The sequence below is a fragment of the Corapipo altera genome, unplaced genomic scaffold, assembly GCF_003945725.1.
Source record: "Corapipo altera isolate COAL_440 unplaced genomic scaffold, ASM394572v1 60, whole genome shotgun sequence".
NCBI lineage: Eukaryota > Metazoa > Chordata > Aves > Passeriformes > Pipridae > Corapipo > Corapipo altera.
In genome coordinates, this window is record NW_020884912.1 from 4,699,435 (window position 1) to 4,766,189 (window position 66,755).

The window sequence follows — 66,755 nt, forward strand, 5'->3', positions numbered from 1 at the left end:
ACATTTTTATTGAAATTCATCCTGGCTTTAAAAAAAAAACGACCAACCAAAAAACCCCAAGAACAAAACATTATATAGATAGGGTTGATGGCAAATGACTATTGAAATGCAATTGTTAAAGTTTTCTGCAATTGTTTTAGCTGTGCTATCGCATTTTGTGATGTGGTTGGGAAATGCAAAGGGGAACAGCCATTGCTGGTACTAAATTGCTGCACAGACTCCAGCTGTGAGCCCATAATAGGTTTTTTTGTGTGAGGCAGGAAAAGATGGGCACGTTTTGAATCTGTTAAAGTGTAGTATAGGTTGGTCAACCTACTTGGGCAATTTCAGACTGGTTTAATGCACAATAGCATTGAAAAAACTGTGATTCCTAAGTATTAAACAGATAAGTCTGAGGACTTGTTTGGATGATGAGGCTTATAAGACAGTTGAGAAAGCAACAGGTGTGGTAGTGCTCTGTACTGACATCATAATTCCCTATCAAATTTAAGCATAATTCAGGTTCATATGTAAGTAAATCTGTGTGAAGTGTAAGTAGTTTTTTGTTAGCTGAACACACATATCTTGGGATATGTGTGTTCTTGTCACACTGTTATCTTTCCCAAGATGTATGAAGTCCCTGCTTTTTTTGCCAGGCACATTTAGTGTGGTGTTGTACTGAACACGGAAAATATATATCTAAAATGGATGAATCTAAATTACTGTGGGGAAGAAAAAAAATAATGTCTCCAACTGGGAATTTTGTGTGACTAATGATTGCAAGGCTTGAAGTGAAAATTTCATTGACTGGGGATTGTAACATATTTTAAAAATGAAAACATTCTGCCTCCAAAGTACCTAGCTTCTGTTGGTTTTCACCTAGTAAGTTTGCATCTATTTGGAGAAACATTAACGGGTCACATATTCCATCTACCCCTGAGCTGGGTTAAGTTTGAACCACACAGCAGATTACTAGCAACAGTAATCAAGAGGTTTACAGACTGGAATCAGAGGGTGCTTTGCAGGATTACTTAGATCATGAAACATATAAATACAGGTCTATGCCTGTCACATGGATGTGTCTTTAGATACCTGAGTTCCTGAAAGCCAAATTTGCAAATGAGTCTAAAAAGAAAAGTTTGTGGGTTTCCAGCAATATTGTCCTGGGTGAACTGTGGAAAAAGAAACATAGTTGTGCAATGGGAGAGGATATTCACCCAGGCATAAAGGGATGACTGTCCATGGTGGGGTATTAGTCCCTCCTGGACAAGAAAAAGAATCTCCATATCAGATGAGAAGTGGTATCATCTATTGCCATATCTTCTCCCTCTAACCACCAGCAAAAGCTGCTTCAGAAGAAGCTTCAAGAAATCCAGTAATTTGCCTAAAGAGCAGTTTCTGTTAATGCTACTTTCTCTGTCCCTCTAGCTTAATGACAGGCTTATGCATTGAAATGTTAAGGTTTCTATCTCTTTAAGTGTTTTATACAATCTAATCCTTTCTCTAAATTTAATCTCATGTAACAGCAAATGCTTTCACTTTAATACCTAATATTTCCTTTCGTCACTTTCAAATTTGTATTTTTTTAAATTCTACCAGATGCACTTTTGTTCTTAAATTATTAAAAAAAAAAAAAAAGGTGACTAGAAATGCACAATTTATCCTCCTTGTACCATTCATTCTTTTTTATAAAGCTCTTTCATATCCTTTCTTCATGCCATTGAGATACAAAATTTTTCCCTCAATCTCTGTCATTTGCGTTACCTGTCTCCCAACAATCTCTGTGTCTGCTATATCTATTTTACGGCTGAGTTCCCAGAACTGAACAAAGTATTCAAGATGTAGCAAAGAACCAACCTGGGGAAATTACAATGTTTCCAGTTTGATTTTTTTTCTTTCACACTAGCATTTTGTTCAACACCGGTGTTCACTGAGCTTTTCAAGATAATGACAGGATTTTTTTTTCTGAGGAGTTGCACTCAATTAAGGACCACGTAGTTTGTGTGAGTAACCCAAAATATGCCATCCAATGTAATGCTTTCCCAGCATTAATCGCTCCGGCCACTATGATATTTATTCAACTTCTTAGGATAGGCTTCTCTTCACTATCTCTGAGGCTCTTTGACATTAAGCAAAATTAAATAACGGTATTCGTTCTGTAGGTTGCCACATCATTTCACCTCTTTCCAGATCAATAATATTTTTAACATGTCCTTTTAACTCATGCGTTTCCTTGAGATGCAATGTTGTCACGGGAGGCCTCTAAGTGCATATATGCACTTGGGATGCATCTACGCTGCCCCACAGAGCGAATACAAACACAGTCAAGCATGTCTATAATGGTACAGCACTGCACTTCAACTTGTATATTACCTGTTTCTCAGCAGACTAACTCACTGTTTTGTTTTCAGTGGCTGTGGTATCTCAGCAAGGCACTACACAGTGAAGGGCAGGCATGAGCCAGGTCATGTTGATAGGCAACATTTGCTTTCTGACAGTTTTGAATGCCCAGCAATACTTTGTCTCCCACCACAAGTTTTTATAGGACCCCTTATAAACCTCTGACAATTTTTTTGTTAAGTGATCAGCCGCAAGTCTGGACATATGTATACATTCTTAATTTTCGTTATGCCAACATCTTCCCAATGGGGTAAAAAAGTAGTCCTAGAAATAGGAAGATTGTGAATCTGAGCATGCCCCAGATACCATGGATCTGGTATCTACATTTCTCCTTCCCTACTTCTTGTGTCCCTCACCCCTAAAAGCCACTCCCAGCCACTCAGGCTGCTGTGGTGGCTCTGCCCAGCCAGAGCTGCCTATAAGAAGCAGTTGGTGAAGCTGGGAAGGACCTGTGTCCTTCTGGCATTCCAGTCCTTTTGTACTGCTGTAGCTTTGTCTCCTCAGGACATCCAGAAATCTCAAGCAGTGGTTTAAAATACATGTTTCTGCCCAAGGTAAAGAAAAAAAAATTGCTCTGGGGAAAGGATATTTTCCTTTTACAAAGACAGAACCTAGGAGTTCATCCCCTGTTTTAGCATACTCATGTTTTATTGCTTCCTTCAATTATCGCTTCAGTTCATTTCCCAGGTTCCAAAGACTCTAATTTCCAAAAGGACTGCTAGCCTATAGACACAGAAAAATGGTTTTGCACTGTCTATTGTCAAAGTTATTACTAAAATTATTACATTATTTAAAATTTATATTACACATATCTAAAAGGCTGCAATTAAATTAGGTCCCACTGCACTCAACACTGCCCAAATATGTAACTAATGGCATTTCAGGCCCTCAGGAAAAACATTTAATTCTAAGAAAAACTCCTCTGGGCAGAAATTGCCTATGTTTTTGTTCTGTGGAAAAACAGTGCCTGGTGTTGGTACAGCCTAGAAGCTGCACCACAATCATAATAATAATAGTAGTAATGATAAATAATATTAGTATTAAATATTGTTCCTTCAATTTTATCACAGTTTACCCCCTCTTTTGTTTTAATATGATGTGATAAGAATGTGTTTCATTCCTTCAGCTGAAGCATTCTTTATTCAAGGTTTTAGTGATAGTTAAGGATACTTTGCTCTGCTTCCAAGGAACAAATAGGCCAAAACTGTTTGGTGGGATGAATGCTGTTTGGTGTGAGAACAAATGGCAAAAAAGAGGGGACACCATCAAAGGCTGTTCTGCTCCACATGAATGTTCAATGTTCCACAATGAATTCCTTCAGTACACCAAGTTACTGGAAAAAATCCTCTACACTAGGAAAGATGCACATGGCACTGCTGAGCCAGAAGCTGCCTATGGTCATATCACACATAGTACACATTTTTTTAGATGTTCTTTTTGGGGGGTTTTGTCACCCTCCCCCAAAGAAGTAGATGCTCCTTAAAAATTGTTGCCAGAAGGCATTCCAGTTGTGGATTTCAAACATATTGTCCTTAAGTCAAATTGGGAGAAATAGGGACAAAATGTCAAAACATAAAGGCAGGATAACTTACGGTTAAAATGTTACAAAATGTAATGCTGATTTAATACTGATTTATTACTGCAATGCAAGAGTTTAATATTCTTGTGTTTCATTCCCCTTGTTATACATATAGAACTATTGTGACTGCAAACAGCCCTACTTTGTAAATACTATTGCAAAAAGTTAGGCTCCAAATGGCATTAAGCTAGCTAAAATTAAATACACTTCAAGCAGAGTTATAAAAAAAAAAAAAAAAAAAGAACAAAAACCACACAGTAAAATACTTTACAAGCACTAGAACAGTGAACTGGCTAAGGTTCTGTCCTAAAGATACAGGTGATATCCATCTACAAAAATGGCTCATCTCTGTTAGTAAAGTACCACTGTAACCCTAACAAGGAAAAGTAATCTAGAGGGCATGGATATCTGCACAGTATTAAGAGATGTTCTATTGAGTTTTCCTGCAAGTATTTTAAGATATCATCCAATCATCTCAATTGCCCCTTCTGGAAATGTTATTCTTCACCTTCAGCCTAGAGAGGGATATGTTTATAAGGCTGTGTGTAAAACTGCATTGAAGATTAAAAGCCCCAGGAACACACGAAATGATATCAGTACTCAGGTGCCTTGTATCAGTGAAGACCAGATAGTAAGTATGTCTTCCCTATAATTTTTCTATCTCTTCCTGTGCCTCCACCTGGGAGAAAGTGTTATGAATTTATTTTGTAAGAAAAATGAATAGGCAGAATAGCAACAGCATTGCATTTCTTGCTGTCAAAACAATGACCATTTCTTTGAGCAACGTTTATGTTGCTCAACTCTCTTCTCTAAATGCACCTTAAGTTAAAAAGCATTCTTACTCTTCTAAAAGATTTTGTAATATGAATTGCTTTCCAGCATTTTAGGGTTTTTTTTAACTATATTTGTTTGAATTGTTATGAATATTGATACTCCATTTGATTAAAAGGATGTGAGCATTCTTTTTATCAGGAAAAATGAGCAGAATTTCTCCTATGCTATGAGATCCAGCACGTGGCAGATCTTTCACTTCTCTAATGTTACTCTTTCCACTTCAGAGCAAGCAATCTCACTATAAGGTAAAACAAACAAAAAAAATAAGCTCTGCTATGCTCTGACTGGATTTACTTCTAGAATTAATATTTAGCATGCAATTAGATAGATAGATATGTGGTGACCCCCTGTCTTTTGTACCCAACCTTCTGTCTCCCTCATTTGTGCCATCGTTGTCATTTGGCTGTGTTAAGGTCTGCCAGCAGCTCTGCTGTAAGCCGCGTTGTTTTGTGAAGAGCTCTAGTGGGGGTCTTTCTTGTCTTTGGCAAACTCTTCCTAAAGAGTATTTTCTGCAGTGTGCCAGCAGCTCTTGGCGCAGATTCATCAACTCACAGTGACTTGCAGTGCTGATACTTAATAGTCATCCCCTGTAGCTTAGCAGTAGCTGAGATGGATAATGCAGCCTCCGAGTTGTTCCTTGCATGTTGGGCTTCTTCTGTTTGGCAAACTTAAAAAGTCCAGTTTAATCAACACAAACCAGGGAAAGAGAAAAGGGGAGATCCATCTTGCACTTTGAAGGATGTTTTATCAACTTTACTACTATTGAGAGAGAGAATAAGAATGTTTAAGGCAGAGAAATTTTCCTCCTCCACTGGACCTCCAGTGGAGGAGGAAAAGAAGAATAAAGGAGGGACTGCCTCAGCTTCTGTCAGTTGTGCCAAGCAGGGAGAAGGATGTGAAGATGGACATCCATGATACGCCATAGGCTGTTGCTGTAGGAAAACATGCTACTGCCTAGACTCAAAATAACAGAAGACCCTAAGTCTAAAAATTGGCAGAACACAATGATAACTCACACCCACCTGGCCACTTTACCCTGATCAATTCTCAGCCTTTCCCTCCTCTTCCTTTCCATAGCCCGTGTTTCCCTTCCCATTTGCTGCCTGCACAGCGCCCAGGGCATTGGGCCCTCCTCAACCCTTAGGGTCTGCTGCATCATACTAAATACTCTGCAGAATTCCAAAACCCTACTGAATCCCTGGATCTTCAGCGACCATGAGCTGCTGTCCAAAGGGGTTCCAGCAGCAAGTTCCCACACAAAAGCAGTTCCTCGCCTGAGGATGTGGAGCTAAACCACGTTTACAAAATGAAAAGCTGTTGCTAAAAAAGTTTGGTCTCGGCTTTGTCGGGGTTTTGTGGTGATGCTCTGAGATCAAACGGGCTGCAAAGGCAGGGAGGGGCAGGAGCGGGAGTGCAGGTCAGCTCCGGACATTTCACGGTATGGGTGCTCCCTGGGTCCTCGCTGCCCTGAGGTCCACTCTCGGAGTGTGAGTGTACCTCTGTGTGCGTTCTGGGGGCAAGTCTCCCTGAGGAGGTGGCAAGGATGGGGCGGGAGTGCTCTGAGCCAAGGGGCCACATCCTAGCCCAGGGATGCGGGTTAAGGTGAGGGCGGCGAGGTGCCTTCCCACCCCGGGCCGGGCTGGGCGGTGCCGGGGGCTGGCTGCAGGCGGAGGCGAAGGAGGAGGAAAAGGCCAAGATATTCCTGAATGAACGGCTCACTCCTCACCCCACACCTCCGCCCGGCTCCCGCCTCCCTCCCGCCACTCGCCGGTGTCTGTTCGAGGCGCAGCCAGTTTCTATAGCGACGGCGCTGAGCCGAGGCTCTTCCGAGTAGTAACAAAGCCCGGCCGCTCGCTGCCGCGCCGGGGCTGCGGGGGGACGCGGATCCCTCTCCCGAGGACACCGCGACAGGTACGGGGTGAGAGGATGCCCGGCGGCGAGGCTCGGGGACCTGCCGCCGGCGGAGAGAGGGTCTCTCCCCGCGGGCCAGGCGGCGGCTGCGGGGGAGAGGGGGAGGCGTCCGTCCGTCCTTCCCTCTGCTCGCGTCTGTGGCAACCGATGGACAGCGGGGAGGGGTGCGGGAGGGGAGCGGCAGGTACGCCCCGGGCGGCCCCTTCCCGAGTTGGCCGCGGCGGTGGTGCGGCTCCCCCCGGGTACCCCCCGCTGGCCGGGGCGGCGGCGGCGGGAGGAGATGGCACGGGCGAGCTCCGCGCCCCGGGCGGCAACCAGTGGGCTCGGCTCGCCCTCTACACCGGGGACAGCGCTTCTCGTCCCTTAAGGTTATCCCTTGATGATGATGATGATGATGATAATAATAATAATAATAATAATAGTAGTAGTAGTAGTAGTTTTGGTGGTGGTGGTATAAAAAAAAAAAAAGACCACTTGGAAATTTTGAGGTTACAAAGTTTCATTTCTTCAGCTTTATGAAGTAATGATAAATAGGATAATAGTTTTAAAATGTGCCACTTGGAAAAAAAATATATAAAGGGTTGGTATTATACATAAACAAGAAAATCACTGCTTGTTTCTAGGAGTAAGTGTACCAAAGGGTTTTAGGTAAAATGAGTGTAGCTTTCAGAGTCAGTCTAAGATGGTAGAGGTGATAAATATTTGCTTATCTGGTGCAGCCAAGGTTAGGCAAGAATTAGCAGTCCTCACCTACTAATATCAGAGAGTGGATGGGAAGGTCATTAGCAGGTCATCTGCCTGAGCAATGCTTGTGGTGGCTGCAATCAATAACATCCAAATAGTAGTTGGCTGTAAGAATAACCACTCATTTCAGCAGAAGTTTAAAATTCAGAGGAACTTCCCAATGATAGCAGAATGGCTGACCCTGCATGATGAGGTCCTGAGGAGCAATCATTATGGTTAGTTGCTGAGTGATTTAGGAAATAAACTAGATAGCGAGGCAAGGCAAAATTGTGCTGTGACTGATATGCAGCCAGCAGCATATTCTAGATGGGAATCTTCTTGGATGTGAACAAGGGGAAAAAGGGAAATAGTATGTGAGATGAGGAGAGTCTGGCTATCATAGTTATTGAGAGGGTGGACAAGAATTGACATTTTAGGTAATATGTAATCTAAATATCAGATTATTAGAGATCTTAAACTCTATGCATAAGGTAGTATCAGGGCATCAGAACTCAAAGGCTAAGCGTTGACTGGAAGAAGTTTGAGAAGCATATAAGTGAAATGTTAAGTGGAGCTACCAATACCATTTAAGTAAATGATGTGAAAATAGTGGAAGGAGAAGATACAGCAATCTTCAGCAATCATGAATACAAGTAGCATAGAAAATGGAGACAGGCTTCTCTTGCAGAAGATGTATAAACAAAATTAAGTTTTAAATGAGGCTTAATAAAGTTGAAATATTTCTCAATAGAAAATTTAAACTAGTAATGTAGTGGTAGATGCAGTGGAATTCAGATGTAGTTTTTTAAAAACAGCAACAACAAAAAAAAGGGTGGAATTTCTCAGATATGTTGATTACAGTGGTTTGCACAGTGTTTGTAGGTACTTATCGTTTGTTGTTTTCCAAAGTGTCACAACAGTTGTTCTGTTGAAAAAGTCATAACCTTCTGAATGACCTCTGTTTTTCCTTGCAACACTGGAAAGAAAACTCTTGAGTTTATTAGATGTGTAAAAATGGAGACCTCAGATGAGTTTAGCATGATGGAAAATAGCATTTCAAGACCATTCTCTGGGCTATCTGAATTGAATGCACCTAGCAGGAGATAAAAGGTCAACTGTGTATAAAAAAGACCCAGACACTTTTACTCCCTTAGCTGCATGCAGAGAAAGAGAAATATCAAAACTCAATACGATCTTGCCTTAAAGGCAAAAGGGATAAGTATAATATATATAGTTACGCTAACAAGTGGCATTTCAGTCCTGAAATTGTTCCTTGTGGAACAATTGCGAACTCCACTAGATGAAGTTTATCAGAGGTAAAAACAATGTAGCACAGCTGAGACAGTATCAGGAAAGAACACAATAATTCAGTACAGATAATACATCCCATAATAGAGCCTGACATGCATAAGGGTTTCTGATGGTCTAAACAGTTCTAACAATTAGATCTTAGTCTCTCAGGCTAAGATCTCTCACTTATTTCACACCTTTCTGATGTTCTTCAGTCCACACTGGGTTTATAAGAAGCCTGTTCTGAAATTCTCATGAAAGCGTTTTCTAAAGCTGTGGACTCTGTGCACTGATATAAGGCCACTGCAGGGGTCTGTTTGCCAGTATTCCTCTTACTGTCCTCAGTCTAACATGTTTGTCTATATCCTAGGTGTGATGACTCGCTGTTAAATGTTTTTTTTCTGGAGATGTACGTGTGCTTGCTGTAGCTGGCAACTATTTCAAATATACAGGGACTGCTGCCTAGAGGTTGTGATTTCAGTCCTTCCAGACAGGTTGCTAAGGAGTATTAGGGATCCTTGGTGAGCAAAGCTCAGGAAATTCTCCTGTGGCCTTTGCACACATTGTGTGCTGAAGCGTTGCCTATCCAATATAAACTGCTGTTCTGACAGTAATATGGTATGGAAAGATATGCACCTTATGTGTCACAGTGTATAACACACAACAATTGTGACTTTCTAGTATAAAGAAAACATTTGCAAGCGTGAGAATGCTGTGGCAAAATGCAAAGAGCTCGAGCCTCTTCAAAATGTACCTTCGGTTTCAAATTCATTTGGAAAGAGAGATGAAGTACAATATGTGCAGCTTTTAACCTACTACAGCTCTAAAATTTTTAAAATCCAATCCTCTGTGTTTCATTCAGCTTGTTTTTCCTGCAGAGACAATGTAGCAGGATTTTAGGCATAATAAATGCCATAATTCAGCATACCTTTCCTTTTACCATTTTATCTTTTCCACTGTAGATGGATGAACATAAACATTCAGTAAAAGTTCAAATAACACAGCAGCAGTTAAAGTTTAGTCCAGGAGTGTGAAAACCTGAGATGTTCTACCTCTGAAGTGTTGAGCAGACTTCAAATTCTTTTAGGTTCTGTTGGATACTTCTTACCATTTCCAGGAAAGTTGTAGTTCCCTGAAAGACTCAGGTTCACAGGTGTTTTGTAGATATGTATCACATTTTGAAAGTGGCATCTATAAAGATTACTACCACTGGTGTTGCCATATTCAGAAATTGGGGAAAGAAATGGAATAGACTGTTTTATCTCTCAGCTTTCCTATCTTAATTAGGAATTGCCCAAGTTATTTGCAGAAATGGCAACCTGCTAGAAAGAAAGGGATGTGACAATCTGGATTTGAGAAAACCCGAAGGTATGTAGAGCTGCAGTGAGGAACAAGGTGGGGTTTGATGTGCGGTCCATGATGGAGATGTAGCCCTGGAGTCAAGGGGTGTGGTGAGAGAGTTACCTGGGACTGGTAGGAGGAGTCAAGGGAGAGAAAAGGAACAGGGAGATGGGAAAGGGACAGGCTGGTGGAGACCCAGACAGGAAAGTCTGTAAATATTAGACTGTGTGCATCAATTCCTCACAGTGGATGGCCCAGTGAGGTGCTGAAGGCTTCTTTTAGACCCCCTTTTGTAAGCCTTCAAGGCTTCATTGGCAATATCTGTGGCAAAGGGTGTTGGTCTAGAAACCCAAACCTTTTCATAATAGTTTCAGGGCAGGTGGTGTAGCAGGCAGGGGAACTCATCTTGGCAGGCAGTTCATGACAAAGAAAGAAAACTCACATTTCGGATGGATGTACTCAGGCAGGAGATGTTCTCTTGTGAACGGAAGGAAAATATTCCCCCCTTGGTGACTCACAAGCAGTGATGAGAGTCTGCTTGAAAAAGCATCTGACCTTGAAGCTTCTGCTGTGGCACAGCTTTATGTGAAAGTATGGCTTGACCGCTGAGGAGGTACCCTGCAGATGTTTACCAAGAACCTGCAGAAACCATTTGTCTCCCAATACGTGATGGGGGACCTGGAGTATTTCCATAGTGGTATTCTCTGTTGAAAACAAACCTACTCAAAACTCAAGCTGATACTGGCTTTTCACTCTTCAAACAATTCCTCCAAGTAACTCTTGAAAAAAAGCTTGTTAAGGCTTTACCAGTGCATCCTCGGCTATTGCAAATGTGTAGTTTATTTAGCTAGAGTTTTGTAAACACCTTAAGCAGAAATTTTGGGCAGTATTTGAATCACCATGTGGGCTGTTGTATAACGTGTGTGTAATGAGGGCTTTTATCTTCCTGGATCTTCTGTAGTTCATTGAGTTATACTTGTATGCTGTTAAAGTGACAACTAAATGAAAGTAAAAAAAAGTGAACAATGATGTGTTTGGTGCTAGGTTCACATAGTACAATGAATGAATTGCAGGGCCACAAATTAAACAATGAGAATAAAACAAAGCACTCACTAAATAATCGACTATACTGTACACTCAATGAAGCTTCCTGTGGCAGAAAATGATGTGTTGTTGTATGACTAAAACTGTATTGTAATACATATATTCATTGGAATGCTGATGTTTTGTAATGCTCTTGGATTTGTTTTCAGCGTATTACAGACATTTTACTGTGTCCACCTAATCAAAGAGAGCTTTTGTACCTGGTGCTTTATTCCTGTAATCAAGTTGCCTCTCACTCTCTGGCAAACTAAACAGATTGAGCTCTTTAAAGCCTTCACATGAAGGAGTTTTATTCAACTCCTGAATATTTTTTTTGTGACTGATCTCACTGTTCTGTGAGAAACTGTCCAGTCGTTCAATGTCCTTTATAGAATGTGAACATCAGAACTGTACAAAATATCTTAGTTTGACTTTCATTGCAGCATAAAAGGTAATGGTATCTAGAGGTAGAACCCAGCTATGTTTCCTTCCTCAAGTATCCCATGTTACTAAATCCATGTTGCCATGATCTGACACTCAGTGATTTGTCCTCTGTGACATCTACATGTCCCTGCACATTTCAAGGGGGTTGGACTAGATGACTTTTAAAGGTACCTTTCAACCCAAACTGTTCTATGATTTTGTATTTTTTTCAGTTTATTTGTTTTCCATTAAATTGTTCCCCATTCTCAAGGACTGGTTTGATAATTCCAATCTCTGTATCTGGTTGTATTCAGGTGCATTTTGTTTGAATGAACCCAGTTTGCTAAATAATCCTGTCCTCTTAGATATTTAATTTTCTGCCAAATTTTTGTGTAATCTATACAATTTATCAGTAGTTATTTTATATTTCCTTCAAGTCCAAAGGTGAAAAAATTTATTAGCCTAGTTCTCAGCCTCTCATTTAAAACATACCTATTGGATAATTCCTTCTAGCAGGTATTAGTGAATTTTTAATCTACATGCTTCATTCACAGTGTGAGTTAGGTACCCAACTTATGTGAATGGTCATAGCTTTGTCTCTAGCGATCTGATATGGTAACAATGCAACTAGAAAGTGCTTAAATATTAAAGAGAAATGCTTTTTGTATTTTCTTAATTCCTCATTTTATTTGTATCTGTTGAGAAATGTTGATAGCTGGAAGTGCTCTCTGCACTTTTCAAGATTCAAATGTATTTCTCCTTTCTTCTCTGACATCTCCATGGCAGACCAGAAGTTGTCTTTTCCTTCCAATACGTCTCTGAGATTAAGTCCTTGATGTTTGTGCTATTAAGCTCAAAGTTGACACTTTGAATAACACTTGTTTATGGAAATGAAATATGATCTTGCTAGTCAGATCTATGTGAAAAGACCAAAAAGGAGAGCATCTTCTGACTGTATAGCTTATGTTATTCTTCATTGGCCATTAGGTGGTATTTTACACTCAAAATGATAGGCATGAGTACCTGTTCATTGAAAGATCAGATAACAATGACAAATTTCATTTCTAGCCCACTCTGTCTTTTAAAAACTAGGTACAAGTATCTATCCAGTAAGATAAAACTGCCCTGTTTATACTGTAAGTTTTTCTTAGCCTGAAATATTAAACTTAATTGTCAAATACCATGTCTTCCACAGGACAAAGAGAGAACAGAGAGCATACCATCGATGATTCTTCTGTTTTTGTTATCAGTCATTCAGACCTTTTGGTGATGGATGGATGAATAGATTGAGCCTAAAACTATAAGCCAGCTTGGCAGCTGGCAGGTAAGTCCCTGGAAGCTCACCAAAATACTTTCTCAAGCATCACACTTCTATTTTATATGTTGTATTTTGCCAAATCATATCCTAGAATATAAAATATTGTCTTAAGACAATAGGATCACACTTAAGCATACATTTACTTTCAGTGAAACAAGCATATAGAGACTCGTACATGTGCTCAGGTAGGGATCTGAAGAAGGATGCTTTCTTGGATGGGAAAATAGAGAAAGTTCTTGCAAGACTTGGAAAGAGCAAGTCAGAGCTGAAAATTCATGTTGTGCAGGTGATGTAAAAATGATGTAATACTATTGCATATTGAAGAATCCCACAAAAATCCCAAAGGAACCAGGTTTCCGGTAAATTTTGTGTCATTTGTTTCTGAAGAATGAATTAAACTTTCTTACATGACTGCTATGCCATCTAACAGGCAAGTTAAAGCATTTTATAAGCCTGAAATAGAGAAACATTAAGTGCAGTTGTGCCTCCCTGCCTTTCCCTGGTATATCTCCAGGGATAGTTTGTCCTACAGTAGTGTGCTGTGGTAATGGATCTGGCAGCATTTGCATTAAGCAAATTGTTTTTATGAATATATTGTAATTTGGCCAAAACATATGCTTCTTGCTGAAGTGTGGGTTTTAGGGTTTGAGGATAGTTTTCAGTGTGTTCACTGGTGTAAATGTAAGGGTTCAGTAGCGAATATTGACATAGATTTATTAAAATATGAATTCTCATTGACTTTGGGACTGGGAGGAGGGAAACATATCACAATAACACATAGGAAGAAACTTTCTGGCATGGTTCTTATGAATGCAGTTTTGATATTCAGATATGGATATGAACAAATTGAACAGCCTTCTGAACTTCATGCTGTGTTGAAAATTAAGTCATCCGCCTATTTTTCTGTTTCAGTAAAGTAGATTTATTCATGAAAAGAAATGACAGTTGTGTCAGTTTTTTAATTAATTTTCAGTTTTAATAATATTAATATGATACTTCCCTCACTCATTTATATGAATAGCTCATATAGTGCATATGTGTGTATTCAGAATCCTGTAGGTCTCTCGAGAGGGTAAATTCTCTGTAGTTCTAGACCACATACATGTGCAGACACACATTTATACATGCTACCTTCTCAAGAGAGCTAGAATATTTAAAATTACGCAAATATATGTACATGTATATTTATATTTGCCAGCCAGACCAAGGGTATAAATTGACATCATAGATACATGTGTGGAAATTTCCTGCATACAGTGCTGTAAATTACTGTACAAAAAGTTCAACCCTGTCACCTTTTGTTTGTCTGTTGCTCTAGGAAGAGAAACAATTTCACACAGTATGATCAGTAAAGTGCAACTGTGGACATAATTCATGTCCAAAAAAGAAGTATCTGTCCACTGACTGTAAAATAGTAACTTGTAATAAACAATCCTGCTGCATAGTCGATGCCTCCTCCTTTATGCTGTACCACTTTGCACCTCTTTCAATAATAGTATTATGTTTCTATTCTTAGTTTTTTCACCCCTTTATTTCACTTTTGATCCTGTCTGCGTGAGTGAAGAAAGCCAACCTCATTGGAACACAGATTTTAATTTTTTTAAAGGTCTTCCAAAGAGTTGTCCTATACATTTTATTTTGCTGCTCACACATCAGCAGTGTTAGCCAAAGCAGAGATAAACAGCAAAAAGAAACAAGAAATAATGCTATGAGAAATAATAACTCCTGGGAAATAAAAAATACACAGTGATCAGCACACAGCTGTTTGTATTGAAAAGTCAGGTTCATATCACCCTGTTACTGCTGGCCCAGAGCTTCTTTGATCATGTTTGAAGAGTTGCATTTGTTTGGGGATGTTTGGAGGGTTGACAAAGGGCAGCTTCAATGAACATTTGCTTTTATGTTTGTATATGCATAAAATTAAAATTCAAATGTTTATGTGTGTGTTACAGTAATGCACGTAGCTGATGGATTCGATTCATTATTTGTTGTTCAAATGTTAGCAATACCTTTCATGGACAAGACACAATAATACGAACTTTGCTGTGCACAATATAGTGTTTAAACAGATAGAAGTGCAACAAGTAGGGTATGTCAGAAAATTCCAGAGAAGGACATTAATATTATTTGGCATCAGTTTTGAGTCACAATGGATTGAAGTGGTTTGCTGGGTTTTGTGGGGGTTTTTGTTTGTTTTGGTTTGGGCTTTTTTATGGTAGGGAATATGAAAGCTAAGGGTCTTTCAGGAAGAAATATGAATTATGAGTGGGATTTCTTGACTGACATGTGGATGAGAATGAATTTCTACCCTGGCAGTATGTCTGTTAAAATACCTAATTTTGCACTACCAGTAAACACTGAAATGTTTATATCAAATTTTCTAGAGAATACACTGAAGGAGTGCGGAGCACTCAGACGATGGGCAAAGCCTGAAAGACTTACAGAAAAAAATCAAACTGTACCCATATATTGCAAGATCATATTGTTCTGAGAGAAGAAACAAATCTTGGGAAAGCAATTTCATCAGCATTCATAGCACTAAGCCGTGGCACAGTTCCTGTGAAGCCTGCTCCAGAACTGACGTCATTTGTCCACCATGACATACTAGGCCACTCTAACTGGCACACAAATACTGAGCAGCTGCCTCACACAAATCCAGTTGCATATCTCTAGCAAAATAAAGACTCTAGTCAGAGATATGAATGGTTATTCACCCATCTGCAAAAAGAAATGCAGTGTGCCAGGCAGCAAACAGCAAGCATCATACATTCACTGATGAGCAAAGTGATAATGGGGAACCCACAGGGAATTGTGTTGATAGGAAATGGGCAAATATTGGGGGTCTGTTCAACTAAACCCACTGGTTCCAGCAAGGACACCTGACAAAGCTTACTTCCCGTGTACAACTCCAGATGTCCATGAAACTTTGGTTGTTTTTTTTTCCCCCAACGTTTCTTTCACACGAGCAAAGAATGGCACTGACACTAACACACTAGAGATGGTCCACTGGAGGGCTGAGAGGAAGGCAACTGAAGTCATAGATCGCTCTCTGCCTCTCCACAGTGCCAGCTGCCCTGGAAAGACTGAAGTTAAGAGTTGTGGCAATTGTGTTCCTGGAGCTGGCTTTTAGGCTCGACAGGCAAGATGTGCACGAGTCACTCCAATTCTAGGATTTCTTTTCATTACATTTGGAACCAAAAAGGGCTGTTGTTAGGGAACAGACAGTATAGAAACATCCTTGATCCCTTGCCTAGACTGGGTGAATAAGCTAACTGGTGAATGTCTCACACTGTGCAATCATTATTGTTCATCATTGTGACAGGCCGGAAAGAGCAAACATAATAATTAATACACGGCATTGTGATAATGGCATTGTGTCCCAGCTTTAAATTGTTTAAATGAAGCTTCTCTTTTATTTAAGTAACTCCCTGGTAATTCTGTTAAACCTTTCTTTTCTTCAGTCTTGAATCAACTTTTCAATAGTATCATCTTGTGTCCTCTGGTGAAGTGGGCTGACAGGCAGGGAATGTCTGTGTTTGTATGTGTGTCACTCCCTTTCAAGTACCGATTGTAGAGCATAACTACGACTGATAAATTTTCTTCAAATGGTAGATAAAATTATCCAGCTAGATATTATTGTACAGATGCCACCTGTAGGTTAAATCATTACTTTATTAATGTAACGTTCAAAGAAATATGTTGAGCTACTTTTCATGGAATCACAGAATGGTTTAGGTTGGCAGGGACCTCAAAGATCATCTAGTTTCAACCCTCCTGCCAAGGGCAGGGACACCCTCCACTGTACCAGGTTGCTCAAAGCCCCATCCAAACTGGCCCTGAACATTTCCACTTCTTTTCTTCTGCATTTTCAGAAATGCAGTGTTTTATTCCAGTTGAACAACAGTTACCAGCAAAAATATTTTACCTGTTATGCTTTCTTTTATGAAGAGATAGTAGTGCTCATTTTCAGTGTAAAAATTGCAACTATCTTACATTTTCTCAAATATATAGTAACGGATTTAGAAGTAAGGAAGGATAAAGTGTGAAGCAACACCTTTGTAACACTTCCTAGAAAATGGACTGTGTGTTAGACCTGCTTTTGAAAATCAGAACAATCAAAAAAGTAATTTCTTAAGAAAAATGCCTGAAAATGTCATCATTTGTGTTCAAATATATACACATAAATTTTATCTTTATTTGATATTACAGTTCATGTGTGATTCAAACAAAAGTACTCAAAGTCAATTTTGTTTGTATGTTTCTTTTGGTGTTCATTCGCAGTGCCGAGAATGTGTAATGAATAGAATCCTAAAGATGAAGACACACATATGGAAATTGCACTAAGTGCCTCTGCTAAAACTGGGGGTTCTCCCTTAAAGGCCAGCCTCATTTTAGAGGTAGAGAGGAGGTTGCCACCCTCAGGGATGACTAGACCCGAAGCTATGACACAACTGGCAGTTCCATCTAGGTAAGAGGCAAAATGTCATCTGCCAAACAGCCTGAGGGAGGATTTAGTAAATCATATAGCAGTAGCCAACATTTCAAAGTACGTATTCTTTAGTTGGGGATTATGGAAACCAAGTGGGTATTCAGCTGGCTTTGTTTCTCTAGAGCAGCTCTGTGATCTGTACTGACCACAGGTAGATGTCAATGCCTGTCAAACTTCTCAAATTTACTGTTTCTTGTGTGACTTTGAAAATTTTCCTTATCATCTTGTGTTTGCTTTGTATGTGGGGTAGCAATGTGCTTGGTATGAGAGGTTGTCTTGGATCTGCCCCCTGAATGGTGAAAGAGCCAATGGGCTATGAGTGCATTCTTCAGTGCAAGTCACTGCCCAGAGGGTTTGTGAACCCTCTACCATCACTGGAGACATTCAAAACTAAAATGGACAAGGTCCTTCAGACCTGTCTTTACTTCTGTTGAGAATTGCAATGGAAACCTTGATTGGTGTGAATTGGGATTGAATAGGTGTAGAAGCACCAAAGTAACGAGAACGGCTGTTGATGGCACCCAAATTAGAAGGTCATCTAGATAACAGGACACCGCTATGTGCAGCTTCAAAGGACACCCACTTCAGGAGACAGGTCAGTGAGTAAATCCTGATGACTCACAGAGGTGGGACAGGAAGAATAGATTGTTTGCTGTTGCCTAAAGACAACAGAAAAACACATCCAGCAGCAGCACATGGTTGCCTACCTAAAAAGAAACCAGAATTTAAGGTGAAGACTTGATAGCTCAAATCCCTTGTCCACCATGTCATTGTAAGGAATGTACCTCAATTATGGATACTGAACAGATTTTTGGTCACATATGCCTTGGTGCTTGTCAGTGCATGGAATGGACTGAGATTAACACCCTCCCATTTTGTAGATCTCCCATTGAACTTTACTGAATTGTTGTTACACAGTGTTGCAATATTGTTTTCTAGACTTTTCAGGAGTGAGGTTTGAACCAGATGACTTCCAGAGTTTCCTTCCAGTGTAAATTGTTCTGTGATTCTATCACTTGAGTGCAGGAATTAGTGGAGTATGTTCCATGAACTTCACTGCACAGGAAGTAAGATTAGTATAATATGATTTTGTGGTCCTTTCTTAAATCTTACATTTTTATCTTCATTTGCTCCAACTACCCATGTCTTCACAGGTGAGGATTAAATGTTGTTTTCTTTTTTAAAAATGGATTTGAGTCATGCAGGTACCAAAAAAAGAAAAAAGCAAAACCAAACCAAAATATTTCTAGGCAAAGCATAAAAGTTATTTTCACATTCCCAAGAGGGGTTATTTTGACCGTGTTAAATAATCTTGCACTTGAAAAGATCTCATGCAGTGTATCTTTCTGATCAGAAGGCTATAAACCTCTGAACTTCAGGGACCTGGGATTGAAATGTTGTCTCAATTGTTGACTAAGACAGGATCAATCAGAAACAATGAGGATTATGTATCCACTTGGAAAAAAAAAAAACAACAGTGCCCAGACTGAACTTTGCAATTTGCAGACCTCATCTTGTGTTCTTTATGGTGCTAAGCTGATTGTATGAGCCTGGAGCCACAAATAATCTCTCTCATTCAACTCTACAGCAGTATTGCTGGACATATAGAATGAAGGCATGTTACTCAAAATTATGCACATCTGTCAGCTCTATCACAGGCCAGGAGTTGTGGTTCTTGGTTTGCTTGTTGTCTGAGAAAAATCTGTTTTTTAAAAACACTAAAGGATCTGCTGTGACGCTCCCTCGTACCCTTAATAGAATTTTCTGTTAGATGAACCAAGCCATTTGTCATGTTGGTGGTCTTACAACTCAGGAAGTAAATGTTGTACAACAAAATAAAACAGTTTTCTCCTGAACTTTGCTATTTCAATGTAGCTATTTTACGGGTATTTCCAGTGTCAAAATTACATGTTCCTACATACTTTCCTGCTCTGTCATTCTGTTACTATTTATCACATTCATTCTCATCAGTGTGGTGGGCAACAGAAGCCATATGTCATATCTCCATTGCTTTTCATATTCAGATTGCTACCAAAATTTCCCATGATCTATTCTTGTATAACCCTCGAAATTTTCCTCACCTCCCACCTCTGTCTGTGCCTTAATACTTTCTTACTTTGATTCCTGTAAAATGTAACATATACCTTGTAACCTACACTTTCTTAGCTGACTTGACTCTTCTATGGCTTCCCTTCCCCTTATCTAAACCCCCCGTACCTTTTTTGGCCATCTTCCTAAAGTGTGTAATACTGTATCTTTGAAATTCCCCACAAATTCATCTTGTGTATCAGCTCAAGCTTGGTTTTATGCCATTCAGACCTTCTCCCCCCGTACCTGCTTTCTGCTGTATTTCCTTATAGCATGCCAATTTGGAAAGCTTTTTCCTGAATTTTCTTCACTCACACTTAGCTCTCTCTATCCACTCCCTACATAAAACTCCTTCCGACTCATCATACTGCTGAAGTCTTTTCTCTGATTCACAGCTCTCTTCTGTAAGGTTCCCAAGACTCTCAGATAGCAATCCTGTAAATTGCATTCTGTGCTCAGTTACACTCAAGCCACATCAGTAACTCAATGGAACTGAGCTAAGTGGCTTTGCACAAATATAAGCAAGAGTAAGATTTACTTCAGAGTGCTTAGAAAAGACAGTGAGCATTTACTTTGAAGGTCCTTTTTTGTTCCGTTTAGGTGTAGTGCTTAATGATGTGGTTATTAAGGTGTTGATGTAAGATGCCTTTTATAGTCTTTAAAGATAATTATAATGTGTAGATCTCTACTTTGTTTCTCTGAGTAACTAGGTTAAAATCTTGCCATGTGAGGTAAGGATTGCTGTTGATGGTGAGTGGGATCTCAAGTTCTTTCAAAACCACTGGTGTTATAAGCCAATGGTTCCACCTGGTGCATTCACAGAATATGAGACACATCTGAGTCTGCAGTGTCTCATTCGGATATGATACCAAGTCTATGTGAGTGTATCAAATACTTCATTCACATAATGTTTGATCAGTAAGTCCTTCAGACTTGATATCCTGCCAATGGGGCTGCCACAATTCATGTATTCATAAACAGTGTCCTTGAGATCTTGTCTGCACCTTTCTGCACAACCCAATGTATTAAAAGAACTTTATCTTTTTGGGGAAGGGAACAGTGTCCTGCAGTTTTTATGAATGACTAGATGCTGTCATAGTTGTTTACTGATGATGTTCCCTGGTTGGAGCTATATATTATGAAGCACAGTTGTTTCCAAGATTTAATAATGTGACAATTAAAAAAAAAAGAGTAATTTTTTTTTAGTAACAGAGGCAAGGAGAAATTAATGGCTGTGTCACTTTTCTAGTCAATCCAGTATGACTTTTGCCTTAGCAGGGATTACAAATTAAGAAATTGAATAAATGAGGCAGTAACAAATTTTAGAAACATCAAAAAAGTTTCTGTTCTATGAAACAACAATGAAGAAAAGCATACAGTAGTCTACCAGTGCTTAATCCTACCAAATTTCTCCCTGTTACCCAAATAAATAAGAATTTTGCCTGAAAGGCCTGCATGTGCATCCTAAGAAAATGTTTGCATCCAAGATTTATTTCCTGCTGTCATTTTCCAAGGTAATGTCAGTGACAAGATTTGATGAACAAATCCCTTGAGTAAAGTTTTTCTCAACACTTCTTTAGAGCTACAAGCAACCATAAGGAAAGCAACAAGAAGACTTTTTTCCCCAGACAAAGGGCTCTTTTAAGACAAGCCAATGTGATTTGTTGATGTATTTGCAAGTGTTGCACCTCATTTGGTTGAATCACTCCTGATTTATATAAGAGGATCTCTGTCGAATGGATTATCAATATGCTGTATTGTCGTTTTGCTTATCAAAAGAATTAACAACTCTGACCTAAAAGGAGAGAATGATTTTTTTGCTGTACTATGCCATAAATATATCTCTAAAAATGCTGTACAGAGCTTTTTATTTTACGCAGTTGAGTGGGATCATTGAAAGCTAGAGATTTGGGCACAGACAGAGTGATATACTATCACCTTTTGCTGTGGAAAAGGAGTGCTTCATTAATAAGGCAAAATGGACACTGGGGTTGTCTAGTGAATCTGCTTCACAGAAAATTCACTGCTGGAGCAGCTGCTTCTCCCTCAATCCACCTTTGTCTTATGATCTGTCCATATAGCAGTGTTCTGTGAAGCCCACTCAGAAGCAGGAGTCTCTCAGGAGAAAAATCATGAAAGTTCAAGTTTCTCAAACCTTCTACTGTAAGTCTTGTCACTTCGAACACACAAGACATTTATGGGTATAAAAAATTTTTGAAAGGCATCTATATGGAGGAACACAGACATAATGTGAATAATGACATTTGCATAAAATTTTGAGTAAATGGAAATGAAAGACCCTGTTTTCTGTGGTTACTGATCCTCTGAGATACCCAGTTCAAACTGAGACATATCTAAGCTTGGAAACTGAGAAGGAAAGGTACAGCTTTTACTGTCTTTTAGGTATCTCCTATTGCATTTCAAAATGTAGCTTCTGTCAACACTCTACAGTGATGGCTTACAGATAGGCAAGATATATTGACACATGTTATAGAAAAGCCTCAGCATATTAGCACAGGATGATAGAATGGGAAATGGTGCATAAGGTTGACTGATTCTCCTACAAGCCAGATTAACTTAGCTCATCCAGAACTGCATGTTATTATAGCTAGGTTGGTTCCAGTATAAATCTGGCTCAGTTATGTCAACACTGCACTGCAGTTTAAAGTGTAGATGTACCCACTGTTGCAAAATATATCCACCACAATTAATGGGAAATGCCCCTCAGGATGCACTTTCTTTGAGTGCACCTTCTGAAAGAGCCCTCTAGAAGCAGAGAAGGACAAATATGAGCTCAGAAGCTCTCAACTAATATTATAATCATTTGACTCTGGAGCAGAATTGGATTTTAATCAATTTCACGGAGTTCTTTCTGTCAAGAAGCCAAGCCAGAGGAAAAAGGTGTATATTAACTTGGTATATTAATGTGATCTATGTTTGCAGAGTTGTGAAAAAGTCAGATTCAGAATGTATGCTATCCTGCCTTTTGCATTGATTATTATTGCAATACTTGTAACTTTTCACTTTAGTAGGCTAACAAACAGCAGTATGCTGTACTGGTGCTTTAAACATGGAGCTTTCTATGGAAAAGTAATAGCATAAATAAAGGCTAGTGCATCTTAGCTTCCAAAAAGACAGTATATTTATATAGGTTTTTTTTCCCCAAGTCTTCAGTTCTTTGCAAATTGTATGCATTCAGCACCCTGGAAATGAAGACATAGTGAAATACGTGTTATCCCCTAATGTCTAGTTAATTAGTTCACTTACTAGCGCATCTTTCTAGTATTACTTTTTGGAAAAGAGACTTACATAGTAGAACTTTCAGAAACCCTATATTCACTTGCTTAAGTAAAAGCAGAGAAGAGGAGATTCATTATTTAAAATATTTTGAAGAAAACTGTCATTTAAAACATCTGGTACTTTAAGATGTTCCTGGTTATGTTTCTGTTCTATTAAAAAAATCTTTTCTTAGTTAGTAGAAGGCAAGAAATGCTTTTTAATTTCCTGCTTTATTCCATAAGCCTCATCCAAACTGTTCGTTTGTATAGAAAACCTGATATCTCTGAGAATACTCACTAAAGAGCTGCTGTGTTGATGTTGTAATTTTTAAGTGAAATTCAGAACTTGTTAGTGTTCTATTTTCTAGTTTTTCTAGCCTCGTACTACCTGTTGCAAAACACTTAAACTAAAATCCCCATTAATTATTACCAGTTAAGAATATACCAATACCTGGTTTCAGTTACTAATTTACACTAAACCAGGTTAATAGGCAAGTGTAACGAATCCCCGTGGACTGTGTTGCTTTTTAAACTTTTAGAATTACATTTTATGTTCTTTCTATCTGTTTTGTGTTAGTTGCTTTTTTTTCTTTCTAATTAGTTTTAATATACAAGCTGTTTCTGAATATGCCTTGATTACTTCCAAAATTTCTGAAGCATACTTTCCTCTCATGCATTTTGTATTTTAAATCTGCTCAACTGGTAGACTTCAAACATTTTCATTTAGTTTAACCTTTCAACCATTGTAGTTACAAATGGCATCAAAATGCTGTAGCTCTGCTCAAAGCAAAGACAGTTTCATACCCTTCATTGAGTGTATGAGACTTGGTCAGTGTAACTCTTTAGGATGGTGGAAAATTTGTAAAGTCCAGGTTGTCCTTGTCCCAAGACAGAATTATGCAGCTCTTGCTGAAACACATTTTCTAACTGCAGATTTTCCAATCTTTTGCAGGTTCATATTGATCCGATTTAGACCTGATTGGATTTGCTGCCACGACAGTAAGTGGCAGTATATTTCTATCAGAAACACATGTGAGGGAGGTACGCAGCATTCTTAACTGATTCTGATACATGCTGTGAATAAATTGCAGCATCTTTCTGCTCCTCTTATGCCGTTTGAAGGGCACTCCAGGCCTGAACTTGCTCACAAAAGTAGCACTATCCACAGGTCTCAGGGTGACCCTGGTGACCATGATGCCTTCAGAAATACCCAGAGGATATCATATTTCAGCTCATCCTCACAGATTCCTATGTGCTTTAGGGATGACATACACATAGTAAGTGGAGGTGATTTTTCTTTTCTCCACTGAATAAAATGTGACCCAAAATCTGGGTCACAGATTTGTGACCCAAAATCTGAGGTCTGGTGAGGGCTAACCCTTCAAAGCTAACTCTCCAAAACTAACTGTCAAGGAGACATTGGGACTACCAATGGAGAGGATCTTTCTTGGGAAAGCAATCATACCGAAGTGTCTGCTTACAGAGTGTAGTAGTCTCTATATTATTGCTGTATGTAGAGTCTCAGCCCATAAGGATTCTGTCCTTTACTTGAAGTATTCCATCCAGTAGCACTTCAGCTCTCTCTGAGAGTTCAGAATGGGTTAAAAAGTACCACATTTCACTGCTAAATAACATGTTAAAAGCAGAGCAATTCGTATCAATCCCTCTGAAGATTATGTCCTTTATAAGCATTAATCTCAGTAAGCAAGTCTCACCAGTAGAACACTCCGGCGATTCTGAGATTGGTTATGTAGCAATTTATGGAGCTCTGACAGTCCTGGATCAACCCCAGTAGTTACAAAGATGCTTCCAGAGTAATACTTAAAGCTGCTTTTGTTTGATATGATCCTGTATTCCTTAAAGGAATAGAATAAAAGCTGTGTGTATCATTTGACACAAATTAATTTAATTGCTTCCATTCACTTTTTAAATGCATGCAATTTTATTTTGCGTACCTGCATCTAGAATGATGGGTGTGCATACAGTGACTATTCATTGCATATGGTGTATAAATCAGGCCAAATGGACTTTTTCTCACAAATACTTTCTAAGAGGGCAGTCTATGTTACTGTCAAAGTAAATGCCTCCTCACTTACACTTGTCCATTGGGATCGTTCATTTCCCATGAAGGCAGTTGAAGATATACAACTTAACTTTACTGCAGATCTATTGTATTTTTATGGCATCTCAGGGTTTTGTGTTTACCTTTTTTTTAAAATACATCAATAAGATTTTTTGAAAATTTTTTCTTAGTTATATCATTGATATTCTAGTGATTATAATGATGTTATTATAATAATAGATATAATAATGTAAAGTTAGGAGGGATTATATGTCAACTATTGCTATATTGCTAAAATAAAAATAATTTTTATCCCAGCAATAACTGTTTTTAGATGTGTGCTTTAAGTGAACTAAATGAAATATTAAAATTACACTTTTAAAGTGTATGTTTCTGGCTAAAGTGTTGTTTCTTCAGACCCTTACTTTTCAAGATATTAGTACTTTCTGCAACATCAGCTAGATTGGATTTTGCTTGCCAGCATTTCAAAAAGGACATGATGCTGGAAGACCAGGTCTGGAAAAGTTGTTTGTAAGTGGAAGTCTGTATTGGATTTGGAATATTTTGACATTCAGTTTTCAAACATTCTGTGACTGAAGTAACTGCAGTTGTTTTTTACCGTTTCCTTCCTACACAGGATAGCATGCAAACTCTGAGCAGTAGTTAAATCAGAAAACCTTGTTACCAAATATATGTAAAGAATACATAAAATTCAGTAGCAGTACTGCCCTGTATAATGCCCTTCCCTTTTTATTTCCTGTTTGCACCAATCTATTGAGATAAAATAGGCAATATAGTAAAATCTTTATGTATACTCATATCCTCAAAAATGTTTGAAACAGAATGAACCAAGTTAAACATACTTGTATTAGATGGATTGTTCTTAATGACAAGAGAAAAGGCAAGAAGTACACCTTCATTTCTAGTCTGTTCTGGGGTTGTTTTCAGCTTCATTAGAACAAAGCTAATGCCACACTTACTTTCTATTTAAGTCTTATTTTGAAGGTTAATTCAAACTTACTTATAATGCATTAAAATGATTCCCATGTGTGAAGAGGAGTTTCTCCCTGGATGATGTAATCAAGTTTAATTTTCTGTAATTTTGTCTCACCTGCTCCCTCCCAAATTATATAACATAGAAAATATGTCCAAAGAAAGGAATTCTGTCATATTTTAGGGATCTTACATTTTGAGTATGTCACTTCATGTCTTCCAGCACAAGTAATTTTTATTAAAAAAGTAAAAGTTATTTGCTTGCATTTCTGGACTTATTTTAATTACTTACATTCAAGTGTACAGTAGCTAGCAAAGCAAGGATGTAAAATTCTACAGTGCTATCATCATGTGTTCTGAAACCTAGTACAAAGTCATACTGGCTTTTAATAATGTCTAATATAAAGAAAAATGCTAGACATATCTGTAGGTCATATAATTAAATATTTATGCCTATATTAAGTAATACTGGGAAGCTTTTTATTTATTTATAATTTTGTATCTTTTCAAGTCATATTCTAGAATCCATGTCCTACAGTCTGTTCAATTCTCAGAAGAGCTTCTAAAGGGCAAAACCACTAGACCAGAGTAGCAGAACTCTATCTTATTTGCTAAAACTGCCAAAACCCACCCCTGCTACCAAAAAGGAGAATGTCTAACCTTTCCCTGCAATAATAGTAAGGTCATGAGTTCTATCGTGAAATATATTTTTACTGAGTTGATCATTTATTGGTGTCAGAGTCATAAAGGAAAACCCACTGGCAGTGAGAAAACTGTATAAGAGAAAATGCTAAAACAGCTCAAGTAAGCAGGTTTTGAAACAATTAAAAATAACTTTAAAGGAATTAATTCTATTTAACTAGTGTATTTCCAAAATTAAAACTTACCGTGTTAGATACAAATTTCAAGCCACCTCCTTTTACTTATCAACGTAATCTAATTAAGCCAGTTTAAACCAAGACAACTCATAAGAGCTCAGATCCTTTGTCCTTTATTAGTTTTATTCTTAAAACAGCTGCAAAGCAACCCACAACCGTATGTCACATTAAGAAGTCATTCGGCATATTGCTATATAAATAGCTCATGAATTCTATATGAAGGAGAGTTTCTTCTTAAGAAATATTGGAAGAGGGTTTGCTTTTGCCTACAAGCCTAAATAATAAAACATTATTTTCTACACCATAGTCAGTTTTAAGATTCATATCAATACTGTAGTAGCCCATAGCTAGAAAGTAAGTAATTGAGAATAGTAGGATTTCAATAAGGCACTCAATGTTTATTCATACCATTTTCTACTACTACCTGACACATAATGTGAGTTAGTGGAATAATGGAAAAGTATTGCAAATTACATTGTTAAAAAGAAATGGGATCTGGTGATATTGAATGTGCACATGCAAAGGATGTAGAAAGTACCTTAAGAGCCAGTGTGTTAGATGAAAATCTCCCTGCTTACTTAATAGGATGGGGAGGAGGAGTAGTAAAAAAAAAAATAAAAAATTGACTGGTTTGTTGGGGTTTTTTTTTAGTATGAGATGACACATTAATATTACATGACTTCTGAACTAAATGAATAGAGACCCATGAATTCCACTTCAAATATGAAAAACTATAATTTTCTATATTTTGAAGTTTTGTGACATTAATGTAGAGGATTGAGAGAGATCAAGAAAGAACTCTAAATATTGTCACAATAACTTCTGATAAAAATGCTTCTGTTTTGTATTAGTGTCTTGTGAAGCAGTCAATAATACACAACTTTTTTCTGTATAAAAGAGTTCTGTATAAACTCTGTTGCAGAGTTTCTCTTTTGTGCGTAGTTATTGGAGGAACAACCTCATTACCTATGCCGTTGAAAACTAAGTTTTTGTGAAAAGAATGAAGGCATTTTTCATAGCAGTTTATACAGCTGACCATAAACTGAGCATGGATCAGTACGTCACATTCTGTAGCTCTGGTGCAAAGTCTCTCATTGATTGGAGTTGACAGGGAAATGCCCATTGTTAAAACCCATCCACTGTTAGCAGAAATGTGGCATGAAACAGGTTGAACATGTGATAGCTGCTGGCACTTTGAATGTAGTCTATTCAAATGTCAGATTAGTTAAGCAGTTTGGGGTGGGTTTTTTTGCATTGTGTTTAACACAAGCTGGAAAAATCTGGTGCGATGGTCATTTCCTGCTGAGTCAGAATACAGAAAAGCTGCTCAAATGTGAATGCAGTGGCCTAGAGGAGATGGTTCCTTTCTGGTCTGTGCTGGAGAAGAGACTGCAGCTTGTTTGGAAAAGTAGAAGTGATCAAAGATCTTCTATGACACTTGTCAAGGAAAGTATTTTGATATGTTTTTACAACTCTTCTTTCAAAGCACAGTTTATCTCTTTGGTTGCCTTGCCTTTGGGTGTTTTTTTTTTAGTGAATTGCTAGCATTTGTGAATAGGTGGTTGCTAGAAGAGATAGCACTTCAGAGTGTTTAGCACATAATATTGAAAGAAGCTTAAAATCAACAACAGATCTATAAAGATAACTGGATTATGTTACAGAAATAATTTTAGTAAATGGGACTTACCCAATATATTTCTCTAAATGAAAATCTTAACATATGGGTATTTCTATCCAAACTAGAGAAGTTGGACTACTTCCTCTCTTTCAGAGAAAACAGACTGAAAAATCTCCCAGCTGTATCCCTGCTCTACTAATTTTGTTTCCCTCCTTTTCACTAGCTCTTGCCCATGTGGAGAAGAATAGGCTTTTCTTGTGTGCTCTCAAGTGAACCTTAGGAAGAAGTTGTTTTTCTTGGAAAGTAAGTTTCTCTTTATCTATTTTTCTCTCTACTTCCCTTCTCATATTTCCTAAATATGCTTGGTTTGCATTTAGAGGAAACTTTTAAAACATTTGAGAATATTGCATGTTGGTTGCCTCCATGGATGATATCTTATGGAAATTCCTTGCTGACCTCATATATTCATTTTAGGTAATACGTGAAATATTGGCAAATTCTCTGAAAAAAAAATACTGCAAGAAATGAATGATAAAAGGTTGGTCTGATGAACTAGGCAAAGATGATCTCTCATTAGGGAGGAGAAGCACAAATTTCCCATTTACTTTGCCCTGTCAGAATGACTGAGCTCCAATATTGAGAGTTTCATCTACAAGTAATTGCTTCTGGTCTCTCATGAACACTTTGTCTACACAGTATTTGATAGATGAGTGCAAAGAAGAGCCATAACATGTTGCAGAGCCCATTCACCTTTCTTTCCATGCTTGGGAAGAAAGTCTGCAGTTGCAGAGCAGTAATTTGTAGAAAACTGATCAATGGCCAGTGACCTGTTTGGGCTGATGTAGTCCTGTGCACTCTGTCTGGCCATACCTGGGACCACACATAAGAGTTTATTATTTATTCTGTCTCATCCTGTGGGTCGCCTCCTCTTGCTCTCAAGGGAGGATATTCCCCCTGCTTCTGGGACAGCCCTCCAGCAATCAACTGTGAGGACTGCTGGTGATCTTCCGCCATCCAGAAGATGCCTCTCTGGCTTCAGCTTTTTTACCTTTTTAGTAAAATGTCCAGGTAGAGAAGTTTGTAAGGTACAGGAAGGGTAAGAGAGGGAGTCAGAGCTTAAGCAGCATGGGAATGATGAATTCACTCCTGCAGTGCTTAGTCAGGACTCTTACAAAAGACAAGTGCTTGTCGTAGTGTAACAGATGTGCTTGTTCTTGAATTAACTGCAGTGGATGCTGTCATCATTGTACGTGTCTAGTAGTTAATATTTTGTTCAGAAAGCTGCTATGTGCTACATATTAGACACGGGAATGAGAAGTTCTGCAATTGGATTGTGTTGATCTCATCAGATAGGTTCTGTGGAAGACAAAATATGAGAAGGTCTCTAGGTTTGCTTGTAAAAATGAATTCATACATTAAATGAAAGAATTAGTATCTAGGAGCAGTGTTAAGCTATACAGACAAATGTCAGCCTGATTCCTTACTCAGTAAGGGACAAAACTTCTCAAACATATCACATAGAGTGACTTCAGGATACCAAAGCAGTAAATCATAGAATTATTTGGGTTAGGAGGAATCTCTGCAAAAATCCAGTTTCCTTTGCTCACAGCAGGGCGAAATTCCAAGGTAGACTGGCCTGACCAGGGCTGTATCCACTGAAGTTTTCAATATCTGTAAGGCTGAAGATTTCATTTCCACCTATCTTGACACCTGTTCCAGTGTTTGAACACCTTGTGAAATATTTTTTTTTCTAATCTCTAATTGAAGTTTCCCTGACTACAACCCGTGTCTGTTGGCAGGTGAGATAAGTCTATCTAAAATAAGTTCAGGTGGAAAACTGGACATAAAGAGTGGTTTAACGACAGAATTAATAAAAATAAACTCAGTGCTTTCAAAATAGACATGGGACCTCACTTTGACCTCCAATCACTAGCAATTTTTTAGTTGAAGAGAAAGAGGTTAGGCTCATCACAGGACTTAGAGTCAGGACTTTTTACTTGACTGCCCCCTGGATGTCAAGGTCAGAAAGAAGTTGCAACTACATGCAAGTTGTAGTCCAGTATTTAAAATAGCCGAAATATTAGTGGAGTATTGGAGCATGTAATAGGGACATACCTTCTCATGGCATCATAAAAAACATGTCCTGAAGAGGAGGACAAAACATGAATATATAGACACAATCACTTCTTTTTCTGTGTAGTATTGCTTTCAACACACAGCAAGGAGATGTATGTGAATTGTCACCTTTTTGGTGAGGGAACAGGATTTAGAGGGGCAGCAGTTGAGCTATTCCATTCCTTAATTTCTTATTCTGCCTACTTCCAGTGAATACACACCTGGGAGGCATGCAAAAGACAAGCTAGAAAATCTTTCACATAGAGTAGAATTTGCTTGAAGACACAGCTGGCCATATTTCTCAAGAAACATTTCATTTCCTCAAGAAATAAGGATAATTTGAAGTCAGATTTCTATAAAATCCTCAGTTTCCTTATGTTTTGAATAAGTCTCTGATCAGAGAACTTTTTAGGGTATGTGGTGTATTTAACAGAAGGGCAGCATTATTTAAATTCAAAAAGGTGTCAGTTCCCAGCAGAGAAAAAAAAAAAAGAGCAGGAAAGTGGGTGTTGAGAAGGAAAAATAAAAAAATTCTGTAAGAAATCAGAAAAGCAAAAAAGTCAGAGGAAGCATCTAAAACCACCACAGAGCTGAGAAGGTAAAAAATATATGAAGAGCATTAATAAGAACTGGTGATTGAATTTTAATTTTCAAAGGAAAAGACGTATAAATAACCCATAGTAGTAAGCAGTGTTCATACTAGGACACATAAGGAGAAATCCAACATCTAAAGTTAGCCAAATAAAAAATAATCAATGATGTTTTATTACTGACGGATATGTTTTGTAGAGACTCTGTGAAGCATCTTGTACAGAACATTAAAGAAAAAAAGCCTGAAAATAATTTGTAGACTAGCTCATGACAGAAACTACAATAGGAGGATCATTGTGCTCTGGACATGGAGCTAATAATCCCAGTTTAGCACCTGGGGCACTGCTAGTCCCAGGGACTTGCTATTCCTTGTTTTAATGCTAAATTTTGGCATTTATAGGAGCCATATAGGAAAACACATTCAGTTTGAAAGCTGATTCAGAGGGAAGTGATCCATGTCCAAATAGAACTGGTTGGAAAGCAGGCTGTTTTTTGTGAAAAGCTGGTCATATTCATTAGAAAGATAAACACTAAAATACAAAGATTTTTCAAGTTGGGAGTTTTCAGAGAAAGGTCATAATTTTCGATAAGAAGCAGACACATTTTCTGGAAGATTTTTGGTTTATCATGAATCTAGTCTTATATCATAGGACAATGTTTGCCAGCCTTAGCTTGTTAATAATCCTAATTCACCTCAGGTATAGAAGATAAATGATATTCAAGAGGTAAAAGTTAAAAACTATTGCTTTTTTGTTTAGCTTCTTAATTTTTCAGCAGTGCTTTGCCTTCCTGTAGGCTGGCATTTCACTTTTTTTGGTCCATTTTGTGGTTTCTTTACCCTTGGGAAAGTTAGCATCTCATGACATTTATATCTACCTAAAAGTCATCTAGAAGATGATATTTGGAATGAAATAAAAAGAGGAGTAGAAATTAACAGGGAAGTATACAGTGTAACAAAGGATAAAGGATAGGTTATAAGTTCTGTAGAAGATGTTCTTTTGGTGTCTTAGAAGATGCTTAGCTTGTACACTTTGAAAACTGTAGATGGTTGGTCTTGTGTTTGCTTTGCCTAATGGAACACACCACAAATGTAGTCACAGTACAAATAATAAAAACAACAGTCAGGCAGAGATAAAAACATTTAGGCCACTAAAGAAATAAGTTGGAAGAGGCAGGGAAAGAGTTATTGAGATAATTGAATGGGGAGGGGACCATGTCTGTAACAATTCTTACAGAAATATGTGGGGTTTGTTCACTATGTTGTCATGGTTTTTTTGTTACTGGATTGTCTGATGTTTACATCTTTGTTTTAAAATCCAGGAGATGAGTTTTAGAAATTATGTTGCTTATAGAAGTTATATATCCTTCTCTGTTATGTCTTTCCGTCCTCTGATGGATTTACAGAAAGTTAAGAGAGAGAACAGAAAATACTTAAAGCACAGTAAGAAGAAGAGGCCTATGAAAAAGACTTTACTGTACCTGATGGTTGGCAGGTAAAATGTATTGATGGAAGGATCACATTGCTTAAAAGAATTGCTTCCTGCCTTGACCTCAAAAAAAAAAAAAGGACAAAGGTCTGAATGCTAGGAGTGAGTAAAAACTTCCCAAGGAAAAGGTAAAGGAATCAGACATTTACTGAAATGCGTAGTCAAGCAATAAGTTTATTGAAAGAGGCAACTTTTTCATATTCAGTGTGCATGATATTTATTGATTATGCAAAAGGCAGCCAGACACAAGTGCTGACCCCATCATTTGACTGTGGCAAGTTCCCTGCTACTCTAGCACTGAAGACATGAGTTTGAAAGCGTGCAAAATGCAATGCTGTGATATGCCTGAATCTCGAGCAAGTTTTTGTCTTCTGTCAGATAGAGCTGCTTTTTTAAATGCTGGTGATTTTTGATCTCTGGAGTATATAGTCCCGATTAATTTCTTGTTTATAATACAAGGGCTGTTTCCTGAAGTCATGAAAATGCATGGTTACAAAATATGACATTTGTTTAAGGGCAGCTGATGGGTCTGGTAGCAAAACTGCTGTGCAGAGTGGGCGTGCGGCACCGCAAGTTTGCCACAGACCTCTCCTCAGCTGAGGTGTGAAACAGCTGTCACAGTCACGAAACACTTGATAACCAGTACATCTGGCAAATGCCCTTGAGAGACACGCTAGCTTTCACCCTAGCAGCCACATATCCAAGGAGACATTTGTTGCAAGCTAAAGAACACTCATTTTTGTAATCATGTGTCCCGCAGCTGGGTGGAGAAAATGAGCTGTTCCACAAGCAGAAAAATTAATAAAGCCTGACCTTTTCCAAATTTTACCTAGGTCCCCACATAATTTTTTGCAATAACCCCAGCCCTCTTTCATACCTACTCCACTCCCACAAACTCTTTATTTCCCCAGAATATCATAAATTTCCCCCTGGGTTGTACTCCTCTCTGGCTTAGCAACACACAGTATGCTGCCCCTTTCAGAGCAGAGAGAGGGGTTTGCTGGCTGGCCATTACCCCCCAGGATAAAATGGCAGTTGTCATGAATATCTCTCCTCTACCCAATTGCCAGTGTTCATTTCCTCTCAGAAACTTAATTATCTTCAATACTGTGGCCCCTCTGCTGATTTGTTTGAAATTGGTCAGTGGGTTCACAAGTTACCAGGGAAGACCAAAAGCTCCAGGAGTCGGGTCTCATTTCCTTAGGAAACCAGAATTTAAACAAACCGTCACAGGTCACTGATCAGATTGCATCTTCTGCTGAGAAATTCATGGGCTGAGCCAGTCAGAGCTACAAGTCTAAAAAAATCTGTGCGGCATGATGCCATTTTATCAGCATGACTGTTATATAGGCCCCATATGCCACAGGAAAAAACTACCTTAGAGGTACTTTTTGCAAAGGAAGCTGATCTTGTAAAAAGTAGAACTTGTATATTTCACCTGCTAAAAGCTGTCCCTTTGCCTCTCCCTCTCCCTTGCCTTCTCCCTCTCTTTCTCGCTTTCCCTTTTCCTTTCTCCCTCTCTTTCTCGCTTTCCCTTTTCCTTTCCCCTTCCCTTTTCCTTTCCTGCTTTTTCCTTTGCCTTCCCCAAAAATTCCACTTTGTTTTTTTCAGATGGGTGCCTGGCTCAGACTAAAGGGTATGCAGTGCACAATCTCTAGCAGAAGTTGAAAATGGATGATGCCTACTGATGCTTTTTGATGATGTCATCTCCTTTTTTCCTGTTTGAGATGTGTGATAGGAAAAAGTTCTAAGACAAGACTGACTGACCTCTTCATCCCTTGACTTCTCTTTCTGCAAGTCTAAAAACCATCTGAAGAAATGACCACTCAGCTACCAGAGGAGTCCCTGGAGACCCAGAGCTCAGATGAGCTTGAGTGCAAGATATGTTACAACCGCTATAACTTGCGACAGAGAAAACCAAAAGTGCTGGAGTGTTGTCACAGAGTATGTGCCAAATGCCTTTGCAAGATCATAGACTTTGGTGATTCCCCACAAGGAGTCATAGTGTGTCCGTTTTGCAGGTTTGAAACATGCCTGCCAGATGATGAGGTTAGTAGTCTTCCTGATGACAACAATATCCTTCTAAATTTAGCTTGTGGGGGAAAGGGAAAGAAGTGCCTACCAGACAACCCAACGGAACTGTTGCTGACTCCCAAAAGGCTGGCATCTCTAGTTAGCCCTTCTCACACCTCTTCTAATTGCCTGGTTATAACAATCATGGAAGTACAAAGAGAAAGTCCCCAGACTCTGAACTCAACCCCCGTGGTGGAATTTTACAGGCCTACAAGTTTTGACTCTGTTGCAACTGTGTCCCACAACTGGACAGTGTGGAACTGCACATCCTTGCTCTTCCAGACCTCAATTCGGGTGCTAGTGTGGTTGCTAGGTTTGCTGTACTTTAGTTCCTTGCCTTTAGGGATTTATTTACTGGTATCTAAGAAAGTTACCCTTGGGGTTGTCTTTGTAAGCCTTGTTCCTTCGAGCCTTGTTATTCTCATGATTTATGGCTTTTGCCAGTGTGTTTGCCATGAAGTTCTAGACTGCATGTCATCTTGATAACAAATATAGTAAAATAAGATGTATTACCAGATGTGTAGCATAGTTGATTTATCCTGTCTTTGTATTCTTATTTATTCTTATTGTTGTCCATCCCACTAAATGGAAGCAGTAGCCCTAGTTATATGGTCCTTTATTTTTCCTGCTGAATTTGATTCCCCCTACCCAGAGCTTTTTTTGAGCTAAAAATTGGATATAAAATTTACATGTTGATTTTCAAAGGCCAAGTTTTAGAAAGGGATAAAGCAAAATCGCCAAACTTGGTGCCGCCTACTGCTGCCACTGTTCAAATGAGTAGCCCTTTGCTTTCTGTTGGCTTCATCAAGTCAGTCCAGGCTGCTGGATCCACCTAAAAGAAATTAATGTAACAGGCACCTTCCAGGTCCAAGTACTGCATGTCTTCACCCAAAGCATCTCATGCTTTGGAATATCTGTTGTTTATCATCCATTTTTGCTTAAAACAAATTAAATCACTTTGTTAGTTAATATTAAATGAAGAATAAGACAAGCTACCATTGCTTTTTTAAGTTCTCGATACAGCAAAAATACATGTAGGAGGCCAATGATTATAGTCTTGCCATAATCTGCAAAATGAGGAATCTTTTTTTACCATGCTAAAAACATGTCTCCAGAACACTTTCCCCAAAAGGAAGCCTATTTTTCTTATTACACAGTTGCAACTCACTGTGAAATGTTCCTGCTAGTGAGTACTTCCAGGGACCCAGCCACATATTTGCTGTTCTCCAGGTGCACTTATTTCAGTGTACATACACCTTAGGGCTTCCCTTTGAGAGTTCAGAGCTCTGCAGACTTCTCTAGATCTGTTCTGTTGTGCTTACCCTCCCTTCCAGCATTTCCACCACCCCACATTTCTAAGCCACTAGTCCTCCTAACAAATGAACAACCTCATGCACATGTACTCTGTGGTAGTTGTGCTGGAGAATTTGACTTACGTGACTTCAGCTCTCAAGATAGACTTTTATTCCCAACCATTAGGAAATGGATCTTTAATCACTAATACAAATTGGAAAAAAGTTCTGAAATGATTAACTGGTTTTTTGTTCATTTTTTTTCTCTTCCTGAGTTCACAGAATGAGCAGTTTGAGGAGATACTATGACTTTAGGAAGGTTTCCGTTTAAGGCATAGTTCTTCAAAATGTTTAATATTCTGAACTCCCTCTGTCACCATTGTCAGTTGATGGCATTCTAGATGTGGCAATTAGAATGCCTTGATTAGTGGGGCTCAGAGGAATTACTGATAATTTTTCATTCCACAAATAGACCCAGGCCCTGTAAGGCGTGCTTGTATGTTGCATGGTTTAGGCTACTTTTTGAACTACTGGAAGAGCACAAAAATAAGTAATATTTAATGTTTATGTGTATAACTAGGTCTAGTCAATGCCACAGCTGCAAACTGGTTTTCCTGTGCACAGCAGAGTAAAAGCTGAAACGGAGTTGAGCAGTGCAAGCCTGGTTTTAGGCACAAGATTTAGTCATTTCGGGGCAGGGTAAAAGGGAGATGGGTTTGTTGCATGAAAACTGAATGTATGGCCTAACAATATATTCTTAGAGCTAACAAACTTTGGTAAGAATTAAAAATGACAGTGGGAAAAGCAGAGCCTAAGTGGTTGTTGGATCTGAAGTTAAGTTGGTCCAATTTTTGTAGATGGCAAAAGTGGTATCTACGGTTATATTCCTATTGCAAACATAGAGAAAAATATGGAAATGTAAAGGTCCTGCTTTTCTTGACACTCAGTTTCTAATAGTGCGTATATATGTGTGTGTATGTACATATAGACACATATGTAAGAAGAAAACATAGCAAAGTTATAGTTTTTAAGTGTATGGGGTTATGGAACTGTGTATTGAATGATTAAAGGAAATGTTTCAGACTTTTCTGTAATGACAATAATTATAACTAAAATATTTTCAGAATTCCTAGAAATAACTATTCCTAAGTAATTGTTTTTAACGTCTGTGGTAAAGCACATGTAGTTAGAAGAGGTATCATCTCCAGTTCTGGTATACTGCAAGGTTTGACTCATCTATGAACTCATAAATTTTAAGTATCCAACAACAATCATATCAAAAAGCAAGAAAAAGAGAAACCTATGTGGTTTTATAGTACTTCAAAACTTTGGGAAAAGATGTATTTGTAGTGTTAGGGATTTACATGTTTTAGGATTTGTTCAATTTGTCTGAATACAGTGTCTCTAATAAAGGGCTGACTGATAGAGGAAGTAGGTTTTGCAAATGTGTGATATATATGTATTACCTTTGCACAACATGTTCTACAGTGCTACCTGTTGTCTTTTCCTTTTGATTTTCATCTGACTAAGTTTATCTTAGGTCCAGTACCAGGTATTTTCTTTTCTGTTTTAAAGGAGAGCCTAGTCTCAGCAAGATTAGGCTGATGCAGTGGTATCAGTTACATATCACAGCAAAAATAAATACACCTGTTATTATACTTCCCTACTTTTAAGACTGCCAGCCCATTAAATTTATACTGCTGTTTTAGGTTGAACTGCAATACTAACCCAATCAAAAATGCAAGTGTGCAAAAACATATTGATTGTATAGCTATTCTACCGCTCACCCAGAGCACATTATTACAGCTTTGGTGTCGTAAAATACCTATATGACTTACAATATGGCCATTAAGAATTGCTGGGAGGTAAATCTCAATTATTTGTGGAGAAGATATTTGCTGTGAGACTAGAGGAACTTCAGATATTACTCTTCTCTTATTTTTATTCTCTACCGTCCTTAAGAGTTAGAACTGAAAACTCTTGTGTCCTCTGCAGTGGCATAACTCTGATGAAATCAATGTAAATGGGGCCAAAATCAAGTCTGGCATACTTGGCTGCCTGCTTTTCCTTCTCTTTCTCTGACTATTTTTCTCTTCCTGGAAAGTAATGGCTCCTGTGGTTGTAAAATACTGCCTGCACACCCAGGCAATTCCCTTTCAGTGGGATTTATTCCTGCTATGACCAGACATATGACTCAACTGGGTAAAAAGTATTATAAATTCATTACCACAGGATTAATTTTGTCCAAGTGAGATTTTTATTTTTTTTTTAATTCCTACTTATCCTATGGATGCAGACTGCATCCCCACCAGCTGCTCATTTACAGTGTGATATAGTGATATCCCCTGAGGGCTGGGGCAGGATGATGCAGTAGCAGCTGCTGGACACAACATAGGAAGGATGTTCTGAGCTTGACCATCATCTGAGTGAGACTCAGTGAGGGATGAAGCTCTGCCAGTGTGCCCAAGAGCACAAGAGCCTAAAGGACAATTAAATAAGATGCGGGACTGGGGTTGTGCTGTGGCTGAGAAGCTGTGCAAAGCAGAGATGGGTCTATGCCTGGACAAAGGGGTTGTGTTTTAAATAAGGATTTTGGGGTAGAGCTGCTGCAAACAGTTTATTGTTTTTCAAACTGACTCTTCTGGGGTTTAAAATTCATTTGGTAATTAAAATTACAGTTGAGTATTTTTACTTTCCAAATGGCAAAGTATTGAACTTTATTCTAATTTAAAGACATCCTTAGAATTTGGGCATACTCCCAAAATAAGGGCTGATGTATTTGATTTACCTGCATTGGGAGTTTGTCCTACTATATCAATTATATGCCCACAAAACTCTACATGCTAATATAAAACACTTCACAGAATCACAAAATATGATGGGTTGGAAGGGACCCACAAGGATCAATAAGTCCAACTCCTATCCCTGCACAGGACCATCCCCAAGAGTCATGGCATGTGCCTGAGAGTATCATCCAAATGTTTCTTGAACTCTGTCAGGCTTGGTGCTGTGACCACTTCCCTGGGGAGCCTGTTCAGGGCCCTCTGTGTGAAAAACCTTTTTCTAACATCTAACCTAAACCTTCCCTGCCACAACTTCAGGCCGTTCCCTCAGGTTCTGTCACTATTCACCACAGAGAAGAGACCAGTGTCTGCCCCTCCTCTTCCCCTCCTGAGGAAGTTGTTTAAAATAGCCAAATGCTTGTCCTGATAACACCATCTGCAAACTTAAGAGTTGCCAACATTTTACAATATATCCACAGATAGACACTGTTCCAAACGGACTTTATTACCTGAAGGTACAGATAAGTCTGGCAGCCCACAGCCAAACAGATAAGCACAGTACAGGAAAACACAGCTTTCCAGCTAAACGACCACACATCACCTCAGCCAGAGGAAAAGGAATGGAGGAGGTTCACAGGAAGGTGGATGATATCTCTGAGGGAGGTCCTTGTCATTCAGGTACCGGACCATTGTTTTTCTTAATTCTAGCTGGTTCTAGGTATAGATTAAATTCACTATTCCTCTTACTTTTCTGCCCCCTCTTCTGAGACAAGGCTACATTGAACTGTGGGTAAACAGTATTTTGAAACGAAGTAATATTTTCTACTACACTGAGTTTGCAGCCCAGTCTAGCACAACAAGACTAATACTGAAAAGATGGTAAATTGCAACCAGGATGCAAGAGTGAACAGGGTGCAGAGGGGAAACAGTTGAACCGTCACAGTTTATAAAGAGTTCTGGCACAAAGAACATATCCCCAGTCTGGGGATGGTAAATCAACTTTTTAGAGACGTGTGTGCCAGTAGCAAAGCTTTCAGTGCTAGACCTTAAACAAAGAGAAGTCATCTTGCTGTCTGAATTGCTAGCATAAATTTAATTTTAAATCAAGTTTCATTGTGCTGGGCAACACTACAATTAAAAACTGTTTTATTGTTTTTCAGCCTTTTGCTTGTGTAATGTGGTTTGCATTTTAAAAAATGTATTAAATCATAGAAATCAGAGATGGGTAGAAAAAAGCCTAATAATTAATTTTATCCATTTCCTCTGTCCCTGTAGAGATGAATGCTTTGTCTAGTCTGTTTTTAAATATGTCAAGTGATGAGGCCTCCACTTCTTCCCACAAGGGACTTTTTAGCCGTTTAATAGGCTTCTTTGTTAGGAAATGTTTGCTTCATAGTGATCCAAATTTTTTCTTCTGCATAATGTAATCCTTTTATTCTCTACCCACTGTTTTAACTTTTATAAGATCTGGGAAATGTATCACATTTATCCATTTCATACTGTAGCTGAATAGTTCATAATCCTTGTTGTTCAAGTAACACAAGGGATAAGCAACCAGTTGCTGAACAGCTAATACTTCACCGAGATGGTGTACCATGTACCAGTAGACATATTTCCTGGCAAGTCCTGGCTCACACTGCTTTCTACATTAGGGAGTGAAAAATGTCAAGTCAAACTGAAGAAATGCATTTTCTCAAGTGCATGCATGGCAATATTACTGAAATTTCAAGAGGTGCTGAGGCAAACAGCCTACTTCTTTAGACATTTTCTTTCTAAAAGTGGATGATTTTATAAAAGTATGCTTTTAAAAAAAGCATTTAAATGTCATTTTCATAAGCAAGCCTCTATGTGAGAACAGCACTATGTCAAAACTCTTAACTTGTTGAGAGACAAGGCTGAATTGATTGCCACTCACTGCTCAGCAGTTTTTGCTGACAGCTTAGCTCAGAAAAAAATTCAATCCAACGTTAAAGAGTTTGAAAAGATGCCTTTGCAACTGCGTCACTGGAATCGGATCTGTGCATGAAAAAGTGACTCATGTCTTGACAACAGAAACTGTGCTTTTCTGATTTAATTACAACATATTAGATAATCCTCTGCCTGTCTCAAAGGACAAGAAGGAGCAGTGTGACTAAGGAAATCCTAGGTGGACAAATGGATTTTGTACGGTTTTGCAAGATACTTACTTTAAAAAAGTGGTACTATGCTTTATGCTGACCGTGGGTCAGGTGGAAGGTCCGCCGGGTCCCTCTAATCTAAGAGCTGTAGTGGGTGCGTGTAAAAAAGTACATGAACAGCCCACATGGATGGTGAGCTTTCACATACCTCCTAATTTATAGCAATCTGCAGTTTGGAGATCTCTTGAGATGGAGGGTGTGTCTATCTGTGGGTTTGATTCTTGCCCATGGATTTCTGTTAATTCTTTTAAGTGTTATTTTTAACCCATTTATAGTCTTGGCATCTAAAAAGTCCCACAGCACAGAGTCCCACAATTTAATTATATGCTTTGTGGAAAAGGTCTGCTTTGTCTTGAAAATTCGTAAGACACTTGCTATATTGTCCCCCACTTTTTCCGATAGGAAAAGCAGTTCTGAGATATGATGGCAGATTGTTTCCTCTACACCCCTTAGAACTTCATCTATCTTTAGAAATATTGACAACATGATTTTATCCCTCATACTTCTCCTTGGCTGTCTCTTGTCCAAGCTGAAGATCCAAGTCTTTTTGATCTCTCCCTAGGCAACAGGCTTTCTGTGGTCAACGCTAGCCATTGCACCTGCCTGAACCTTTGCTGCTGCTGCTTCTTTTTTACTTTAAGGTGAGGCGAAGCACTCAGAAATAGGTTCTAATTAGTGTAATTTGTTAAAAAATCACGTGACCATGTAAGAAATCTGTACTGCCATGACCGTGGAAATCACTTTGTCATTGATATTGTTCCTGACGGCACATCTGAGGTGTTACACTTGATTATTGTTATTTTATATATCATGCATTATATGGATGTGTATTGATAAACTTCCTAACATGTATTTATCCTGTGCATTCTAATCTTTCTGCTTAAATTTTCCAGTTCACATGGGTGCAGGAGACGTAGATTCCAGGAAAATATTTAATTTAATCTTGGCATAGACTGTGCAGATTTTAGCTCTATTAAGCACATGGCCTGATATTGCTGGACTGAGCAGCTACTCATCAGCAAGTGCTGTAAAATGCCTTCTCTCTCTGCCATAGTAGTGTGCCTACCTCACCCACTTGCTGCAGCCATCCCAAACTACAGCCTTTTTATTGCAAGAATACTTTTTTTAAAAAATGTCTTGTACTTTATCTTTTATTTCCTCAAGACTTGTGGCCTTTTTCATGTTCTCTTTTCTTCATTCCAAGAAGAGGAGATGCTGTCAGATAAAATAAACAGTAATAGTAACAATAATAATGCCGTTTAGAAGGTAGGGTCCTTCATATTGCCGTACAGGTAGAGTAGAAGTTGGGAGTTTCTGCCTTCATTGTCTGCCTTACCAGATGCAAGCAGGGGGCTCAGGAGCTTGCTGTCCTGGGCTCCACGGAAGGCTCCTTGCAGGCTCTGGAGGACATCACTGTTCCACCTTTGTTCCTGCTTTTAGTTAGAAAAACTGAGTGACTCCAAGAAAACATTATTATTGCATTAAAACTGGATAGGGCTCATTTTCTCTCAGTGAAGAATAAAATTCTGTGGCTGAAACGTTTTTGGTCCTTCCAGGATCAGCTGCAAATCTCTGATAGCTTTTTTTGTTTGTTTTGGTAATGCAACAAAATAATAAAACCAGGTCAGTGAGGCTGTATGGATCATGCAGGTAGTTAATGAAATTTCAGAAGTAGGTTCTGAAAATTGGGGGGAAGAAAAGGGGTTTTTAAAAAAAATTAGGAAGAGGAGAAAGAGGCTTGATCACACAATATGGCTTGGGTGGAGAGGACAAATAGCTGTATATAACTTGACAAGACAAGACATTGTAGAAATAATGCACAAAGACAGGTAGAATGTGAAAAATACGTGAGTATGTTCCAGTGAATTATGAACATATTTTAGTGTGAAATTCTTGGTCCAACAAACTGAAAAAAAAAACCCAGAATATCTACTCGTATATTGCTTTACTTTGTCACCAAAAATCCACTGATTTCAAATTCCAAATGAGCTTGAGACTTACCAAATGCAACATGAGTTTTATGAGAGGAGTTTGGCTGCTGTAACTTTGCCTTCTGTAGCTGTCTTTTTTAGGTTTATGAAGAAAAGTCACAGTGTGGGGTCTTCATTTTGTTTGTTTTTATTTCAGGAGTGGAATGATGAAATATAATCTTGCAGACAAGGAAACTATAACATGGTAGCAAATGGCAAAAGTATAACTATTCCTATCTGAAATAATAAAGTACTAATGTAAAAGCAATTGTTTGACTCAATAAAAATTTAATTTTTCAGTAAAGATTTCTCATGATAAGCATATTTCTTAATGCCTGAGTCTTTCAGATTTCATTCCTGTTACTCATTGGAATTTTAAAAAATGGACTGAAGGTGAGTATGTGAAGATGAGTATATTTCACAGTGGTTTAATGCAGTAAGACAAAATATTTCTGTTTATTGCATGAGAATGTAAAGTATTTTGTGTAAAGGAAGATTGCAAAAAGATAAAACGGAAGCTAGGCAGATTTCTAGGTGATCACTTAACCATGTATTTTTAAGATAAAATGACAGGAACATGTATGAGGGAGCATTCCAGGTAGCAGCCAGAAAGTACTTTGGAGCGTGTATTTTGCATTGGATTCCTACATTTTCTGACCTTGCCAACTGACTGTTTTTTAAAAACACAGGGCTTATTCCTGGTTTAGAGAAGGATGTTCTTGCCTGGAATCCCTTAGTACAGGCATCTCTAAAACCTGAGTCCACTAGTGTTTGCTGCTTTTGAAGGCTGCAAGCTGCAGGCCATCACCCATGTTATCAGAGAGCTGTCAGTAGAGTCTGTTCACAGGGGATGGGAATGTGATTTGCACACACATGTGCACAGGGAAATGCAACTGCTGGGCAAACACACACTCCCCTGGCATGAATTATTCCCTCTTTTAGCAGGACTACAGGGAGTAAGTATGTTGTGTTATTCTGCTGGCTTCAGGTACAGCTGGACCATATAGGAGCACAACTCCCAGGAGCATAGTATGTGATCTTACTAGTAGTGGGCAGAATAAGAAGATTTATTCACATTATCCAGTATGTGGCCACTGATGTAATTTGCATTTTGAATGAATGAGACTTTGGTTTAGTGATGGTTAGATATAAAACTCATGCAGTGCTTCTTTATTTTTTAAATTGCAAAACTTCACCTGCCACACTTTGCTTCCTTTTCTCTCTGTTAAACTGAGGGATAGCCCAGAATTGATAAGCTTTCTGGTATTCAGAGCCTCAGCTTGCAGATATTTGGACCCTGGATTGTGGGCTAATCCCACTCTTAGCTGAGAGTAAACCATCCTTGGAAAAAGATGGTGTGTACTAGTTATCCCTCTTTTTAGTGTAGAAATAAAAGCTCAAATTAAAATTTGGGCATTTGTTTTGTTCCGTGGCAGATTCAGACATGAAGTGTCTTTTTGGCTTTATTTTTACCACCACAGAATTTCAGATATTTCCCCTGTTTTTTCCCAACACAACCTGATGCATAGGTTTAGGAAATCAAGTGCAGTACATTAAGAAATGAGAGAGAATGTGATCTTCGCTCAGAAGTTCTTGGTTTCCTTATTGAACGGTACTGATAAAAGCAGTAAATAAATAAATAAAAAATGGGAAAATAGGCCGTATTGTTAAATATTCAAACTGCTGAACTTTTAGCACTTAGCCAGCATTGCTGGAACCTCCAAAGAGGAAAATAAATGAAGCTTGGACTCATATTCTTGATATGTTAGAGCTAAAGGCCAGCTCTTCCCCTACCCACACACAGAAAATATCAGGAACTGCTTATGAATCGCAAAGGGATGCAAACCCATTCCTCTTGTCATTGACACATTGTTCGAAAGGTAAATTATTTGATGGTTAGTTTTGCTGGAGGTGTTGCTGTTTTGACCTGGGACTGAGCCTCTGGTAGTAGCAGGGAAACGTACCTCAACATCACCTGGTTGTATGTCCCCATGGCAACCGGGTGGGGAGGACTGGGAAGACTGTGTTTCCCAGGCCTGGAACAATGATGACATTTAGAGATGCTTCCTGAAAGATGTTACCTGCCAGCTGCGCCTGTTTGTCTGAAACATGAATCATGACTGTCCCCTTGACCAAGGACATACAGCTGAACCATGTGGTGCCCAGACTCCTCTGGGAAATCCTACAGAGCAAACTGAGCTGGCTTCAAAGGGAGAACTGGGAGGAAGAGCCTTAAGGAAAGCCTGTCTGTGAGAAAATGGCTTGTGAAATTAATGCCAGTGACAGGTAAAATGGGGCAAGGAAAAGTGAGATGGTCACTGCTTAGCTTGGAGGCTTGTAGGAGCAAGGAACAGGTGTTCAGTGAAAAGCCCCAGAGATAACTGTCCAGCGAGGGGCCTCAGAGATAACCATGGAATTCAGCAAGAGACCCTGAAGCCTGAGCGAGAGAGAAAATGAACTGCTAACTCCGCCAAAGTGAGACTGTGCCAAGTATGCCTGAGACGAGAAGCAATTCTGAAGCCAAAAGAGTGTTTATAGACTGTTAGTAGCTCCGTTTTGGGACTATATATTGGTCAGTTAACTGATAGTAACAAGTATGTTGCAATTTGGTTCATGAAGAGTTTGAATAGTTTGAACAATGTGTAGGTGTATGATGGAAAAGTTCCATGCATTCCCCTCACCCTGTAGTCTGTATATCCCTCTGGAAAATATGATAAATTGTAGTGAATATGTGTAATAAAGATCTTTCTTTCGGGATTCGTTTTACTCCAACAGAAACAGAGCTACACTGTGTCTTTGGACTACTTTTTAGGTGTTACAGAGGCTTTACAGTCAGGCATGTCAGATGAGGTTTTGCTAGGTTAAAGATCCTGCTTAAGCTGTCTCAGACCTATCAGTGGTCCTCTTCAAAAATTCAGAAAGGATGGAAGAAATACAAGGAAGAAGGAGGAAAAAAGGTATGTATGCTTACATTTTTCAAGGTGGAGTGGGTAGGAGCAGGGAATAAGTGATTAGTCAGCTCTCTGTGGTTCCCCTGATTAAGCCACTTGTATGCTTGAAGATAGATGCAGGGCTACCCAGTGCTCCCACCATGTTTTGTCCCTTGAATGACTGAAAAATTCCACATTTGTTATGGTAAAGGGAAAAGTCCAAGGTGAAGACAAAAGCATAAACAGAAAAATCTGATAGAAAAAACTGTAGGATTTGCATGCCTCTGAATCACCTAAGATTCATTTAATAACCAATTGTTTCAGTAAAACAGCACTAAAAGAAATTTCCTATTGGCACAGGTTTTCTTCAATGGCTGCCAAGCACAAATCAAGGAATGTTTACTTTGGTGCTTTTGTCCGACAGAGAAGGATTGTTTCTGGCGAGTACTTTATGTTGTATTAAGAAATCAGTCAAAACAAACAAGAATGTGAAAATTGCATTTTAAGAGCAATTTAAAGCCACCATGCAGAGTCTCAACATTAAAGGACACAGTGAGGGCAGATGTGGTTGGTTTGAAAATAATATATTCATAAGGATGCAATGTATTTGCTTCTTTAAAGTTCCTGATGTGAGTAAAACTCTTCTTGATCTATGGATCTGTTATTTTTTGCACAGGGAATACTGCTCGGTCTTTACAGTGGCCAGTGAGTATTTCTCCCTGCCCCTGGGCATCGCAGCAACTAATGTGCTTGTGTAAAAAGTAGTGATAATACCTTATCTGCAGGCAAGTCACAACTAAATCCTCTATTTCCACCATCAAATACCGGAAGGATTAGAGGAAAGGAAAAACAGCAGATCCAAGCAGTGTCATTAAAATATTTGAAATTCTTTTGAATTCGTAACTTATCTATTGCATATAGCAAACAATAAGTTAAAAATACTTCAGGTATGCAATTTTTTCTTTTAACTTAACATAGTTTTCTTAACACACGACTGTTGAAAGAGACTTTAATGAGTATTTTTGTTCCAGTTGCTTTGCTGTTCGACTTCACCTTTGAATTTTTCAAGGTGGTAAAAGCTTCAGTAACTCAGTGTGCCCAAAGCTCCGTGCTGTTAGTCCCACTACGGCATCTTAATTGCAAACCAGAGATGATAGCTCATGTTCAATGAGCAGAGACACAGGTAGGGCCAGTGATCTATCTGAGCTCTGTTACAGCGTGAAGTCTTTCAGAGAATGCTGCAGGCTAACATGGAGAGAAAAAAAATTAAAAGTAGTGTATCAAGAGTACAGGTATTGGTACCAAAACCACTCTGGGCCCCATCATTGCAGGGTTTCCAAATGGGGAAATGCTCCCCAGACCAGGGGAGGGACATGCAGCTTCCTCAGGTTCCTCCTTCTGCTGTCAGGCATAGCACCACACCAAGATGTGCCTTCCAGCAGTATGTGAAGTGCCTGATGTTACTGAGGTCACTGATGGGGGTTTCTCCTTCCTTAACTCTGGGTGGGGGAATGAACCTATCAGATGCCTGATACATCTGATGTGTGAAAATTAAAACGTAACAGCATGCTCTTAAAACATAAACATGACATATAAGATTATCATAATTTTAAAGATGGAAGAAATGCATCTTCCAGCTGCAGCAGCAAGTGGTGAAGGATGAAGAAGGTGGATGAGAAAATGCATTGTTAGATCCCAGAAGTATCCCAGGAGGTGCAAGGGAGGCTCTGTCTGCCACACAGGTGAGTCCTGCTCCTACCTAAAACTTCCATGGTGGTGAAAAATGAACCTCAACCAACTGATCTTGGATAAAATTCCAGCTGTCACAAACCACAGGGTGCAGGAATGATAAATCTAGACATCCAGTATTCAAGATACTACATCTGGGAAGGCAACAGAGAGGTAATTAAGATTTGCTGAGGGGACCTACTGTATTGGCACAGACCCATGATGACTTAAGGAGATTTCCCAAGCACTGACATCTGCCTCCCCACGTGCATCAGAAAACAACAACTGAGGCTGAAGCCAAGTCATTGCCCACCAGAATGGGGCAATCTCTGAGCCAGAAGCAATGGAAAATATCAAGCACAAAAGCCACGGCATGATGCAGCAATACATGTGTACAAATGCTGCGATGCAAAATGATGCAATTTAGGATCAGTGAGTTGTACTGTACAAGCTGAGGCATTTAATTGATGAGGGCAGCACTCTAACTGCATGGTCCTCTCTGAAAGCTTCCCACTGCCAAGTGCTACGGCATCTGTCTTACTTAGATATTCCTCTTTCATGGCCTGATCCTAAACAGCAATTCACGTACACAGTAGAAGGTTTTCACTCTGCTGCCAACACTTCAGCCTATGCTGTCCAGCCAGCCAGCCCTGAAACTGCAAAGAGAAAAGGAAAGGAGGTGGAGACAGATTTGGGTCCTGTGAGTCTTCACATGTGAGTCCTCCTGCAGCAAAGATGCTCCCTGTTCAGCACTGTTTTTATTGTTCTAAATGACTTTACTTAATAGTCCTCATGCCCTGCCACTTCTCTCAGGCAAAATGCTACTGTGCATTGGGCAGCAGTATTAAAAGCCCACAGTGGAAAGTGGAGTCTAGAAATTGATTGGAAATTAATATTGCCTTCAATGTGAAGAGTCCCTTAGGGTCAGCATTTCTGTATGGAATATTTGTTTGAATTTGGGTTTTGGACAGTCAGATAATCCTGTAGTTGGCCTCCAGCTGTCTTTGCTTTGATGAGCTCCCATTTTGCTTCTAATATATTGTCTATAATATTATAATACATTAGCTTGTTTTTACACAATCACAGTAATTCCCTCTTAGGACTGGTATCGCTAGCCATCTTTTTAAAATACAATTAGAAGTTCCATAAAAGTCTAGCAATTCAGAGTCTTGTAGAACCAGATCAGCCCTGAATCTTCATAGTAGTCTCCCCATAGGGCCTGACCACACACAAATAAAAATTATCCTCCTTTTATTGGATCTGGTTTGGAGAGAAGTGTGGTTTACATTATAGCATTCCTGTTAGTGAGGTGACTAAATTCTTATTTGCCTTGCTTGGAAGGAGTTTAAAATGAGGATTGTATCCTTGTGGTTCTAAGTCATAAAAACATTCCTGTGTATGCTGCTGTAAGAAATGTGGTCTTAGCACATGCTGCTGTCAAGCGTATGTTTAGGAAATTTATTTTTGGAGAGAGGTGAATTTAAGCAGCATCTTAAGACCTGTCTTGAACTGGGACAGAGTAGATAACATTAACTTGGCCAGATCTCTCTGCTGGCATCTAGTTTACCTAAGCCTTTTGTACCACTAGTAGAAGGGAAAAAAACACATGGTATTAAAACTTTGATAGAAATGGTGCTTGTACATACTGTAAATGTGTCATCATTTCCCTTTTGATAGTGTTTGTAACACTGAACTGTTAATTACAGTCTTGTGTAATCTTGAATTAGTAATTACAGTTTGGTGTAATCTAACTATTTAAAATTGCTTTTTTATTTTTATTCTTTTTTTACTAAATTCACTGATGTTGCATAAGCTTTTCATTAGTACTGGTCGCTGTTGACATCAAAATTAGTAAGTAAATTTAGCACAATACACTTATGTGCAAATAGAATACTTCTTAATGAGCCTTTGGGGGATTTTTTAGATCATCCCTTTTTTCCCCTCTTAAGATTACAGGAGCAATACAAAGCACCTTTACCTTCCACAGGTGCTGACTGCCATCATGCATTCTTGCAGCCTTCTGCTGTGTTTCTACAGCAGCTCAATGCAATCTTCACAGTTCAAGCGATAAAATGATTAAGTAAATTGTCATAATATTATGATAAGATAAATCTACTACCTGGCCACAGTTCACTTGCATTTTACAATTCATCACCAAATTTTATATGGAACACGTGAAAACAAGAGATGGAGATAATCTTGGAGTCCTTTATTGGCATGGATAATGGTAACAGAAGAGGTACAAATCATTGATATACCGCTCCTCATTACAGAGATCTTTAAACATAGTAATAGACACGTTTGCAGCACTTAGCATGATCTAAATCAGCTCAAATAGAAATCAACCCATAGATTTCTGTGACATTCTGTCTTAGGTGCTTAGAATGAAAATCATAGAGAATGAGGAGCTGAACAAAAGGTGATTACCTAACCTCTCTGAGTCCTGAAAGCCTGTAGATTGCAGGTTATTACAGTGCCTAAATGATAGGGATATTTTTGATAAAAACTTTCTTTTACCTCACTGAAGAATCACAGATCAAAAAGCAGGAGCTGGAGGACAGGGGATCAAAGCCAATTTAGGCTGTCTGCTTTGCTTTATTTTTAGGTCTTCGTGTTTTCAAAATGGGTTCTAATTTTTCTTTAAATGCTCCTGCCTTTAACTCTATACTTCTGAATTCAGTTTACTTTCAAGAATGTGGTCTGTTTCATTCACCAGCGAACCCCTGGATAAAAACAATGCAGGAAGGCTTTCTATCTGGAATAAATAATCAGTATAATTCTTATTGCAAGGAGAAGAATGTATTTTTCTAACACAAATCAGAGAATAATAAACAGAAAAAAACACATCAAGCTAAAAGTGAATAAGAAAGGAAGGTTGAGCTAGGTGTTCTGTGTTTGCAGGTCCCTCAGAGTGAAGAGGAGGATATTCATGTTACCAACAGCAGATTCTGGTCCTATTTTAATCCAACATTTATAGCAATTATCACAAATTTCTATGAAGACTGATCTTGTGGATTGATTCAGTAATAAAATACAGAATTCAAAGGTATAGGATCTATTGAAATAAATCACAGCTTGTCTGAACTACATTGTATATGTCATTTGAAAGTACTGACTGCAATATTCCACTCATTAGGAAGTTTCTGTGTTCTACGGCATCTTTGGAGTAGCAGTAGTGTAACTCAGGTGAGATTATGATTTCTTTTCAGCACTAGAGAGAAAGCCATTGTTGTTGCTAACATCATGTTATCAGCTTCAGTTTCTTTGTGATGCCAGTAATTTTCCACCTCCTGACCACCTTCTCAGGAGCTGGACTCATCCTGCCTGGTAGCAGAAAACACACACACAGGTCTTCAGAGCCATCAATTATTCAGTGTAAACTGCCAGATGAAAAATACTTGTACTGATTCACCCTCTAAGAAGTCAGTTCATCAAAGTGGTTTGAACCATTCCCAGACAATCTTCCAAGGTAGATTAGACTGGAGGCAACGTCATCTTGTATTTCGGATTCCCAGTTCTTCTACTTTTATTTTTTTTTAAATCACTGTCTTCTAAATATCTTACTGAAATAAATCATATCACAGAGAACCCAAAGCCAGCAGAAACTTTTGCAGTAACAGCGATGAGACTTGCAGGAGCAACTAGACTCTGCAGGGAGAGGCAGTGTGTGATGAAAGAGCTGGAACAGAAACCTAAGGAAATTACTGTTAGGAGAAACTAGGGTTGTTATCTTGCAGCCCTGTCTAAGAAGATGGAATCAAACTCATATAAACACCTGATGGAAAAACAACAACAACAAACATAAAGAAGATGCTAATGATAGGCGTGAATTTGAACTACAGTTATCTACAGAGCTAACAAAAACCTCATTTCTTAAATGGAAAAGAGGAAATACTTCATATAAAGACCACTGAAAAATCTGTGTAATTAGCCTCTCAGCACAGATGCTACTCAACTGAATTCAAATTAGGGAGTAATGACTCCTGTGCTTGCTAGGATTCATCTCAATTTGAAGTATAAAATTCAAATGTAGATTATCAAACAACAGCATGATTTATCTGTTAGATGCATCAAAAGAACTAAGCCTGGGGTTTGAATGGCTTTAAGCCACTTAATGCAACATGGTATTTCTGCTCTCTCTGATCACATCTTCATCTCTTTTTTTAATCTTTTTAAGATTTCTTTTTGTGTCTTGAGCAAAGCGCACTGTTCATTCACAAGGGAGATTGCTCAGATCCCAAATTCTCCTTCATTTCTGATTTCACTGTGTGAATGGTTTACTCAACTCCTTCCCATTCTGGATGAAGAGGGGACGCATGCACACTTGTGCTGCCTACTCCAGCTGGCACTTGAGCACCCATGATTGAAGCCTTAAACTCACCCCTCCTGCTCTGCTCTCAACTTGCCAGTCTCAAAAATGGCCAAGCATCTTCCACAAGGAGGTGAGCCACTTTGATTCCTACTGCTTGACAACACAGCTTCTTCTCCCAAAATTTTACCTTGAAACAATTCTGGATACAGAAAGGCATTAGGAACCTATTAGCATTGCAAAGTGTTCTTCTTGGGACATCTGTAGAAAGTACTTTTTCAACATTATAGGTTTAAAGCTGTATTTCTGAACTGTAGAAAAGAAGTGTGTTTCCCCTCTAAGTATTTGATTATCTGTAAAAAATGCTGTTCCTCTTTTTTAGTAATCTTAATGGACAAGTGCCTTTCCTCATGATAATTATTTACTGTAAACAGAACTTCTCAGTGCATTAGAGAAGATGGGAAAACAAACTTGTACCAGATGCTAGTCGCACTAATGCATTATTGGAAGGTACTCATATTGTGCTGATGACTGCAGTATAAAAACCTATGCACGACAGAAACCAGTGAGCAAGAAGCTTTCAAGCTAAAATGAAAATAGAATTAAATTGCCCAACTGTGCAGCTCTGGTATTCTATTTTCTTGTATGGAATCTGATAGGCTCTGCTCTATTCTCCAGAATACTTCATTGGGCCAAATTCATTCGTAGTGTAACTCCATTGACTTTAAGAGACTTGTACAAGAGCTTAGTTTGTACAAAAGCTTAGTTTGGTCTATTGTATGTCAGATGTTTTATGTATGCAGCATCATTCCTAGGAGAAGGATAAAAATGTTATCTACATTTCAAGATATGGTCCATCTTCCAGTTGAAACCTGAGAGAAAAAACAAAAATATCAACAAATTAAGAACTGGCAGTTGAGCAGGAAAACAAGTTAAAATACTTTTTAAAATAGTGATTTTTTTTCTAGAGTTCCTTGAGAAACATTTTTATTATGTTGGAGAGAAAGCTGTTTCATAAGGGGTTTTTGTTTATCCTCTATTTAATTCATTTCTATCTTCATGATTAAAAAGCATCAGTCAGCTACAGAGACTAATTAGGCTATGCTATAACAAGGATTACTGAACTGTAATTATTATTTATACAAATCAGTGGAAGAATTACCAAGGCTTATGTTAAAGACAATAGAAGATAATGGAGGAAGAAGCAGAGGAGGCCACTAGTGATTTTAACTGGATATTGTCAACCACCCATCAGTGCAAAAGTAGCCATCTAATTGACACCCTGAAATAGGGGCCTGCTGATGTTGGTTCATGAGTCATTCATTTCTACATATTTTTAAACCTTTTTAAAAAAACTTTTAAAAACTCTTTTTAAAGAAATATCATTGGGAAAAAAATGGTATGTAGGGTATGAACACTAGTATCACTAGCTGGTTGATAAAATAAAGTGCCAGGAAAAAGCTACAGAGATATATTTGCCTGGTGTTTTCACTGTATTTAAAATGTGGGGGTTTTTGCTCATTCTCTGAAAGACTCCAGACTGCTTAATTGCTGCAAGTGCCCACGGCTTTTCATCTGCAGTTTTAACCCACCAGTTACTTCCCAGCTGCACTTCTAGCATTCAAAAAACCCAATTCCATCTGCATTTTAATTTCACTGAAAAGTTTCAACACTCCCCAAATGGAATCAGGCTGAATGGCCCAAGGGCCTCCTTCCCCTTATCCCCTTCCCTCTGCACAAGCTCCAGCAAACAAATTTGTTGGGGCTAGTGCAATCTGCCGGCACATGATGGTATAGTACCAGAGTTTAATCTAGGCGAAGATCCTGATCTAGTGATAAACTGGCTGATGTCAGCAGTCCAGATTTGTTTTCCTCTGATCTAGCATGAAATGCTTTGATTCATTTGAACAAAAATGTTTTAATTCTGGTTAATCAAAAAATATTTCCATTTTGCCCAATTGGGTAAAAATTGAGATTGCGTGTAAACTGTCTTGCATTTAGTTGTACTTTCTGGAAATGAGGCCCAATGCCACTCAGGACTCTAGGTGCTAGTAATGAAAAGAAAAGAGGTAGAAATTTAAAGCTGCAACTCCCTTTCTAGTTCTTCCCTGCTCTCAAACTTCCCAGATTTGTGTCTCTGCCTTTGTTAATGGCATTCCCCCAAAGTCATGGGAGATGAAAAAACAGGGTGGGGGTATGGGAGGGTGTGAGAGAGAGAGATTTTAACAATGCATGTGTCTTGCCAAGGGATAATCAATGTGTAAAATCACCTTTTAGAGATTTTCTTTTTTCCACTTGATAAAGAAAAGATGTGCTTATTTTCCTCCTGTGCAGCCTCAGGTCATGTGCATTTCTCTTAACTTCATGTGCATACACAAGGAAAGGCACATGGTAGGGCACAATCACAGCCTGGGAGGATATCACAAAAGACCTGAGGTGCAGTCATTGCTAGGGCATGACTGCGTGAATAAAAGTTCAGGGTGTAGGATCCTGAAGTCTCCTGCACTCCTGCAAATTTGAGGACTGTCCCTTGCCACAGGGAACCATGAGCTAAATCCTTTTCTCTAAATGAAAGCACAGCTGTCACTTTCAGGCTAGTTAAACCTTGGGGCTCCATCACCACCACTATGAGATTTGAGAGATGAGTCCATTTGCCTTTACCTCTACAAATATGTGTCCTTACAGTCCATTTACTGGAACTATGCAGTGCCTTCAATACTAGCTTAACAATTCGTAATGATTTCCTTGCTCCTAGCAGTGTGTCACCTTCAGCTCAAACCTGAAGATACAGGTAATAAAAGTTAATGTCCAAATGGATTATATGTGTTGAAAACACAATTTTGTATTGTTAGTTTCATATAATGTGTCTGATTTTTTGTGTCTGAGCTCCAAAATTCTGCAACAAAGATGTAGTTTTGCTACATAATCTTCTTATTTGTTTTTAAATCTTTCATTCAGATTTATGCAGATGTTCAGTCTACAGCTATGCAAAACCTCAGATGGTTGTAGACATAGAAAACAAGATCACAAGTGTTTACATAAGCAAAATCCCTCAGCAATGCTGACTTGAAAACCTGAGCTGACTGTCCCCACTTCATCTCTGCATAGTTGGCTGATTAGCATTTGGTTTTTAACTTACCTCTTCAAAGTACAGCAAGTGTACAGCTTGGTTCTCCTGAAGCATTTATAAGTTTGTACACAGTAGCTGAAACGGAACTTTAGATGTCATCACACTGATCCCATCTGTCCTTGAGCCTGCATAAAAAGAATGTGCTGATACACACTTCCACGCTCAGAAGAATGTTTTTGGGTCCTACTGACAGACATTGCTCTGTTTCAGCTACTGCTGTTATAAAAGCCCCTTGAAGCAAAGACATCCTTTTTATTTTTGCGTTGCACTTAGCATTGTAATGTCCCAGTCTGTGACTAGGGCCCTGAGATGCAATGGGAATAGAAATACAGGCACTTGGAAAATTCTGCTCAGCTGGCTTTCTCTTGCAGGAATTTGGCTTTGCTCTTGATGAGGTCATGTGAAAGGAGCATTTATTTATTTATTCATTATTTTTGCATATGTACAAAAAGGTTCTGGAAGTGCACCCTCAGCACCTTTTACACAGCTACAAATTATCTTTATAAAAATAACACCAAAGCAAAGTGTAGAGCAGCCACTCAAAAATAAGTAGTTAAAAATACATTTGGCAAATGAAAAGATGGAATCACATTTCTATACCAGTGAGATTCTGCCCCCATCACAGCCATGTTCAGGGAAAAAGGGTATTTATACTGAACCCATAGAGTCAACAGATGGGAGCTCTTCCAGACTTTGAGGACTTGATGAGTTCCAGGGCCTGAAGGGCAGATGTAAACTCGATGGAAAGCCTTCAGATTTCAAGTGACTTTCTTGACACAGTGGAGATGGTTGGTATCAGTGGGTGTGAGATTCCCTATATTGCTCTTCTGTGTTCCTATCAAGCAATAAATTATATCTATTATTCCAGCTATTCATGTCTCCAGTATCATATCAAACTAAGCAGGACAAGACTCACACTCTGAAATTATTGAGATAATTTTCCCATCAACAGCTATGTATGAAAATAAAGATACAACAAAAATTACGGGGTGCTTGCTAGTTTGCAGTCTCTACTAAGGTAGAAATAATGGCTATCTGCTTCTATTGTATCTCAAAGTATTTCTTTGGATTACAATTATACAAAAAATCTAAATACTTCATGGAAGCAGTTCTGCTGAAAATTTTAAAATCGTATTCTAGGTGATGTTCTTTGTGAACACAACATTGTACTCTGTAAACGCCTAATGATACAGTCATTCAGGCTGATTAGTTTTGTCAGGCACTGAAAGTTGAGGATCTTCCTTAGGGGCAGTATTTAGGGTTTCTTTTTTTTAAAATATAAATTGTTTTCTTTTAAATATAAAAACTTTTTACCTTGTTTTGTTTAAAAAATGCATCCACATCTGTCTCACTTACTAATGTCATTCATCAGATGGCATGAGCTATATGAGGATGTGCTCAGCCTGGATTTCAGAGGAAATGCTCAGAAGGACCATCCAGGTGGAGATGTTGCTGATGCTGGGGAGTCCACTGCCATCCTTTCAAGGTCAGCATCAGATAGTTGCAGGTACTATGAGCAGGTATGATATGGGACATAGGGCAAAAGGAGCTGAAACACTTCACAGAACTGAAACTCACACAGCTGGAACCTGCTCCACTACCGAAACAGTGCCCAGAAAAAGCATTAGGTCCCATTTCAATGATAAGAAGAGTGACTACAAAGTTTAGGAACTGAGCTAAGGTTTATAAGATTTAATGTTTGGGACTGCCATTCCTTCAAGAGAAAAAGCATATAAAGCAAAATATTTCAAACTTCTTCAGGTATTCACAGTAACCGTAACAGAACTAAGATAATTTAAATGTACAGTGAGTTTCTACTTGTCCTACTAAATTGTAGGGACTTTACCTTATTGGTGAAAATACATGCAAAAAAAGTCACAAAGATTATAATTTAGGGGCTTTACATCTGTAATACAGAAATTGTAATAATATTGCCATTTCTCGCAGTGGTGCCAAAAGGAGCATTCATTAATATTTAGCAGGCAGAGTACATCTCTACATAATACTGTCAACGAAAAGATGCAAAACGAAAATCTTCAGTGTGTATAAACTAATACAAAGCTCTTCCAAAAGCCAGAGAACCTTGCCTCATCTGATGGCCAAGTCACGACTGAGGTAATTTCATTTTTTAAATTCTGTTGTTTCATTTGGGCACTCCAGCAGCATTTCACATCAATTAGGTACTCATTTCAGCAGCTGTACCTTCCCTAAATATATTTATATGAATGCAAAGATTACTTTTGTCAGATTTTTACAGAATTGACTAGCTTGAACCTTTCAGTAACAACATAGATATTCTGTGGTTTTCTGCCAGTTCCAGAAAAGGAATTTTCTGCTGACAAGCAATTAGCTTTCTGCTATTATAAAATTATTCAACGGCATTTTTGCCATCTGTTACATTGCGTACTCTTCTTAAATGCAATGAAATTTGACACTTAAAAAACAGTGCAGGAGAGAAAAGTTTCTACACAAGAAGGACCTACCTCAAAAACACCACAAAAAATTAGGCATCCAGAACTGTAATCTCTTTTCACATATTGCCAAAAATGCGATGTCTTTCACAGATAATTACATCCCCAAATGACCTTACTGATGCAAAATCTTTTATTGGACTGCTTTCTTCTATCTGGAAACGTTACAAAATGTTATAACCTAGACTATTGTTCAGTAGAAAAAGGAAACCTGTTACTTCTTCCAGACACAGTATTAATTCATAATAACTTCTTGGTGGGGGGGGAGAAGTTGTGTTTTCTGGGTGATTTGCATTTTATTTAAAAAGGAATTGTGGTCTAGTGAAATCCTAAGGAAATGGAGATTAGCTCTTACTTGGTAATTTCCTTTCTCTTTCTGAACACTTAAGCAGTTATCTATTACAATTAAAGATGTTTTCTTCCAGGTTTTTTGGCCTCACATTTATTTTTGGAAAGCACTAGGTGATGTTGACATTTTAATGTTTTTTCCAAATAAACAGGCATTTATTTTATGTCACTTTTATGGTTTTAAAGTTAATTGTTTCTCAGTCCTCCTGTGAGTCACTCCAAGTGCACCCCAACAGGGATCACTCTCCATGTCAGCTGTAGAGGTGAACATCCCCTATTTTTAGATGAGTCTACAGCGCTCTGTATGCAATGAGTCCCAGCCCAGTCACACAGCAGTTTCTGCCATTTATGTCATCTCCCCTGGGAGTCTATGATGAGGTCTCATATTTGAGAGATGATTAGAAGAAATAAACATTAGATAACATCTAGGATATTTTAAGTAGCTTATACTTGTGTCTGTCCTGCCTACGCGCCATTCCTTGGACGGACTGTCTTCTCTGAGCCCTCATTAAGTCTGTGTGACTTCTTCACAGGTAACTGACATTTCAGAAAGTACACCATGGACCTCATGAGTTTGTAGAGTCATTGGTCATTCCTAGAACAAATAATGCCTTCAGGATCAGAAGGAGTTTGATTGTGTATCCTCAAGGCCATTGGATTGGCCACGTCTTTAGGGGTTTCAGCATTAGTTAACAGGCAGCTGTCTATAAGCTAAATTTTTCTGAATTGAAACATTGCAGTTGCAGTTGCATATGTCCAAAACCATCTCGGTCAATCCACAGTTCCTGTGGAATATTACACAAAATAGAAACTCTTCACCTCCAGACTACAGAGTTTGCATTTTTCCATGGAGGGGAAAAGAATCATTTGGATCAAACAAGAGGGTACATGTATCCTACAATATACAATAATTATCAACCACAGAGCCTTGGGTCCAGAGCCAGCTTCTAGTCTAGATGTACTAAAGATATCTGCAACTATTGCAGGCTCCTAGGAGGCCGGTCAAAGATAAGGGAAAAAATTTCCAAAACTGCAACTACAATCAAAGGTATTGCTTTATGCCAAGGGGGAAAAAAAGCACACAAGAGTTATGGGAAAGGAAACAAAGTTGTTTATCCTCCCTTTTCTATGTTTTTGTAAACAAGATTGTAAGATAAGTTTTTCTTCAGATTCACGTTGCCAAGTTTTTCCTCCCTCTAACTACAACTTTACAGGTCTTTGAATGCTGATTGGTGTTGCCAAGGAACAAGAGTATTACCTACAGTGTCAGTCGTCCCTATAACCCAGACTTTATATGTTCCTATAACCCAACAATCCAGGACATAAAGGTCTGCAGGAACCTTAAAAAAAAATAGAGACCTGATGAAAATTATCCATGTGTGTGCAATGATCAAGAGATTTTGGCTGTGTGAATAGCTGAATAATATTGTTTCCAGATCTCTTAAAGAAAAAAAAAAAAAAAAGAGGAAATGTCTAGTTATGACTGGCAGCTTTTCCCCAGCATAGTCCTCCAAAATTAAAAAAAACAAACAAACCAAACAATACAAGCTGCAGACTAATGCAGCTGAAATTGTATCTCTTGCTTTTATAATTTCTGGATATTTTCCACACAGAAATGTTTATTTTCTATTCATGTGTATACTGTATCTGCATAATGCCCAGTTGCATGTCTGAGTTCTCATAAAAGCAGTGCTAACTTCAGCAGCTCTGAATCTCAGAATAAGGATCTTGTCCCATTGCCTTAGAGATTATCTGGTGCAATTAGTGATTACATGTGCTAGTTTTGATTCAGATGTGCTGCACCAAACTGGTGACAAAAAGCCACAGATAAGGTCAAATACCAAGAGCTAAAGTTAACATTCTCTACTTCAGATGAGAATAGGAATTTACAGCACTTCTACTGTGACTGAACAGAAATAGGGCAGCATGGTATCCAACTGCATCAATCTGCTTCTGCTTCAGCAGATGCCATTTTCTTTTCAACTTACTTTTATGTCATATTTTTCTATTTCACATATTTCTGCATTGTGCTTTTTAACATTTTAACACATTAAGAAATTTCTCTTACTAGTTTCACAATTACTTTTGCTAAAACCATATGAATAGCTATTACCATTATTGTATTATCATCACATCTTAAACTTGCACTCATTGCTAATCAGAAAACAATTCTAGTAACCCAAACACTCCAACTTAAAAACATATCTTATAATTGTTTTCATCTCTAATCAACAAATATGACATTAAAACCTTGTTGGATAAAACACTAACTGCTGCATTTGAACATATATCTTGACTCGTTTGTGTGAAAAAAATATTTTAGACCCAAATATTCTGTGCTTGCATTGCAGTGTTGCCCAAAGGGGAGGCTATAGGTTTGCAACTTCTCTTCTGAGCTGCAGTGGAAAATAACAACCTTAACCTTGGCTGAGCAGGGGATTGGGAGCAGCAGGAGAGACATTTTGCCAGCCATCTCAAGAATCCAGCTAGACTTGGATTCTTGAAGTATACTTCATTGCTAATGCAGGAATAAAGACTTGGAAATTTGTTTTCTACCACTTTGTGGTCTTTCTTGCATTTTTATCTGTTTAAAGTAAGGCAGCCTTCTCTTGAAGTAGAATGCTTACATTTGACACCATCAGAGAGTGCAGTGTCCAAAAGGTTGGTTGTTTTTCATCCATCTGTAATAGCAGAGAGAGATGACAAAATGGAAAGATTTCTTTGCTGATGGTTGACACCTATTTTGTAGAGGTGGAAACCACTGCAAGGCAGAGAAGAATCCACCTTTCAGGCTCTTAGGTAGAAAGTGTACAAAGAAATGTGACTCTGAGTAATCCCAGGGCCTGAGCTTCTCTGTGCAGGTTAGATGGCTATGAAGATCATAAGCTCCTTCTACATCCCACTTGTCAGAGCCACAAAGTTATCTCTCAACTTCCTTCATCTCACCTCCACATCCCCAGTGAAGAAAGGCACGGTGGAGAAATAGGCTTCCTCTTCTCTGCTTCTGCAATGGCTTCAGCATCTATTGCAACACAGGTGAGCCTAGTGCAAAGAGACAGAGGAGAAGATATCACAAAGGGTCTGAGAACTGGTGCAGGACTTGTATCTTCATTAGTTTTGCATTTATTTTTATGGTTTTGGTTTGGATTTTTTTCCTGTGCATGAATCTGCCTCAGACATCCTGCCCCTTATCACAAAGGAAGATTCTTCATAATTAATTCTCAACATTATGGTCCCACTTCATAATTAATTTATTCATTCTCTGCCTTATAACTGTTTCTCTACTTAACTGACTGACTTTGGTAATAGTTCTCTGCATAATTGATTCATATTGCTGTTGATTTTCCCCATTTTTATTTAATATCAGAAATGATTTGCTGTATAACTGCTTCATTGCTTAACTCATTATCTACACAATTGCTTTGTATCATAATTGAGTCACTGCTTAACTGTCTCACAGGATAATGAACAGCAAGTAATGGCCATCCACTTTTCACCTCCATTTCCCTTCCCTACATCAGCCTCTTCCTTTCTTTACATGACAACCCAAAGCTTTCCTGACATCCATTTTAATCCCTCATCCCAGTACAAAGTGTCATTGCTATTGCCAGTCCCCTGGTGCTTATTCTGATGCCTTTGGCTCCCTTTAGGGTCCTTCCCCATTTCTCTCCCAGCTGTGTTGGGAGATCTTCAGCTCTCTATCTGTGCTATATTCACTATGCATTCTCAGAGTGTTTTTTCAAATCTTTATGTTCATCCCTTCTGTCCTCTTTTCACCACTTTACATTCATATCTGTACCCTCCATGGACATTTTTGCCTACTGACTCTTGTAATCTTTCTTTCACACATTTATGCCTAGAAAGCACTGCTGGGCTATTCCACAAAACCCTCTATGCTGCCTCCTCCTTGAAATCTTCCCTCAAACCACACTGTACACAATGCCTGCTACACTGGAGGCCACTGCAGTATTACTATCCTCATACGACAGTGGTAAAACTTTAAAACTGCTGGCAACACACTCAGATTGCTCATGCATCCTTGCACACACCACCACACTGCTGATGATCCTAATTCTCTTCACAGCATATTATGTCCTTCTTAAAAAGCACACAAAGGCTAGTGACTTTGTCTTGTATATTTGCACTGCCCTGCCTGAGACACCTGGGAAAAACTGTAAATAATAAATGCATTTCCAGAAAGTTAAAAAGCCCATGCACAACCATTCTCAGGGAGAAAAGATTTTTTCCTGCAGAGGTGAGTCCCAAATTTCAATCTACTCCTTCCCTTTTCACTTGCTCGGAAATTATTTCTTTTTTTTTTCCTGAATCTTCTGCTAGTATGAGTCAGATCTCCAAGAAGCAATTAAAATGCAGCATGGAAAGTCCTGCCTGACAATCCCACTGCAGGACTCCTTTAGGAAAGAAGTAAGACCAGGGTTGTGGGGACATGAAATTCTTATTAATAACTTATATGATGCCCTGTGTGTAAAGATAAAAAATAAGTAACTCCTATGGACGATTTCCTCCCTTCCGTCTTCCTGCATACGGCAATCTGAAGCAGCTGCTGCTGCCCTTCTGTGTCATGACAACGATTCCTCCAGACCTTTTTCAGCCAAAGGCAGTGAATACATAAATATTTTGTATACAAGGTAAGTCTTGGGTTAGCAGAAAGGGATATTGGTCCAAATTGTCCTCCATCGTAAGGCACTCACTTGTGATAGCTTTAAACACAAACGGTATTTATCTGTTTATTGGACAGGAAAAACATGTCTGATGATAACCTAGCAAGATTTAATATTCTTATATAGATGCCATTTCTTACTGCTGTCAACCATAGCACTTGAACAAATATTATACCTCCTTCCTTCAAGAATTCACAGCAGGGTTATTTCTGGCAATTGAAACAGCTTCCAGTGAGATACATTCTGCTGTTGGTTGCTTGAAGGAGTTCAGTGCATGACCCCATTTTAAGATCTCTGGAATGGCTGTTTAGCAACTCAGAGGATCAGGTCAATTGGTTTAAACCTTGTCTGGGTCCCAAGACTGAACTGGAGCGGCACTGACAGTTACTGCTGCCATCTATGGGTAGGATCATTTTGGCTTTATTCCTCAGCGATTCTTTCTTCATTACAAGCAATATATCTGTTCTCATGCGTAAACAAATATAATGGAAGAAATTACATACTCATCACTGATTTCTCCTCTAAAAAGAAAACAAAATAACAGAGGAAGGACTTCACCTATGCGTCCCCCTGAAAAGAATGGGAGAAGATTTTGAACACTTAAAATTATTATCTGTCGTAGACAAGGAAAACAATGGCATAACTTATTTTCCACCTTCAGAATGCTGGGTGCTGCCTTTGCTTTAAAACCATTGGGGCACACTCATCCTTGATATAACAGCACTGAAATTACTCGAAATGCACCCTATCATTTGTATATTCACTTGAAAGCTGTTAGAGCCAGTTTCTTTTTAATCACCTGCAACAGAAAAGACACTTCACTCCCTTTCATTTTCCTGTTTACACAAGGATTCCAGCTTGACTATGAATTCAACATTACTGTATTGAAGTGACCAGAACAGTACTTTGCATTTGAAATTACACTATACTCAAGGGTCAATGAAACTTTCTGTATGAACCACTGAAAATATCCTACCTGATACACCTTTGGGTTACATTTGCTCTCCTTGCAGCCATAGCACATTGGTGGGTCAACTAATAATGTCCCAGAGCTCATTTTACCCTCCGTCACTTTTCACCTAAAAGTACAGCAGATATTGTAATTAGTCCTTGTTTTGCACTCTGCATTACTCTGCCATTTCTGTTACCCCACTTTTTAAGGTCATTCACCACTTCTTAATCTTTCTCTGCAGATCTCACTGTTACAACCAAGGGGCTTATAACTCTGCAGATCAGTGAACACTATGTGCCTGCAGGGATCAAGTTTTCAGGACACTAAGCATTTGTTTCATTTACTGTCTTTAGGCAGGACCTAATGGCTTTCAAGGGGCAATGGCTAGATTAAAGCCAAGCATTAAGCAACCTAGAACCATGAGATAGCAGAAAGTTGTTTGTCCTGTCCTCTCCTGTCTTGCTACTACACCATTTGTGCCTCTTCGTGCAGAAATTAGTCCCTGATGCCCAGTTACTGAAATGGATAGCTCTGAAGTTACTGCAGCCTAATAAAGGGGCTTCCAGACCTCAGTGAATCTACCTGCTGGTTAGTACATAACGATCTTTGCCATGGAAAAGGTCCAAATGGGATCTGGAAGATCACAGAATCATGAAACGGCTTAGGTTGAAAGGGACCTTAAAGGCCATCTAGTTCCACTCCATAAGCAGGGACACCTTCTACCAGGCTGCTCAAAGCCCCATCCAACATGTCCTTGAACACTTCCAGGGATGGGGCATCTGCAGCTTCTATGGGCAATCTGTTCCAGTGTCTTAACACCCTCACAGTAAAGAATTTCTTCCTAATATCTAATCTAAACCAACCTGCTTTCAAGTTTACAGCCATTGCCCCTTGTTCTGTCACTACCTGTCCTTGTAAATAGACTCTCTTCATCTTTCTTGTAGGCCCCCTTTAGGTACTTGAAAGTGCTATAAGGTGTCACTGGAGCCTTCTCTCCTCCAGACTGAACAATCCCAATTCCCTCAGCCTGTTCTCCTGTAGGAGGATTGATCCATCCCTATGATCATGTTCATGGCTCTCCTCTGGACTCACTCCAGCAAGTCCATGTCCTTCTTATATTTAGGGCCCTTGAGCTGGATGCAGTACTACAGATGGGGTCTCATGAGAGCCGAGTAGAGGGGGCAAATCACCTCCCTTAACCTGGCAACATTACACTGGAAAGAGAAAAAAAATTAAAAAGTTGATCTCTGACACAAAGAGAGAAAGTCAGTGGCACTAGGAGATCTCTGTAGCTCATAATAGTGACTTTGCTTTCATTAGAGAAGATGAAAAGGGGCACTGTGTGATAACCAGCATGTGTGGGTGCATTTGACCCTGAATGGGCTGGCTCCAGTTGCAGTTAGAGCCTCCATCTGTATGGCACTTCTTGCACACATTATCTGCCATTGTGTCCAAACACAGAAGACAACTGCAAAATGCAGAGTGGCAGACGATAAAAAAGAAGACACTTCAGTAGTCATAGTTTTGCCTTTCAATTGCCATAGCAAGCGCAAGACTTTGAAAGGGATCATTGAAGAAAGTATCAAAGAAAATACACGGCACTAGTTTCTGAATCATGCATAGATGAAAAGACAACTGCCTGCGGGCTCACAAACATCAGCATTACTGCCATGGTAATGCGAGGCAATGTGCGCACAACAGCCAAGCACATGCAGTGCACGTTAGATAAGTTTCTGCTTTTACTTGCCATGAGAACAAACACAGCTGTGCAGGGACCAATGTCCCTGAACGTTTATGGTGGAAGTGCTTTGAGAAATGGCTGTTCAGATAGTGTGAGAATATAATAATATCTTTGTGATATACTGGAGTAATATTTATAGATTATTTTGTAAAAACAGTCATGGCTTCTACTGTTCTGCTTTATCACCACAGCAGCTGGAGGGAGGTGCTGCTGCAGATGCTGGCTTTGTGTAGATGCACTGTCCCAGCTGCAATGACAAGCTGTGCTGCTGTGGCACTGCTATGTCCCGTGGTGGGTCACTCACCTTTACATTTATATAGATACAACTGAATGATTCCATCTGTTTTACTGATGTTACTGATTTATTGTAATTATTGATTCTGGTAGGAAGAAGAAAAGGTGTGGGGTTTGGTGGTTTGGGGTCTTTGTGTGTGTGTGAATATGTATTTAACAGAAAAAATCAACTTGCTCCGAAATAAATGCTTCCTGGAGAAAACATCAGTGAGATGAACTGATTTCTTCTCCTATTAATTTCCTACAAACATTAAGTACATGTGTCTTAACAACAGCCCATAAGGAAAATACGATTTTTCTTGTATTTTCTGGAAACGTCTTTTTGGCAGAACCAAACAGCACAGTTGATCTACTCTAATGCTTAGGGCAACTGTTCAATGATTAAGGCTCCAGACTCCCAGACCCACTGAGTTGCCCAATGCTGAACATTACTTTGTTAATAACTTTGAGCCCTGAAATCTCATTCCCATTTCAAAGCAACAGGTTTTGTCTCAAACTGTTTGTATCTGGTTTAGTGGTTTAGGGGTTACAATGGTAGTGCTCGGCTGACAGTTGGACTTGATGATCTTAAAGGTCTCTTCCAACCTTGGTGATTCTATGAAATGCGCTTTTCTCTGCTGAACGTCTGTCTTTGTCCAGAGGGAAGAGAAACTTTACTAAGGAAGGAGTCAGGGGTCAGATAGGAGGCACCGGATCATTCCTGTCCTGCAGCACTGGGACAAACCTCCCTGCCAAAATGTTATATTTTTTTCCCCTAAAATTAGGGATGTGAGTAGCCCAGCAGAGCCGGTGCCATTCCTGGCTTACTCCTGGCAGCCCAGCACACCGCAGGGCAGCGGGCACCGAGGAGAGGACCCGGGGCAACGGCCTTAAACCGAGACAGGGGAGATTCAGATTAGATACTAGAAAAAAATTTTCACTGTTAGGGTGGTCAGGCATTGGAAGAGGCTGCCCAGGGAGGCAGTGCAACCACCATCCCCGGAGGTGTTTAAGAGGCACCGGGATCTGGCGCTGGGTGATGTGGTTTAGTGGTTTAGGGGTTACAGTGGTAGTGCTGGGTTGATGGTTGGACTGCATGATTGTAAAGGTCACCTCCGACCTTGACGATCCCGCGATTCTATGATTATGCGGCCAGGAGAGTCTCCGCCTCCGCCGTGCCGTGTCCGCACCGCCCTCGCAAGCACCGTCCCCCAGAGGCCCGGCCCGGCCCGCCCGCGCCACTCTTCTCGCCGCGGCCGCCGCGTGAGCCATAGAATTTATCGCCGTGGCTCGCGGCGTCAGCGGCCGTGTTTCACTACGAGCCGGAGACGGAAGCGGGACGGCGCCTGCGGCGGAAGCGAGGCGCCGGGGCGGCGTGTGCGCAGCGATGGCATCCCAGTAGCGGTGGCCTTCCCC

The 66,755-nt window shown here is 39.1% G+C and overlaps 1 protein-coding gene across 5 annotated transcripts; it reads left to right on the forward strand.

Moving 5' to 3' along the window:
* Positions 1-6,531: 6,531 nt before the first annotated feature.
* RNF182 (ring finger protein 182) lies at positions 6,532-38,753 on the forward strand. Of its 5 annotated transcripts, XM_027654211.1 has the most exons (5): positions 6,532-6,703; positions 12,759-12,887; positions 28,511-28,590; positions 32,398-32,608; positions 34,092-38,753. In XM_027654211.1, exon 5 carries the CDS (start codon positions 34,299-34,301, stop codon positions 35,034-35,036), a length of 738 nt encoding a protein of 245 aa, XP_027510012.1. In that variant the 5' UTR covers positions 6,532-6,703; positions 12,759-12,887; positions 28,511-28,590; positions 32,398-32,608; positions 34,092-34,298; the 3' UTR covers positions 35,037-38,753. The 5 variants fall into 5 exon arrangements, with proteins under 5 accessions (XP_027510012.1, XP_027510011.1, XP_027510013.1 ...); XM_027654210.1 differs by lacking the exon at positions 32,398-32,608; XM_027654215.1 differs by lacking the exons at positions 6,532-6,703; positions 12,759-12,887 and adding an exon at positions 23,721-23,735.
* The last annotated feature ends 28,002 nt before the right edge of the window (positions 38,754-66,755 follow it).

Coding starts and splice junctions, on each gene's coding strand:
- RNF182 (XM_027654211.1), top strand. CDS start 34,299: ATGACCACTCAGCTACCAGAGGAGTCCCTGGAGACCCAGAGCTCAGAT.